This window comes from Lynx rufus, unplaced genomic scaffold, assembly GCF_022079265.1.
Source record: "Lynx rufus isolate CCGP_SWC_20201006 ecotype Redwood Valley unplaced genomic scaffold, mLynRuf1.p SCAF_7, whole genome shotgun sequence".
NCBI lineage: Eukaryota > Metazoa > Chordata > Mammalia > Carnivora > Felidae > Lynx > Lynx rufus.
The window spans coordinates 81,353,763-81,425,851 of NW_025814889.1; the positions used below are offsets into that span (position 1 = coordinate 81,353,763).

General features: G+C 37.0%; 4 protein-coding genes and 1 pseudogene across 4 annotated transcripts; 4 read left to right on the forward strand and 1 right to left on the reverse strand.

Annotated features, from left to right (window-relative positions):
* Positions 1 to 12,066: 12,066 nt before the first annotated feature.
* On the forward strand, positions 12,067 to 13,070 carry LOC124501920 (olfactory receptor 9K2-like; annotated as a pseudogene).
* An 11,959-nt stretch (positions 13,071 to 25,029) lies between these two features.
* Positions 25,030 to 26,001, forward strand: LOC124501921 (olfactory receptor 9K2-like). Its single transcript, XM_047066369.1, has one exon. The coding sequence runs from the start codon at positions 25,060 to 25,062 to the stop codon at positions 25,999 to 26,001; it is 942 nt and encodes a 313-aa protein (XP_046922325.1). The 5' UTR covers positions 25,030 to 25,059.
* A 10,669-nt stretch (positions 26,002 to 36,670) lies between these two features.
* LOC124501922 (olfactory receptor 9K2-like) lies at positions 36,671 to 37,684 on the reverse strand. Its single transcript, XM_047066370.1, has one exon. The coding sequence runs from the start codon at positions 37,631 to 37,633 to the stop codon at positions 36,671 to 36,673; it is 963 nt and encodes a 320-aa protein (XP_046922326.1). The 5' UTR covers positions 37,634 to 37,684.
* An 8,680-nt stretch (positions 37,685 to 46,364) lies between these two features.
* Positions 46,365 to 47,303, forward strand: LOC124502638 (olfactory receptor 12-like). Its single transcript, XM_047067356.1, has one exon. It carries the CDS (start codon positions 46,365 to 46,367, stop codon positions 47,301 to 47,303), a length of 939 nt encoding a protein of 312 aa, XP_046923312.1.
* Positions 47,304 to 65,241: 17,938 nt separating this feature from the next.
* On the forward strand, positions 65,242 to 66,189 carry LOC124502677 (olfactory receptor 12-like). The gene has a single exon (XM_047067402.1). It carries the CDS (start codon positions 65,242 to 65,244, stop codon positions 66,187 to 66,189), a length of 948 nt encoding a protein of 315 aa, XP_046923358.1.
* Positions 66,190 to 72,089: the final 5,900 nt, after the last annotated feature.

Here is a 72,089-nt window from a genome sequence, read left to right on the forward strand (position 1 = left end):
ATGTTCTTTCAAATGGAGTGATTTTCATGTAATAAAAAAAATCAATGTTTTTATTGATGAAATTTAAAATAAGGAATGGAGAATGTTTAAATATCACTCTTTCAGTCTTTCGTTAGAAAGCACAATATAACTTTCCAGCTCTGAAAAACTTTACTGTTCTAAATAAATGATTAGTACCTAAGCTATTAACACCACTATAGTTAATACAAATTTTATATTTGGATCAAGTTAAGCCCTATGAGTGTACAAAGCAACCACGTTATCTTAGTCTTCTACAAACTTTTAGTGCAATATCCTTGGCTTTTATAGAAAGCTGCTACTATATACAGCTATGTTAAATCTTCCTTTGCACATAGCATAAATGTTTTATTTTGTCCATAATAATAAGCCCTGCATGTAGAGTTGTCTTTAGAATTTAATGCTAAGAAAACTTTGCTTTTTTGAAATGTTGGTATAGTATTTTTTCTCCAATAATACAAAATTTTTTAAAAAATAATCCAGAGTACTTTTCTATTCTGTCCTGATTGTCATAACTTCAGAGAAAGTATTTGAAGTTAAGTCATAGAAAATATGTCCTAGTTAATCTATGTAAAGTTTGTACTTTCACTAATTTTGTATCATATCATTTTTATTTTGCTATTTGTAAATGTATTATAGTTGTTTAGTGGTAAAACTGTTGTTTTGAAACCAAAATTCCTGGATTCGAATTTGGGTTCCTCCCCTTGGTATTAAATGGCTCTGCACCTCAGTTTTATTATGTCTACAATGATAAAAATAGTACATAAGACATTGAGACAAAAGTTGGTAAAATTGATTTGAGAAACAAAATATGCAGTCTATATAAAGTGCTTAGAAAAATGTTTGACAGAAATTGAGGTTTCAATACATTCAATAACTTCTTTTTTCACTACATTTGTTGCAAGTTACTCCAAAATATTTTAGAATAAGAATATACATATGCACTTGATAAACAATAAATGAGCATCCATAATGCATACCAAATTGTGTTAAGTGTTAGAGGGCCTTATAGAGAAATTTATTCCATCTTATGGCAGCAGAAAATTTGTTAGGATAGTAAAATGATATGCATGAGATAATCAAAGTATAAATAGGTACAACCATATATAGGGATAACTATAATTATATTGAAAAATTATGTGAAGACATGGTGCCAAAGTTGTTTACTGTAGCAAGAAGATAGTATATTTTGGACAGATATGAACTGAGTATTAGATGTAGGTAGAATTTAGAACTAGACTGAAGGAGAGAGAATTGTGGGTAATTCATGTCAGGGTGCTAAGCCTAGACTGAGCAAGATGAGTGGATGCAAAGTGAGGCGGCCCATTGATTTCATGAAGTTATCATTTGGAGAGTAGTAGAAGGCCTAATTTGCTAACTAGAAATTGGGAACTAACAAAATCTTTTAAGAAAAGAGTGACATGCTGAAAATAGTGCTTTAGAAAGCAATAATCTGGAAGCTTAAAAAACGAATGCTGAGAAGGCCAAGATAACCATGTACGATTTTAAAATTATTATTACTATACTCAAGTTGAGATAAGGAGGTTTCAAATTTGAAGTATAACTATAGCAGTGAAAAAAAAGAAAGAAAGATGAATGTGAGGATTATTTCAAGCACTAGATTAAAAATATTTCTTATATATTGAAAACATAGTGTTATTACTTACAGAAGTTTGATAAGTAGGAATGGAGCTTATTAAAAGTTGTCACCATTAGTGACAGGTGGGAAGGAGCTAAGATGGCAAACAAGTAGGAGGGCCCTCGGCTTGCCTCATCCCTGGAACACAGCTACATAAATGTCAAATCATTTTGAATATGCAACATATTGACCTGAGGACTGACAGAATAAATTGCACAACTAGAGGGAAGGAAGAGGCCATATTGTGGAAGGTAGGAAGTGAAGGGATGTGGTTTGGGTGATAAATGGATCACGGGTGCTGTGGAGGAGAGGGACCCTGGTTATGGACAGAGGAGAGAGAGAGAGATTGAGAGAGAGAGAGAGAGAGAGAGAGAGAGAGAGAGAGACGTATACAGGGGATTGCACAAGGGAAACACTTCCCTAAAGCCAGTGAGAACATAAAAATGAGAGGGGCTGGTTTTTATGAGATTTTTCAACCAGTGGGGTTCAAGGTCTGGAGTTTTAGAGGTCCACAGTGTGACTGGTATAGAGCCCCAAGGGCACGGCAGTTCTCCTGTGGAAAAGGCCTGTAGAAAACCTGGGGTAGAAGTTGCAGTCTGAGGGTCTCCTGGGACACATAGCAAGAGATTTTTCCCCCTTCTCCAAGTGCATCTGGAAGATGTCCCTCTCTAGGGACAAAGTAGCTGGTGGGTGCGATATCCACCCCCCACCCCTCAACATAAACTAACTACAGTAAGCAGCATAGCAGTAACAGTGATGGCCTAAACTGCTTATAACAAGCCCTGTACACCTGTTCTATGCAGGTGCTTCTTTTCTTAGGTAAGTGTGCCTGGGAACCAGCACAGAAGACCAGCACAAATCCCCACAGGTACAAATTTATTGTCCATGAAGTTATTCAAAGCTTCACTTTAGTGGAAATAGCATCAGGTCTCTTTTAACAAGCAGACCAGAGCACACATAGTTAAAATTTGACACACTCTGGGCAGGGTCCAAATACTCTCCATGGAAAGCAAGGAGAAACTCAGTAGAAGACTGACCTGAGATATAGAGCAGCCAAAACACAGGAGCAGAGTGCACCCAGGATACAGCACAGACACTTCCTGAAGCCCCAGGCCCTGGACCATATGTGATATCTTCTTCATAAAGCCATTACTTTTAGGAATACGAAACATAACAGGCTTTCCAAACACAGAGAAGAATACAGAAACCTAGATAAAATGTAAAGATAGAGGAATTCATTCCAAAAGAAATAACAACAAAAGGTCATAGCCAGGGATCTAATCGAAACATATATAAGTAATGTGCCTGATCCAGAATTTGAAACAACAAACAAGGATCCTAGCTGGGCTTGAGAAAAGCATAGAAGATACCAGGGAGTCCCTTACCACAGTGATAAAAGAGTTAAAACTAATGAGGGCAAACAAGAATGCAATAACTGAGATTTGAAACCAGCTGAATATAATCACCACAAGTATGGAAGAAGCAGAGGAATGAATAAGTGACATAGAAGTCAGAATTATGGAAAATCATGAAGCTGCACAAAAGAGGGAAAAGGGGATAGAAGGTTTACTCAAAGAATTTCTGGCTGAAAGTTTCACTAATCTGGGAAGGAAACACATTCAAATCCACGAGGCACAAATAACTTCCATCAAAATTAAGAAAAGCAAGCCAACACCAAGACATATCATAGTTAAATTTGCAAAATATAAATATAAAGAAAAAAAATCTAAAAACAAAAAGAAGCCTCTAACTTGAAAGAAAAGACAAACCATTTTAGGAGCAGATCTCTCCACAAAAACTTGTTAGGCAAGAAAGGAATGGCATGATATATTCAACATGCTGAATAGGAAAAATATGCAGCCACAAATACTCTATCCAACAAGACTATCATTCAGAATAGAGGAAGAGATAGAGTTTCCCAGACAAACAAGAACTAAAAGAGTTTGTGACCATTAAACTAGAGCTGCAAGAAATATTAAAGGTGACTATTTAAGTGGGAAAGAAAGACCAAGAGTAAGAAAGTGTCAAAAGGAACAGAAAAAATCTCCAAAAACAACAACAAAACCAGTAATAAATGGCAATAAAATAATATCTATCAATAATTATACTGAATGTAAATGGACTAAATGCTCTAATCAAAAGACATAGGTTATCAGAATGGATAATAAAACAAGACCCCTCTATATTCTGCCTACAAGAGACTCATTTTAGGCCTAAAGACACCTCCAGATTGAAATGAAGGGAGGGAGAAACATTTACCATGCAAATGTATATCAAAAGAAATCTGAAGTGGCAATAGTTATATCAGACAAACTAAACTTTAAAACAAAGACTGTAACAAGAAGTGAAGAAGGGCACTCTATCATAATAAAGGGATCTGTCAAGATCCAACAAATAAATATTTATACCCCAAACTTGGAGTCACCCAAATATATAAAACAATTAATAACAAACATAAAGGAACTCTTTGACAAGAATACAATAATAGCAGGGGCCATTAACATTCCATTTACATCAATGGACAGATCATCTAAGCAGAAAAATCAACAAGAAACAATGGTTTGAATGACACACTGGACCAGATGGACTTAATAGATATAATCAGAACATTTCATCATAAAGCAGCAGAATACACTTTCTTTTTGATTGCTCATGGGACATTCTCCAAAATAGATCACATACTATGTAATATTCGGGCCTCAAAACATCCAAAAAAAATGAAATCATACCATACATATTTTCCAACCACACACACAAGAAAAAAGTTCAGAAAAACTACAAATACATGGGTACTAAAAAAACATTCTACTAAAAAATGAATGAGTCAATCGGGAATTAAAGAAGAAATAAAAAGAAATACATGGAAACAAATGAAAAACACAACAATCCAAAACCTTTGGGATACAGCAAAAGCAGTCATAAGAGGGAACTATAAGCAAAACAGACCTACATTCAGAAGCAAGAAGTCTCAAACACCCAACCTAACCTTACACCTAAAGAACCTAGAACAACAAATGAAGCCTAAAGCCATCAGAAGAGAAATAATAAAGATTTCAGCAGAAATAAATGATATAGAAACAAACAAAAAACAACAATAGAACAGATCAAAGAAAACAGGAGCGGGTTCTTTGAAAAAATTAATGAAATTGATAAACCCCTAGCCAGATTTATCAAAAAGAAAGAGGAAAGTATCAAAATAAATAAGATCACCAGAGAGGAGAAATCACAACCAACACCACAAAAGTAAAAGTAATTATAAGAGAACATTATGAACACTTTTATGCAAACAAATTGGGCCATCTGGAAGAAATAGATAAATTCCTAGAAACAAATAAATTACCAAAACTGAAACAGGAGGAAATAGAAAACTGGAACAGATCAATAACCAGCAAAGAAATTGAATCAGTAATCAAAAATCTCCCACGAGTCAAAAGTCCAGAGCCCGATGGCTTCCCAGGAGAATCCTACAAAATATTATTTATTTATTTATTTATCCCAACTATTTAAATTTTTTAAATTGTTTTTATTTAGTTTTGAAGGAGCGAGAGAGACAGAGCATGAGTGGGGGAGGAATAGACACACACACACACACACACACACACACACAGAATTTGAAGCAGGCTCCAGGCTCTAAGCTGTCAGCACAGAGCCCGATGCAGGGCTCGAACCCATGAGCTGTGAGATCATGACCTGAGCCGGAGTCGGACGCTTAACTGACTGAGTCACCCAGGTGCCCCAATATCTACCATTTAAAGTTAATATATAATATAAGAAAAACTTCCAAACTCATTCTATGAAGCTAGAATTACCCTAAATCCAAAACCATCAAAAACCCACTAAAAAAAGAGAACTACCAACCAATATCTCTGATGAACATGGATGCAAAAATTCTTTAAAAAAATGCTAGCAAATCAAATCCAATAGTACATTCAAAGAATCATTCACCACAATCAAGTGGGATTTATTCCTGGGTTGCAATGGTAGTTCAATGTTTGCAAATCAATCAGTGATATACCACATTAATTAAAGAAAGGTGAAGAACCATATGATCCTCTCAATAGATGTAGAAAGAGAATTTGATAAAATATAGCTTCCATTCTAAATAAAACTCCTCAACAAAGTAGGGATTGAGGGAATATACCTGAACATCATAAAGGCCACTTATGAAAAACTCACAGCTGATATCATCCCCAATAGGAAAAACTTAGAGCTTTTACTTTAAGGTCAGGAACAAGACAAGGATGTATATTCTCACCACTGTTATTTAACATAGTACTTGAAGTCCTAGTTTCAGCAATAAGACAACAAAAGAAACAAAAGGCATCCAAATCAGCACGGAAGAAGTCAAACTTTCACTATTCCTAGACAACATTTTATTCTATGTGGAAAACCCAAAGGACTGTCACCAAAGTATTGTTATAACTGATACATGAAATAAGGAAAGTCGCAGGATACAAAATCAATGTAGAGATATCTGTTCCATTTCTATACACCAATAATGAAGCAGCAGAAGGAGAAATCAAGAAGTTAGTCCCATTTACAATTGCATCAAAAACTATAAGATACTTATGAGTAAACCTAACCAAAAAAGTGAAAGATCTGTACTCTGAAAACTATAAAACACTGATGAAAGGAACCAAGGATGATGCAAAGAAATGGAAAAACATTCCATGCTCGTGGATTGGAAGAAAATAAATTAGTTAGAATATCTACTACCCAAAGCGATATACACATTTAATGCAATCCCTACCAAAATACCACCAACATTTTTCAAAGAGGCAGAACAACCAATCCTGAAATTTGCATGGAAGCACATAAGAAAGCCAAAAAAATCTTTAAAAAAATGCAAAACTGGAGGTATAACAATTCCAGATTTCAAGTTATATTACAAAGCTCCAGTGATAAAGACAGTATGGTACTCTTAAGAAAACAGACACATAGATCGATGGAACAGAAAAGAAACCCAGAAATGCACCCACAGCTATATAGTTAATTAATCTTCAACAAAGCAGGAAAGAATATCCAGTGGAAAAAACCCAGTTTCCTCAACAAATTGTGTTGGGAAAACTAGACAGCAACATGCAGAAGAATGAAACTGGACCACTTCCTTACATCATACACAAAAATAAATTCAAAAGGGATGAAAGATATAAATGTAAGACAGGAAACCATCAAAACTCTAGAGGAGAACACAGGCAATAACCTCTTGACATCAACCAAAGCAAGTTCTTACTAGACATGTCTCCTGAGAAAAGGGTATCAAAAGCAAAAATGAACCAGTGGGACCTCATCAAGATAAAAAGCTTCTGCACAGTGAAGGAAACAGTCAACAAAATTAAAAGGCAACCTTTTGAATTGGAGAAGATATCTGCAGATGACATATCTGATTAAGGGTTACTATCCAAAATGTATAAACTTATAAAATTGAACATCCAACGTCCAAATAGTACAGTTAAGAAATAGGTAGAAGACATGAATGGGCATTTTTCTAAAGAAGACATCCAGATGGCCACCAGATACAAGAAAAGATGCTCAACATCACTCATATTCAGGGAAATGCACATCAAAACTACAATGAGATATCCCTTCACACCTGTCAGAATGGCTAAAGTTAAGAACACAGGAAACAACAGATGTTGGCGAGGATGTGGAGAAAGGGGAACCCTCTTACACTCTTGGTGGGAATGCAAACTGTGCACCCACTCTGGAGAACAGCATGGAGGTTCCTCAAAAAGTTAAAAATAAAACTACCCTATGACCCAGCAATTATAAATACCTAGGTATCTACCCAAAGGATATAAAAATACTGATTTGAGGGACACGTGCACCCCAATGTTTACAGCACCATTATCAACAATAGCCAAACTGTAGAAAGAGTCCAAATGTTCATCAACTGATGGATGGAAAAGGAACACACACACACACACACACACACACTCAAAATGGAATATTACTCAGCCAACTAAAAGAATGAAATCTTTCCACTTGCAATCATGTGGATGGAGCTAGAGTGTATTGTGCTAAGCATAATAAGTCATTCAGAGAAAGACAAATACCATATGATTTCACTCATATGTGGAATTTAAGAAACAAAACAGATGAACATAGAGAAACAAAGACAGAGAGAGAGAGAGAGAGAGAGAGAGAGAGAGAGAGGCAAACCATAAAACAGACTCTTAAGTATAGAGAACAAACTGATGGTTACCAGAGGGGAAGTTTGTGGTGGATGGGTTAAATAGGTGATGGGTATTAAGGAATGCATCTTGTGACGAGCACTGGGTGTTGTATGTAAGTGAAGAATCACTAAATTCTACACCTGAAACCAATACTACACTCTATGTTAACTGACTGGAATTTAAATAAAAACTTGAAACTACAAAAAATAAAAAATAAAACACAAAAGAGTACAAATATATATAAATCTCTGAAAAAGGAAAGCAAAATAATGGGACAAAATAAACACTGAAAAAAAGTTGTCACCATTAGCAAATGTAGTGTGTGTGTGTGTGTGTGTGTGTGTGTGTGCATGTGTGTGTTAGATGAGAAGGAGAGGAAGCTAGACCTCTGTGTTTAATATTTGACAAGGTAAGCACCTAAGAGTAACATAATTTCATCTTTTGTACAAGTGTATTTGTCTCATCACTGGTGTTTCCATCAAGATGATTTCTTGGTTTCACTCTATACAGTCTAAATTTTTTTTCATGATTTTTCATGACTTTTATCATTGATAAAAATCCATTACTTTGGGAGACAAGTAATTATTCTTTGTGTTTACTCTTGTCTTGACTATTCACTTGTATGACATTAAGTCAGGATTGAAAGAGGGATTGGCATGAGTTTGTTTGATATCCTTAGGACATCCACATAGGCACTTAGGTTTTACATTCTGTACACAAAATTCAAATTAACCATGGCATTTTAAGTAATGGTGGTAAATGAATATGTGAAGGGAAGAGTTTAGACGTATTTATGATGGTATTAACAAGTAATTTCAATACAGAAGTGAGGTAAGAGATATTCAGGGAACAAAGAAAGGCAAGAGTAACATTGGGGAGTCATGAAACTTCAAGATCTATTCAAGTGTTATGGAAACTGAGTATAAGTTTAAGGAGATGAAAGGGTAAGACTTGAAGCTGGAAATATACATTATGGACCCAGATTATTAAAACTAATACATGAAACTAGATTGTGAAAACCTCTGGATTCTCTGCTTTATGAATTAGAACTATGATATTCATCTCACACATATGAACAGTTTCTGAGATGACTATTGAGCCTATCCATAGACCAACTGACTAACACATATAAGGTTATTTTATATATTAATTTTGTAGTTCTGAATACATATCACAAGGCTTGGACTATATCTGATAATTTGCCCTGATATCTTCTTAGATTTCACAAAGTTGTTTGGTGAGTCCAGAATCAGGAGAAGTGAACTGAAACTTTTTTCTGATTAAGGTAATATTCAAAAGATTATCATATACTGAGTTTTTATTTTAATGAGATATTTTAGAGTCTGTGAAAAAAGGTGACATTTACAGTGATTTATGAAGTGTACATTTTTAAAATTAATTAATGGATCTTCATAAATCTGGAGGGGGTCTTTACTAAGAAATCTTGATTTTTTTCTGCACCAAAATTATTTCAGTGAAAATGTAGAAGTCTGTGTGATATAACTTCCATTTGTGTAATAGTAGAGGATCCACAAATGTATTAGAACTGACTTTTATAACATAGGAATCTAGGCTACATCCAACAGACTAAAATATAAAAAGAGGCTAAGTATAAAATACTGCTAACTGGTGTGTGGAAAAAGAAGGTGTAGGAAAAATCCACAGAACAAGACGAGGAACATCTGGCTTAGAAGCAATTCACATAAGGCCAAAACAGAACAAAGGAAAGAAAAAGTTTGCCCTTGACTGCAAGATGGATATGAGGCAACATGTGAAAAAATCTTTCAGTCTTACATGCCTTAAAAGAAGTATAAATTGCAAGTAGAGAGTGGTATTTCAAGGAGATAGTTTATAGGAAGAGTGATGTCAAACGTTGACAGTGGATTATTTGACAGAGATACTGGCAGGATAAAAATCACCTAATAGCAGCTTGAAGGGACAGCTTAATAAAAAAATAAAGACAATAAATCCAGAAATGAGAAAACTATGGGTCAAGAGTGTATCTGTCTTTTTAAATTTTGAAAGGATGTCATTTAGAGGATCAAGTAGAGATAGTCAATGTCCTACCTTAAATTTGGCTAAAGCCTCTGCCAATCAGACTGATAAGAGTTCCAGAGAAGTAAACTTTAGCTTACTGTAAAGAAAAATACTTTCTAACAAGGAGTCTTGTACAAAATAATTTTGTAATTGTCCCAAGAGTATTTAACAGGTTAAGAAATAATACTGAATGTTCATTCCTCCTGTAGCCCTCATGGGATGACCCTGGAGTTTGCCCTTATTAAGAAATTGTAATTAACTTATTTTCAGTCCTCTCTCAGGGGGACTGTTTCCTCCAAACTTCAAAAAAACTTCATGCTGCTATTTTCTGAAATAGTTTCACAGGATTGGAAAAAACTACTGCTACTGTGGATTTTAGCTGCTACTATTTTTGCAGGTTGTCAGAGACTGGGAAATCTTGTTACGGGTCTTAAATTTCCATTTTGCTCCCATCTTCATTCAAAGGTTTGCAAAACATGTCAGCATGGAGGCAGAGATTTTCGTGCAGCTTGATTTCATAGATCTATTGGCACTTACTTTAATTTTGGTAGAGAAATACCAGTAATTCTCTAAGGGAGCCAAGGAGATTCCTAGTCCATCATGTTCATTGGTGTTCTGGAAGACAGACACAACAGGTTTTCAAACAAAATTATACTAAAGAAAGAGCAAGCTTTAATAATAGGTAATAAAAATTATGGCTCCGTAGGCAATGCCACCAACAAAAAATATAGTCATGTTGTGCTTAAGGAGGTTGTTATTTTCTTGGGGATTAAACATTATTTGAGATGTTTAATTTTGGCATTGTCATAGATAGATTTATTTATTTATTTATTTATTTAATTTTTTAAGGTTTACTTATTTTTGAGAGAGAGAGAGAGAGAGAGAGAGAGAGACAGAGTTCTAACGGGGGAGGGGCAGAGAGAGAGGGAGACACAGAATCCGAAGCAGGCCCCAAGATCCAAGCGGTCAGCACAGATACTGATGTGGGGCTCGAACTCATGAACCATGAGATCATGACCTGAGCCAAAGTCAGATGCTCAACTGACTGAACCACCCAGGCACCCTGATAGTTTTTATTTCTTAAATGCATTTTCTTTTCTAGATTGCAATAAAAAGAATTTGGACCTCTGAAGTTTTCCATGGAAAAGTTCATAAAATAGAAAAACAATATAAGTTTAGGTAAGAATAATTAAAAAGGAATCACACCTATTTTAGATATATAATAAGACAGCCAAGAACATTTCCTACATGTCTAAAAGATATTTTCCTTGCATTTCAAAATGCTTTCCTTAATGCTTATTTATTTTTCAAGGAGAGAGACACAGAGCATGAGCAGGGGAGGGACAGAGAGAGAGACAGAGGGAGACAAAAATTTGAAGCAGTCTCCAGGCTCTGAACTGACAGCACAGAGCCCGACACGGGGCTCAAACCCACCAACTGTGAGATCATGACTTGAGCTGATGTTGGACACTTAACCAACTGAGCCACCCAGGCGCCCCCCAAATATTTATTCTTAATACTAATGAGATCCAACCATCAATAAACTTTGCTATCTAATCAATAAACTTTGCTATCTAATCTATTCTTTTACACAGTTGACCTTTTTTTATTGGCTCCTTATTTTGAAGTTTTAATTTTTTCTCAAATCTAGAAAAGTTTGAGATGACATGAATTTCTTGACAGATTTATGTGGAAAAAATACAGTGTTAATAAACTTCACAGGATAAAATATATAAAGGCATCACTTACATTTTAGTTTTGCACTTAAATAAAATTAGACTATTTCCAGAAGTTGAAGGCAGATTGCATTTTAAAAGATCTCTAGATGAGACAATTGGGCCTTTAGAAATTTACCTGTACTTGTAAGAGGGTTTTTTTGTTTTTTGTTTTTTGTGGGTTTTTCTTTTTTTTGGTAGAAAATTCGTATTATCTTGAAATGTACTTTTAGCTTCTTTGTCTTACATTTACTTATTTTTATACTGTAATGAAGCAAAATATTATTATGAGAAAAATAAATACTAAGTGATAAATTCAAGGAAGTGTCTTTTTCTTACTATGAGGAGTTTATCAGATTTTAATGTTTGAAATCACAAATGACATCTAACAATTACAGAGTCATGTGTGTAAACTTAATGGGGTAATGAATATGAAGATGTTTTTTCAGCTATCAGGTCTCTTTTAATGTGAAGTGTTATATGTGATAATAGAGAAATAGAATTTGCCATGGGTGGTAAGGGAGGAGACAATCACTCAGAAGTGACTGACTTCATTCTTGTAGGCTTCAGGGTCTGTCCAGAGCTCCACAGTCTCCTTTTCCTACTATTCCTGATTGTTTATGGGATGGTCCTTCTGTGGAACCTGAGCATGACTAACATCATTGTGATTGATCCCCGGCTGAACACACCAAAGTATTTCTTCCTAGGCAATCTGCTCATCATTGACCTCTCCTACTTCACTGTTACTGTACCCAAAGCCGTGGTCAACATCCTATCTCACAAAAAGACCATATCCTTTGAAGGTTGTGTGACTCAATTGTTTCTTTATGCAATTTTCATGGTCACCGAGGCCTCTGTCTTGGCAGCCATGGCCTATGACCGCTTCATCGCCATCTGCAATCCACTCCTCTACACTGTCCGCATGTCAAGAAGCCTCTATATCCAGTTGGTGGCTGGTTCCTATCTCTGTGGCTGGGTCAGTTCCATCCTTCAAATCAGTGTAACATTCTCAATGTCTTTCTGTGCTTCCCGAGTCATTGATCACTTCTACTGTGATTCAAACCCCATCGAGAAGATCTCCTGTTCCAATATCTTTATGAATAAGATGGTGTCATTCAGTCTGGCTGTCCTCATTATTTTGCCCACAATAGTTGTTATTGTGGTATGTTACATGCATATTGTGTCTGTAGTTTTAAAGATGCACTCCAGTGAAGGGAGGAAGAGAGCTTTCTCCACTTGCAGTTACCACCTGGGGATCATAAGTTTGCTCTGAGACTATTTCCTTTGTCAATTTCACACCTCCCAATAACCTTAAACTTTGTAAAGTGGCTTCAGTATGTTACATTTTGTTCACACCTATGCTGAACCCTTTAATCTACTCTGAGAAATAAGGGTGTTAAAGATGCCATGAGAAAAGTCCTATGGAAGAAAAAGTTTTACTTTAAATCTGCTTCCACTTGTTTTACTGTTTCTTGTACCAATTGATTTTGTCTGCTTGATCTTCTAGACTCAGACATTTAAAGTTCAGGCTGATTAAAAGACAAAACAAAACAAAGCATGTTAACTCTTTTATTCCACAGCATTAATAATTTCCCATAAAGAATGCTCCAAATAACTTATTCACATTTCCTCGAGGCAATGTTAAATATGAAAATTCTGGACACCCATGAACATTGGCATATTTCTATAAGGAGTTATATATTTCTTAGTCTCCAGGTATTAATATGTTATGCAAATGGGGAAGTATAGAATTTTAATGTTTCTCTTCCCTGTATACCTATACAGAAAATACCTAGTACGATTAACTTAGAAACTGTGTGACCAGGTTTTATATGCAAATATATTCAGTATAAATGCTAATTCTGTGTTTTGTTTTTAATGTCATTCCAAAGATGTGAGTGCGTGAAAATAAGATAACGAAAAAAATGGAAAGGTAGAATAGCCAGTGATCCTTGTTGAATTAAAGGGACCAAAGAGGGAACAAGGGGAAATTGTAGTGATTTGGTAAATTACAACATTTTGTTTGGTTTTCTTTGAATGGGATGGTCATCTTTGCTCTAATACTGTGAGTATATTTTAGGATGCTTATGGTATTTTACAGCTGATGCCCTGTATCATTTGGATAATACAAATCACTGGTAGTGACTATGCAACTAGTAAAAGCGCCATATAGAAATAAAGTCAGGTTGAAAATCTGTTAAAAAAAAATCACAATCCTTACAATAATATCTATGATTATTTGAAGTATATGTGTGTGCATGCATGTATGTGTTATTCTGTCTATGCATGAGAGTGTTTGGATTAGTTTGATATAGGGTAATTTTAAAATGTGATCAAGATGTTGAGGGAGGCCAAGTTATGGAGAAATTCATGTCAGAGTTACTGATTTTACAACTGATATAAATAATACTTCAGCTAAACAGTTACAGTGCTTAATTCCAGTCTATATAAAACAGACACAAACTCAACCTAATATAAAATATTGATATTTTATCAGGTCTCTTTTTTTCTGGTTTTGTTTATGTAAAAAGCCTCCTATGATGAATGTACAATGGCAAGCATCTTTATGGGTTAATGTTTATTAGGGTAAGAGACTTGATAAATAAGTTTTTTATTTAGGAAATAAAAGGAGAAAAGCAAAGTGATTGATTTTAGAAATCAAAGTTGTATTTATTCCCTCCTCCCTAAACTTGTGAATGAATCTACCATTTTCCTTGGTATTCATATGCTACTGTTTAAATGATATTCAGAAAAACATCATTTGAGAGAGAAATAGGAATCCAAATCATCCTTGGGAAAGTGACTGTTGGCATTGGTTGTTATTAGTCTGGAATTAATAAGTAGGCTTAGATTTTACTTATTTCCACTACATGCCCATTAGTATTAGAATGTCACTCTGTGGTAGATCTAACAAGTGTGAGTCACTAAAGACTGTTGGGAAAAAGATTTGAATATTGGATTAGAATACAGCCTGGATTTGTTTGTTTTAGTTTTTAGTCTGGTTGATTGTATATCCTGTTTTATAGTCATAACAGCAGTATTCCAATGCATAACCTCACGAGTGGCATTGCTGAAACCACTTCATATGCTTGAAGGAATCTGCGAAAGTTGAAAACCAAGGCAGAATGCTTTAAAAGGTACTAAATAAGGTCTCTATAATTTTCTTTCAATTGCCATAAACATTTTCCTTGCTAATGTTCCTGGGTTCACAGGTCTTATTTGAAAAGTAGAGACTAATTTATACCTGTCTTGTTACTTATGCCATCAAAATTCCATCAAAACACCGCAATGTCTTATCAACCTTTTGTTGGCCTTTGTTGGCATGTCTTTTATTTTTCAATGTTTCATGGAATGTTAATGAAACACTGCCACAACCAAGGGACTTTGCAGGTTATATTCCACAACATATACAACATGTTGTTATTTTGAGGGGTCTTTAAAACTGCACCTAAAAATCCACATAGAGAAATCTTTTAATATTCATATGATCTTAAGAGGCTGAAGATTACATTAGACACCTTAAACACTCTTAAGTGTGATGATTCATCTTCCCTGGTTACTAGTTTTTGGACATGCACATATATTGGTTGTCCTATAACAATGTGCTGCATTTGGTCTTTAAATGCTATGTACTGTTAATGCTTACTTAATGTTTAGTGTAATGATGCAGAACTTTGGTGAGTTCATTTATAATAATATTTTCTATTGCCAGAATGCTGACATTCAGCATGCTGACATCTATCATGATTCAGATAGTTGCAAGTCATTTTAAGCACTGTTTGAAACTTCATTAACTTACTTATATTAAAGTTGACTAACTGATATTAAATTTAAATGACTACATTAAGCATCTGTGGGGAAGCACCAAGAGCTTGCTTCATTGTCTTTCCTTTGGAAAGTTTCAACTTCTTATTATGAGATTTAAATTATTATAGTGATTGGAGAAACTGAACTGATTAAATATTGTAAAGTGTTGTAATACTGGATGATATTGGACTATGCTATTCTTTTTTTTTTTTTTTAGTTCTAATACTTTTTATTGTCAAATTGGTTTCCATACAACACCCAGTGCTCATCCCAAAAGGTGCCCTCCTCAATACCCATCACCCACCCTCCCCTCCCTCCCACTCCCATCAACCCTCACTTTGTTCTCAGTTTTTAAGAGTCTCTTATGCTTTGGCTCTCTCCCACTCTAACCTCTTTTTTTTTTTTTTTCCTCCCCCTCCTCCATGGGTTTCTGTTGAGTTTCTCAGGATCCACATAAGAGTGAAACCATATGGTATCTGTCTTTCTCTGTATGGCTTATTTCACTTAGCATCACACTCTCCAGTTCCATCCACGTTGCTACAAAGGGCCATATTTCGTTCTTTCTCATTGCCATGTAGTACTCCATTGTGTATATAAACCACAATTTCTTTATCCATTCATCAGTTGATGGACATTTAGGCTCTTTCCATAATTTGGCTATTGTTGAGAGTGCTGCTATAAACATTGGGGTACAAGTGCCCCTATGCATCAGTACTCCTGTATCCCTTGGGTAAATTCCTAGCAGTCCTATTGCTGGGTCATAAGGTAGGTCTATTTTTAATTTTCTGAGGAACCTCCACACTGCTTTCCAGAGTGGCTGCACCAATTTGCATTCCCACCAACAGTGCAAGAGGGTTCCCGTTTCTCCACATCCTCTCCAGCATCTATAGTCTCCTGATTTGTTCATTTTGGCCACTCTGACTGGCGTGAGGTGATACCTGAGTGTGGTTTTGATTTGTATTTCCCTGATAAGGAGCGACGCTGAACATCTTTTCATGTGCCTGTTGGCCATCTGGATGTCTTCTTTAGAGAAGTGTCTATTCATGTTTTCTGCCCATTTCTTTACTGGGTTTTTTTGTTTTTCGGGTGTGGAGTTTGGTGAGCTCTTTATAGATTTTGGATACTAGCCCTTTGTCCGATATGTCATTTGCAAATATCTTTTCCCATTCCGTTGGTTGCCTTTTAGTTTTGTTGGTTGTTTCCTTTGCCGTGCAGAAGCTTTTTATCTTCATAAGGTCCCAGTAATTCACTTTTGCTTTTAATTCCCTTGCCTTTGAGGATGTATCAAGTAAGAGATTGCTACGGCTGAGGTCAGAGAGGTCTTTTCCTGCTTTCTCCTCTAGGGTTTTGATGGTTTCCTGTCTCACATTTAGGTCCTTTATCCATTTTGAGTTTATTTTTGTGAATGGTGTGAGAAAGTGGCCTAGTTTCAATCTTCTGCATGTTGCTGTCCAGTTCTCCCAGCACCATTTGTTAAAGAGACTGCCTTTTTTCCACTGGATGTTCTTTCCTGCTTTGTCAAAGATGAGTTGGCCATACGTTTGTGGGTCTAGTTCTGGGGTTTCTATTCTATTCCATTGGTCTGTGTGTCTGTTTTTGTGCCAATACCATGCTGTCTTGATGATGACAGCTTTGTAGTAGAGGCTAAAGTCTGGGATTGTGATGCCTCCTGCTTTGGTCTTCTTCTTCAAAATTACTTTGGCTATTCGGGGCCTTTTGTGGTTCCATATGAATTTTAGAATTGCTTGTTCTAATTTCGAGAAGAATGCTGGTGCAATTTTGATTGGGATTGCATTGAATGTGTAGATAGCTTTGGGTAGTATTGACATTTTGACAATATTTATTCTTCCAATCCATGAGCAGGGAATGTCTTTCCATTTCTTTATATCTTCTTCAATTTCCTTCATAAGCTTTCTATAGTTTTCAGCATACAGATCTTGAACATCTTTGGTTAGATTTATTCCTAGGTATTTTAAGCTTCTTGGTGCAATTGTGAATGGGATCAGTTTCTTTATTTGTCTTTCTGTTGCTTCATTGTTAGTGTATAAGAATGCAACTGATTTCTGTACATTGATTTTGTATCCTGCAACTTTGCTAAATTCATGTATCAGTTCTAGCAGACTTCTGGTGGAGTCTATCGGATTTTCCATGTATAATATCATGTCGTCTGCAAAAAGTGAAAGCTTGACTTCATCTTTGCCAATTTGGATGCCTTTGATTTCCTTTTGTTGTCTGATTGCTGATGCTAGAACTTCCAACACTATGTTAAACAACAGCGGTGAGAGTGGGCATTCCTGTCGTGTTCCTGATTTCAGGGAAAAAGCTCTCAGTTTTTCCCCATTGAGGATGATGTTAGCTGTGGGCTTTTCATAAATGACTTTTATGATGTTTAAGTATGTTCCTTCTATCCCGACTTTCTCAAGGGTTTTTATTAAGAAAGGGTGCTGGATTTTGTCAAAGGCCTTTTCTGCATCGATTGACAGGATCATATGGTTCTTATCTTTTCTTTTATTAATGTGATGTATCACATTGATTGATTTGCGAATGTTGAACCAGCCCTGCATCCCAGGAATGAATCCCACTTGATCAGAGTGAATAATTCTTTTTATATCCTGTTGAATTCGATTTGCTAGTATCTTATTGAGAATTTTTGCATCCATATTCATCAGGGATATTGGCCTGTAGTTCTCTTTTGTTGCTGGGTCTCTGTCTGGTTTAGGAATCAAAGTAATACTGGCTTCATAGAATGAGTCTGGAAGTTTTCCTTCCCTTTCTATTTCTTGGAATAGCTTGAGAAGGATAGGTATTATCTCTGCTTTAAATGTCTGGTAGAACTCCCCTGGGAAGCCATCTGGTCCTGGACTCTTATTTGTTGGGAGATTTTTGATAACCGATTCAATTTCTTCGCTGGTTATGGGTCTGTTCAAGCTTTCTATTTCCTCCTGATTGAGTTTTGGAAGAGAGTGGGTGTTTAGGAATTTGTCCATTTCTTCCAGGTTGTCCAATTTGTTGGCATATAATTTTTCATAGTATTCCCTGGTAATTGTTTGTATCTCTGAGGGATTGGTTGTAATAATTCCATTTTCCTTCATGATTTTATCTATTTGGGTCATCTCCCTTTTCTTTTTGAAAAGCCTGGCTAGAGGTTTGTCAATTTTGTTAATTTTTTCAAAAAACCAACTCTTGGTTTCGTTGATCTGCTCTACAGTTTTTTTAGATTCTATATTGTTTATTTCTGCTCTGATCTTTTTTTTTTTTTTAATTTTTTTTTTCAACGTTTATTTATTTTTGGGACAGAGAGAGACAGAGCATGAACGGGGGAGGGGCAGAGAGAGAGGGAGACACAGAATCGGAAACAGGCTCCAGGCTCTGAGCCATCAGCCCAGAGCCCGACGCGGGGCTCGAACTCACGGACCGCGAGATCGTGACCTGGCTGAAGTCGGACGCTTAACCGACTGCGCCACCCAGGCGCCCCTCTGCTCTGATCTTTATTATTTCTTCTCTTCTGCTGGGTTTAGGCTGCCTTTGCTGTTCTGCTTCTATTTCCTTTAGGTGTGCTGTTAGATTTTGTATTTGGGATTTTTCTTGTTTCTTGAGATAGGCCTGGATTGCAATGTATTTTCCTCTCAGGACTGCCTTCGCTGCATCCCAAAGCTTTTGGATTGTTGTATTTTCATTTTCGTTTGTTTCCATATATTTTTTAATTTCTTCTCTAATTGCCTGGTTGACCCACTCATTCTTTAGTAGAGTGTTCTTTAACCTCCATGCTTTTGGAGGTTTTCCAGACATTTTCCTGTGGTTGATTTCAAGCTTCATAGCATTGTGGTCTGGAGTATGCATGGTATAATTTCAATTCTTGTATACTTATGAAGAGCTGTTTTGTGACCCAGGATATGATCTATCTTGGAGAATGTTCCATGTGCACTCGAGAAGAAAGTATATTCTGTTGCTTTGGGATGCAGAATTCTAAATATATCTGTCAAGTCCATCTGATCCAATGTGTCATTCAGGGCCTTGTTTCTTTATTGACCATGTGTCTAGATGATCTATCCATTTCTGTAAGTGGAGTGTTAAAGTCCCCTGCAATTACCACATTCTTATCAATAAGGTTGCTTATGTTTATGAGTAATTGTTTTATATATTTGGGGGCTCCGGTATTCGGCGCATAGACATTTATAATTGTTAGCTCTCCCTGATGGATAGACCCTGTAATTATTATATAATGCCCTTCTTCATCTCTTGTTACAGCCTTTAATTTAAAGTCTAGTTTGTCTGATATAAGTATGGCTACTCCAGCTTTCTTTTGGCTTCCAGTAGCATGATAAATAGTTCTCCATCCCCTCACTCTCAATCTAAAGGTGTCCTTAGATCTAAAATGAGTCTCTTGTAGACAGCAAATAGATGGGTCTTGTTTTTTTATCCATTCTGATACCCCATGTCTTTTGGTTGGCGCATTTGGTTCATTTACATTCAGTGTTATTATAGAAAGATACGGGTTTAGAGTCATTGTGATGTCTGTCTGTTTTATGCTTGTAGTGATGTCTCTGGTACTTTGTCTCACAGGGTCCCCCTTAGGATCTCTTGTAGGGCTGGTTTAGTGGTGACAAATTCCTTCAGTTTTTGTTTGTTTGGGAAGACCTTTATCTCTCCTTCTATTCTAAATGACAGACTTGCTGGATAAAGGATTCTCGGCTGCATGTTTTTCCTGTTTAGCACACTGAAGATCTCGTGCCAATCCTTTCTGGCCTGCCAAATTTCAAAAGAGAGATCAGTCATGAGTCTTATAGGTCTCCCTTTATATGTGAGGGCACGTTTATCCCTTGCTGCTTTCAGAATTTTCTCTTTATCCTTGTATTTTGCCAGTTTCACTATGATATGTCGTGCAGAAGATTGATATGTCGTGCAGAAGTTACGTCTGAAGGGAGTTCTCTGTGCCTCTTGGATTTCAATGCCTTTTTCCTTCCCCAGTTGAGGGAAGTTCTCAGCTATTATTTCTTCAAGTACCCCTTCAGCACCTTTCCCTCTCTCTTCCTCCTCTGGGATACCAATTATGCGTGTATTATTTCTTTTTAGTGTATCACTTAGTTCTCTAATTTTCCCCTCATACTCCTGGATTTTTTTTATCTCTCTTTCTCTCAGCTTCCTCTTTTTCCATAACTTTATCTTCTAGTTCACCTATTCTCTCCTCTGCCTCTTCCATCCGAGCTGTCGTCGTTTCCATTTTGTTTTGCATTTCGTTTAAAGCGCTTTTCAGCTCCTCATGACTGTTCCTTAGTCCCTTGATCTCTGTAGCAAGAGATTCTCTGCTGTCCTCTATACTGTTTTCAAGCCCAGCAATTAATTTTATGACTATTATTCTAAATTCACTTTCTGTTATATTATTTAAATCCTTTTTGATCAGTTCATTAGCTGTTGTTATTTCCTGGAGATTCTTCTGAGGGGAATTTTTCAGTTTGGTCATTTTGGATAGTCCCTGGAGTGGCGAGGACCTGCAGGGCACTTCCCCTGTGCTGTGGTGTATAACTGGAGTTGGTGGGCGGGGCCGCAGTCCGACCTGATGTCTGCCCCCAGCCCACCACTGGGGCCACAGTCAGACTGGTGTGTGCCTTCTCTTCCCCTCTCTTAGGGGCGGGATTCACTGTGGGGTGGCGTGGCCCGTCTGGGCTACTTGCACACTGCCAGGCTTGTGGTGCTGGGGATCTGGTGTATTAGTTGGGGTGGGTAGGCAAGGTGCACGGGGGCAGGACGGGCAGGCTTAGCTCGTCTCCTTAGGTGATCCACTTCAGGAGGGGCCCTGTGGCAGCGGGAGGGAGTCAGATCTGCTGCAGGAGGTTTGGCTCCGCAGAAGCATAGAGTTGGGTGTTTGGGCGGAGCGAGCAATTTCCCTGGCAGGAACTGGTTCCCTTTGGGATTTTGGCTGGGGGATGGGTGGGGGAGATGGCGCTGGCGAGCGCCTTTGTTCCCCACCAAACTGAGCTCTGTCTTCCGGGGGCTCAGCAGCTCTCCCTCCCTTTGTCCTCCAGCCTTCCCGCTTTCGGAGCAGAGCTGTTAACTTATGACCTCCCAGAGGCTAAGTCGCGCTTGCTGTCGGAACACAGTCCGTCAGGCCCCTCCGCTTTTGCAAGCCAGACTCGGGGGCTCTGCATGGCCGGGGAGCCGCCCCTCCGCCCCGGCTCCCTCCCGCCAGTCCGTGGAGCCCACACCACCTCGCCGCCCTTCCTACCTTCTTCCGTGGGCCTCTCGTCTGCGCTTGGCTCCAGAGCCTCCGTTCTGCTAATCCTCTGGAGGTTTTCTGGGTTATTTAGGCAGGTGTAGGTGGAATCTAAGTGATCAGCAGGAAGCGCGGTGAGCCCAGCGTCCTCTTATGCCACCATCTTCTGCATCTCTCCTCATTAATTTCATTCTTAAACATTTCATAATTTCCATTTTTTATTTTAAGGTATAAACTATTTAGAATCTTTGTTATTAAAAGAGTCTCTCTGCTTACATAAATGAAATTTACTATTCTATGCCCTTATAATATTAATTATATCAGTACATTTTGTTGTATTGAATGTGAGTTTTGGCATAGGTTTGTAGCCCCGTAATAACTTTTTACTACATTGAACAAAATATCTGGTGTATTTATTCCAATTATTATATTTTTAATTTACTGTGGTATTTTGTTATAGAAAAATCACCCATAAGTAGTATATGGTTAGATCTCATTTCACATCTTACAGAAATTATAAATCCAATTTAAAGTGTTTAAATGGGGTGCCTGGGTGGCTTAGTTAGTTGAGCGTCCAACTTCACCTCAGGTCATGATCTCACAGTTCATGGGTTTGAGCCCCATGTAGGGCTCTGTGCTGACAGCTCAGAGCCTGGAGCCTGCTTCAGTTTCTGTGTGTGTCTCTCTCTCTGCCTCTCTCTCTCTCAAAAATAAGTAAACATTAAAAAAAAGGTTTAAAAAAATAAAAAATAAAGTGTTTAAAAAATAACTTCATTTTTAATTTAATTTAATTTTATGGCCATTGGAATTTAACTTTTTATTTGTTTATATTTTTATTCTTACTTTTTCTCAGAAATAATTAATGCTAAGATTCCAATCATATCCCAAAACATTGATGACCTATACTTAAATGTTCATGTAATGAACAGCCAACTTTGATAATATTTTTCGTATTGCTTTCCCCAGTTAAGACCCCAAATTCAGAAGAAAAACAAACTTTCAAAGAGTATTTTATAATCCAAGTATTTCTTGAGTTTTTAAAGATGACTGCTCCCTTGTAATCATGATGACATGGTAGAAATGAGTGAGAAGTGATGGTATAAATAATTGATTATAATTGTTGTGCTCCCTTTGTTTCAGTAGTTTATCACAGTTATTTCAGTGACTCTGCAAGTCTACAATATGGTAATTATCAGATCAAAAAGAAATGTTCGATCTTCCTAGAATGATTGCATATAGGTACATATATTTAAAATTAATGTATTTAATTAATGGTATAATACTCATGATCAGTAGAAACATGGTCAGATACAAAGACTGATATCATGTTTTTATTAATTTTATAAAAGTATTACATATATAAAAATACACAAATCATAAATGTATAGCACGATAACCTTCTTTCATGTTGGAGGGGTAACTCATGGTGATAATACTCACCACATGATAACCAGAAGATCTAAACCCAGGTTCAGTATCTATTAGGTTTTGGCTCCTTTTTTTCTCTTTCTTTTTCTTTTTTCTTTCTTTTTCTTTTTAATCTAGAGCCTCTGTGGTCCTCATGGAGCTTGGCTCTAGAGGCTAGTTACCTTAATAACTTACTTATACTTCTTTTTCTCCCAGGAGGACCATCTCCCAGAAGGTGAAGGAAACCTCGATGCTGCAATTATTTGAAAAAGCCCCACTGTTAGCCCAAAACCAAAGCCAGTATGGATAACCACGGTTGATATTCTAGTAGATTATCAGGGATTCCAGATGGCTCGGGACCTCTATTTACATATCCAGGACAATCTACTTCACTTCTTTAAAAGCACTCAACATCCAAGAATGCAAGACAGAATATCCTGAGGATCCATTCCTCAGGTTCACTTTGTGTAACTATAGACTGTAATTCCTGGATTTGTTTCAGTCTTAGCAAAGCATCATTTGGAAAATTCACCTTGTGTCTTCTACAAAGGACTGTAGCATTTTTCAAGAAATCAACTACTAAAGGAAAGGACAGTTATTTAAACAGAGAAATTAGGGAAATTACTCCAAGTTCTCTATGGGAAGAGCTAAAACTGAGATAATAAACATGCATTTGGAAAATTTGGGGGAAAGGGATTCGTTTTATCTTGACACAGTGATTATACAACACTTAGAACAAAGTCATTAATTAACTTTATGTTTACCTTTTTTAGAATTAAAATAACAAGAGGACAACATCAGGATTCTGTTTCTTCATTTTCAGAATCTAAAAAATTACCAAACAATATAAGGTAAGAGCACATCTTAAAACATGCAAACTCTGACGATTAAGTCATAAACTTAGCACTCTTTAATTGACTACTCTGGGAAAAATTCTCCATTTTCAGTTCTTCAGGTGAAAACTTATTAACATGAGAACAAATTTGATAGGAGTAAATTTGGAAAATTCAAATGAACAGTGTCCCTGCCCCTAGGCAAGATTACAGGAAAATAAGTAAAATATATTATTTTTCAAAAAATATTCATGGCTACATCAGGCTCTCTTTTCATGGCTTAAGTATCTTATGCCTCCATAGGTCCTAAGTATGATCTATTTATAATTGCTCTTTTTTAATACTGATGCTGGCAGGTGGTCAGAGGACCTGGAGTTGAGAGGAGTCTCATAGACCAGCTAAGAGGGTTTTTGGCTTCACACAGGGTGGAAATCAAACATGAGCCAACAGGATATGAAAGCAGAGTTTACAGAAGATATATATATATATATAGAGAGAGAGAGAGAGAGAGAGACAGAGACAGAGACACAGAGAGACAGAGAGAGACACAGAGAGAGAGGGAGATGGAAAGAGTGTGTCCAGGAGACTTAAAAAGGAAAAAAGCATGAGTTTTGTCTTTTTTCTGGGTCTGAGGTTTTTATTGAAGATGGTGGTCTGATGTACGTGTCCTCTCAGGCAACGAGGAACTGGTTTGAAGAAAGACGAGGGCCCAGGTGTTATTCCTTGGAACCAGGGGCTCTTGGCTTGGAGATATGTAGCTTGGTGTCCTGGAATATGCATATGATAGATTTATAAGGTCCTTTTCAACTGATCTTTTCTTAGATGTTATTTTTTCTAGAGAATCATTACCTCCATGTCCCTTACTTGATGGGTATAGGCTATTTGCATTACAAAGCATGTAGAAAGTGGGGTGGGGCTGCAGGTCCTAGAAAGAATAGAAGTAGGAAAAAAAAGCAGATTTTTCTCTCTTGGGGTCCCTTAGGTTTCCCTGTCTCAATACAGTTCCAATGCTTATAGAAATACAGCCCCAAAACTAACCTTTTGATTCATCATCGGTTGTAACTGGCTTAAACTTAAGTCAGAATAATTTATAAAGTTAATGAACAATGATTATAGAATAACTTAACAAATCCTAATATTGTAAGAGATTATTTGGAGCTTGGATCAAATCCAGAGTTCATTTGTTTTGCCTTGTGCCTCTCAGCAGGTTTCTGCCATGGGTGACAGGGGAACAGACAATCACTCGGAAGTAACTGACTTCATCCTTGTAGGCTTCAGGGTCCGCTCCGAGCTCCACATTCTCCTCTTCCTGATCTTTCTGCTTGTGTATGCCATGATCCTCCTAGGGAATGCTGGGATGATGACCATTATTATGACCGATCCCCGGCTGAACACACCGATGTATTTCTTCCTGGGCAACCTGTCCTTCATTGATCTCTTCTATTCGTCTGTTATTGCACCCAAGGCCATGATCAACTTCTGGTCTGAGAGCAAGTCCATCTCTTTTGCAGGCTGTGTGACCCAGTTCTGTCTTTTTGCCCTCTTCATGGTGGCAGAGGGATTTCTCCTGGCAGCCATGGCCTATGACCGCTTCATTGCCATCTGCAACCCACTCCTCTACTCTGTCCAGATGTCAGCACGTCTCTGCACTCAGTTGGTGGCTGGTTCCTATTTATGCGGCTGCATCAGCTCAGTTCTTCAGACAAGCACGACATTTACTTTGCCATTTTGTGGTTCTCGGGCCGTTGACCACTTTTTCTGTGATATTCGCCCACTTCAGAGACTATCTTGTTCTGACCTCTTCATCTATAGAATGATTTCTTTTTCCTTATCCAGCATCATTACCTTGCCTACAATAATTGTCATTATTGTGTCCTATATGTATATTGTATCCACAGTACTAAAGATACGCTCCTCTGAGGGACGTAAGAAAGCGTTCTCCACTTGTAGCTCTCACCTAGGAGTCGTGAGTGTGCTGTACGGTGCTGTGTTTTTTACATATCTCACTCCGGACAGATTTCCTGAGCTGAGTAAAGTGACCTCCTTATGCTATACCTTAGTCACTCCCATGTTGAATCCTTTGATTTACTCTCTGAGAAACAAAGATGTCAAAGAGGCTCTAAAAAAACTTTTAGAGATGAAAAATGCTATTCCTTGATTATTATTTCTCATCCATCGAAGGTATTGTGGCTATTTCTTTCATCTTTCTTGTGACCATTAATGAAAATTAATCTCCTGAACATCATAAAAATATTAACACAGCTTTTTCAAGATGATGTGTGTTCCACATATTACATTTTTTTGCTCAGGGACATTGTTAATCCAAAATGTCCTTGATATCGGAAATGTCCTGGACATTAGGGCAGCATTTTTCAAGTTGAACCTTCCCACTGATCTAAAATAACATTTTATTTCCTGAATTGACTTTTATATTTTTATAGCTTGCTGTTAAATGTGATTTTGATATTTTATTATACTGTATGAACAGTACTTGTTAAACAGTTATCAAACATTCAGTTTGACAAGTGAAAAAAGTATTATAAAATACTTTCACCAGCATTTTATACGTCATGTATTGAGAAGAAGTATAATAAGGAGAAACAAAAAATAAGTAATCTTCAGAATACATATTAGCTTGAAATATTGTTTATTGATGTGTTAGAGGCTCTGAGGCCCTCTAGGTGCTGGATCCCAACTAATATGAAGAAACAAGTGGGACAAAGAGAACTGCAAATATTTCTCAGTAGTCACTTCCTCAATTTGGATCTTCATAATTTTTTGTGTTAATTATTCTATGAAATACTTTTTAAAAATTATAGCAGGAAGGTAGTCATCAAATACTGTATGATCCAAAATCACTCTTTTATGCTTTAGAATATTTATTTATTTGATTAATTTTCTTGATTACTTATTTGATATGTTCTCATCTTGGGGTAAGCTCAGGTATAAATAAGGTCATTCTTTTGGGGGGATGCATATATGTATTTAATTTTATTTTTGAAAATGTAAAGTGTTTACATAGTTAAAAGTCAAAACTGTATACAAATATATTCAGAGAAATCTCACTGCCATCTCTTTCTTCTCCATGGTGTTGCCACCAGCTCCTTATGAGAAACCATTTTCAGTAAGTTTCCGATTTATCCTTCCTGGATAAATGTTGGCATAGTTAAATAAATAAGTACACACGTAAATAAATGGCTTTTCAAAAGTTCTTCTTACCTGGAAAGTAGCATACCATATACAGTCTTTTATACTTTGCTTTTATTTTTTGTTTTTGCTTTTATTTATTTATTTTAAAATTTTAAAGATGTTTTTATTTTTATTTTTTTAATGGTTAATTTAATTTAATTTAATTTTAATCTATGTTAGTTAACATATAGTGTATTAATGATTTCAGGAGTAGAATCCAGTCATTCATCACTTACATATAACATGCAGTGCTCATCCCAACAAGTGTTCTCTTTAATGCCCATGAACCATTTAGCCCATCCCGCCACCCACCTCCCCTCCAGCAACCGTCAGTTTGTTTTCTGTATTTAAGAGTCGCGTATGGTTTGCCTCCCTCTCTTTTTTTATCTTATTTGTCCTTCCCTTCCCCTGTGTTCATCTGTTTTGTTTCTTAAATTATACATGTGAGTGAAATTATATGATATTCATCTTTCTCTGACTTATTTCACTTAGCATAATACACTGTAGTTCCATCCAGGCTGTTGCAAATGGCAAAATTTCATTTTTTTGATCACCAAGGAATATTCCATTGTATATATACACCACTTCTTCTTTATCCATTTGTCATTTAATGGATATTTCGGCTCTTTCCATAATTTAGCTATTGTTGGTAGTGCTGCTATAAATTTTGGGGGTGCATGTGTCCCTTCAAATCAGCGTTTTTGTATCCTTTGAATAAATACTCAGCAGTGAAATTGTTGGGTCATAGACGAGCTCTATAATTAAGTTTTTGAGGAACCTCCAAACTGTTTCCAGAGTGACTGCGCCGGTCTGCATTCCTACTAACAGTGCAAAAGTGTTCCCCTTTCTCTACATCCTCGTCAACATCTGTTGCTTCCTGAGTTACTAATTACAGCCATCCTGACAGGTGTGAGGTGGTATCTCATTGTGGTTTTGATTTGTATTTCCCTCATGATGAGTGATGTTGAGCATCTTTTCTTGTGTGTGTTGGCCATCTGGATGTTAAATAAAATCATTCTTTAGGGAGCTTACAATTTAGTGTGAGAGTCACAGCTTACACAGGGAATTATAATCCAGAGATGTGTATGCCAATAATACATACAAGTGGTAAGATTGTGGTTGGTAATAAGTGAAAATCTGCAGCACTACGTGGAAGATATATTTAAAAGGAATAAGATTGGAGTCAGGGAAACTGCTGAATCAATTCATCTTATTGATGAAAGCTTAAAGTATGCTCATGTAAATCTAAAAAGGCTGATTTGAAAAGCTGCACATAAAATACACAGTACTGGGGCACCTGCGTGGCTCAGGTGATGAAGCAATTGACTCTTTTTTTTTTTAATTTTTTTTAATGTTTATTTATTTTTGAGACAGAGAGAGACAGCATGAGTGGGGGAGGGTCAGAGAGAGAGAGGGAGACACAGAAACCGAAACAGGCTCCAGGCTCTGCACTGTCAGCACAGAGTCTGACATGGGGCTCGAACTCAGGGACAGTGAGATCATGACCTGAGCCGAAGTCCGACGCTTAACCGACTGAGCCACCCAGGCGCCCCATGAAGCAACTGACTCTTGATCTCAGCTCAGGTCACGATCTGTTGGTTTGTGAGATCAAGCCCCGCGTTGTTGCGTTGGGCTCTGTGCTGACGGCACGGAGCCTGCTTGGGATTCTCTCTCTCCCCATTTTCCCCTCTCAAAATAAATACACTTAAAAAAATACACAGAACTGATTAGCTGATTAGTATGAGGAGAGTACACCAAAGGAAGTGTATCTCACATTTTTGAACTTGTATGATGTGCTTGGTGATGGTAAAAAGTCAAGGAGTTCTCAGCAAACTAGGAATAGAGGGGAATTTCCTAAACTTGAAAAAGAACATTAAAAAAAAACCCAAAACTACAATTAAGATTATATTTAATGCTGACAAACTAGAAGCTTTCTTGCTAAGATAGGAATAAGGCAAGGATGTCTCCCCTGATCACAACTTCCAGGATCCTTTTGCAAGTCTTAGGTAATGCAAAAGACAAAAAGGGAAATAAAAATGGCTGAATTATGTCTTCCCAAACTCTGATTTTGTAGCCCTAACCTCCATTACTGTAATATGTGCCTCTGTTTGGACACAGGGCTTTTAAACAGGTCATTAAAATACGGCTGTTACGGTGGATCCAAATATAATCTGACTGGTGTCTATAAGAGATTAGGACACACAGAGAGACACTAGACGTGCACATGTACTGAGGGATGACCATGTGAAGAGAGAGTGAGAGGCAAACAGCTGCAAGCCAAGGAGAGAGGCCTCAGAGGAAACCAAATCTGCTGGCACCTTATTCTTGGACTTTGAGTCTCCATAACCATGAGAAAATAAATTTGTTATTTAAGCCACCCAATCTATGGCATTTTTGTTTTAGAAGCCCTAGAAAACTATTCCAAAAAGGTATACAGAATGGGAAAAGGGAAAAAAAAAAACACTTTTTTTCACATGATTCTATGTAGAAAATCTGAGAGAATTGACACAAACAAACAAACAAACAAACCCTGAAACAGAGATTATACAAAGGTTGTGGGATATGTGGTTAACATACAAAAGTTAATTGCTTTCCATACACTAGCAATGAGCAAGTGGAATTTAAATTAAAAACATAATATCACTTATATTATCATCCTTACCTTGAAATAAAATATGTATGTATAAATCTCACAAAATATGTACAAGATCTATAGAGGGAAAATTATAAAACTCTAATGGAAGAAATTAAAGACCTAAATAAATGGAGAGACATTATATGTTTGTGGAAAGGAAGACTCAATATTGTCAAGATGTCAGTTTTCCCCAACTCAATCAACACATTCACTGAAACCCCAATCAAAATTTCAGCAAATAGTTTTATGGATACTGACAAATTTTAGAAGGTGAATCTAAAGTGTATATGGAGAGGCAAAAGACCAGAATAACCAACACAATATTGAAGGAGAAGAACAGAATCAGGGACTGACACCACACAACTTCAAGACTGACTATATAGCTACAATAATCAAAACAGTGTGGTACTGGTGAAAGAATAAAACGATAGATCAATGGAATAGAATAGAGAGACTAGAAATAGAATGACATCAAGAACCAACTGATCTTTGACAGAGGAACAAAGATAATAAATGGAGGGGGAAAAACAGGCTATTTAACAAAGAATACTGGAATACCTAGACATTCACATACAAAAATGTGAACCTAGATATAAATCTAACAATATTCACAAAAATTACTCAAATGAACTGTCGACCTAAATGTAAAACACAAAACTGTAACTTTTCCTAGAAGATAATATGAGAGAAATGTAGATGACCTTGGGTATGGTGATGCCTTTTTAGATACGATACCAGAGTCATGGTCCATGAACAATATAACTGATAAATGGGACTCCATTAAAATTAAATACTTCTGCTCTGCAAAAGTCATTGCCAAAAAATGAGAAGAAATGAGACAGGCTGGGGGAAAATATTTTCAAAAGACATATCTGATAAAGGATATCCAAAGTATGCAAAGAACTCTTAGTACCGAACTGTAAAAAAACAATCTGATTGGTCCAATGTCTTGAACTGACAGATCACAAACAAAGATATACAGATGTTCAAATAAACATATGAAAAGATGTTCCACATCATATGTCATAGAGAATGCAAATAAAAACGAGATGCGCTATAATCCTATCAAAATCACCCAAATCCAGAAACCTGACAACATCAAATAGTAGTGAGCATGTGGAGCAAAAGGAACTCTTTACATTTTCGGTAGAAATGCAAATAGTACAAGTACTTTGGAAGACAATTTGGTAGTTTCTTATAGAACTAAATATACTCTCACTGATCTGCAATACAGAAATTGCCCCTTGCTGTTTACCCAGTGGAGTTGAAAATTTATGTCCACACAAGAACCTATAGCAGTTTTATTCACAATTGCTCAAATTTGAAAGCCACCAAGATCTCCTTCAGTAAGTGAATGGATAAACCGTGGTACATCCAGAGAATAGAACATTATTCAACACTAAAAAGAAATGAGCTACCAGTGTGAAAAGAGAAGGAGGAAGTTTAATTGCATAGTACTAAGTGAAAGAAGCCAGTGTGAAAAGTCTCCCGATTATATGGTTCCAACTCTACGACATTCTGGAAAGACAAAACTTATGGTGACAGAAAAAAAGATTGGCAGTTGCCAGGAGTTGTGGGATGAAGAGATAGAGCACAGAACATTTTTAGGGCAGTGAAAATACCCTACATGATACCATAATTATAGATACAGGTCATTATATATATAATACCATGTATATATACATAGATGTACATATATGTACAGAATATACAATACCAAGAATGTACCCTGAAGTAGACTATGAATTTGGGATGATAAAATATGTTAATACAGGTTGATCAATTGTAATAAATTATGCCAGCCTGGTGAGGGATGTTAATTAAGGGCTTTTAAGCTCTGGAAGGACATGGAAGAATCATAAATACATATTACTATGTGAAAGAAGCCAATCTCGAAAGGGTACATACTGCATGATTCCCACTATATAACATTTCAGTTGTTGTATTTTTAAACTGCAGAATACATTTTTGAAATAATTTCTGTATTTTTCTTGTTATTTGCCTTTTTATTTATTTATTTATTTATTTATTTATTTATTTATTGACTGTTTTATTGGCTTTTGTTTGCTCTGAGACATCATTTGTGTCACTTGTCAGAGGCACAACCTTAGGCTTGTGAGTACTCTTGGATGACAGTGGTTTTATTGAGACTAGTTTCTGCTGTATCCTCCCCTGAACATTTTATTGGGTATACCTCTGTAGGTTTCCTAGCTAGCAGGGAAGCTCCATTAATTCTCCTTTTGTTCTATTGTTTTGACAGCATTTTGGGGCAGATATTTCTCTACTGTCCGATCCATTGTTTTTGTCACCTCTGCAAGGATAGTCTTTAAGTCCAGTCTTTGAGGTTTGCCCCCATCCTATGAGGAGGGCCTTCTTCACTGTCTCCTTCCCTGGTTCTCTCTGGTAAACTTCTACTTGGTCTGCATGTAGCTTTTTGTTCTCATGGAGCTACCAGCTTATCACCAAATGTGTATAATGTTTGAGAGTCACTTATGCCTATGCTTGAATTTTCCCACTTTTTTCCAAATAAATTCAGTTCACTTGAGGAGAGCTTTGGGGCCCTCTGTTATGGACTGCCTTTCTTTCTAGGTAAAACCCGTGTCCACCTGTTCTGGAACTGGGACAGGAGCAGTGGCCCAGCTCTCTCAGAGTGACACCCTGGATTTAGAACAGGTTTCTGGGTGAGTTCAGTAGCCCATAGTTTTCCAAACTTGTTTTTCTTGACATAGAACCTCTCTCCTTTGAACTGAGGCAACTAAAATTGGGGAACCCATTATTCTTGCCCTATCATGCATGGGGTAGATCTCCTACCCTATGAATGGGCTTTAGATAGAGGAAGACATCTCCAGACATTGTAGCCACTCTTCCCTTGAATAGAGCTTCTGCAGCATGGAGCTGGAGGGAAAAAGGATTGTTTTCAGCCTGCCACTTTCGAGGTGATATGGTAGCTCTTGACTGGGATGTAAGGGAAGAGTCTCTAAGTTCTTTTCTGCACTTGCCTGTGTGCTTCCTATCATGCTGGGCTGGGAGAGAAGAGGGAGGGAGTAGGTCCTGATTCAAATAATACAAGCAAATGTTCCTATTGGCTTTACTCATAGTATCTAAAAGTTGAAAACACCTCAATTGCCCATGAATTTAAGAGCACATAAGGAAAATTTGGCCATATGTGTACAATGAAAAGCGGAATATGACTGAGCAATAAAAAAAGGAATTACTTAAACAGATGATAACATAATTAAATTTCAAATTCATTTTACTCAGTTAAATAAGCCTACCAGAAAAGAGTGCATACTGTATGCAGGCTATATATATAAATATGCCACACACACACACACACACAAAAAGCAAAAAAAAAAACAAAAAACAAAAAACAAAAAACAGATCACTGGTGGTGTGGAAATGGAGTTGGACAGAGGCATGGACTAATAGGGAGTAGGATAATCTCTTAGAGGTAATGGAAATTTTCTGTATCTTATTGTGGTGATGGTTTTGTTGATGTATAAAACTGTTAAAATTCACAGAATTGTACATTCTGAACAAACAGTTCATTTCACACAATTATTCTTCAGTAAAGTATTTGAGAAAAAAAATCAGCAGAACTTTTTTTTTTTAGATCCACAGACTTCATTTTAGAACAATGACTCATCTTTTTTTTGCACTGAAAAACAGGCATCTACTCAAGGCAATAGAAGATATTTATTGTAATAAAAAAATCAATGCAGAAAGTAGGATAAAACCTATTAAAAATATAATTATTATTAGTGTAGCAGCAGTGGAGGGAGGATTAACCACCATTAACACTATCATTTAAATTAAGAAAACTTTACCAGTTATTGATGCTACAGTCAGCTATAATTATATATTTAATGGGAAGTTAGTAGATGCGTTTGAAGAAATTTCTTATGTGCATTATATTTTAGGTAAGGGTATTATTTAGGTACCAACAATGATGTTTTTAAAAAACCCAGTAATTCCTAAATCAAAATATTAGCTATATAGTATTAAAATGGCTTTTTACATGACTTGCACTACAACTTTGATTATTTGATGACCAGCCTTATAATGTATATATCATATTTAGAGAATTACATATGTGTAAATTTATGTGTATGTATGCATTGATGCATATATTTTTATTAATTTATATTAACATGCTAGTTAAAGCTATTATTATTTTTGCTGCTTATCCCTGCTTTCAGAAATACTCTATACAGCATGTGCACCTTCTTGGAACCTAAAAGTAAAAGGAGAAGAGCAAATTCCAAACAAGAATGAGCACAGAATATACCTGAATATAATTCCTGTAGCAATGCCAGAAAGTACTGGACATCAGGAAAAGAAGAGAAAAAGTCAGCATTGAAAAATTACTGCATGTGTCATCTTATGGTGAGGTCTGTTAGCTTCTCCTTCTGCCTGAGGATTCTTTTCTGAATCATTTGGATGATGCTGAACACACTGGGGAGTGAAATAACCAGTGATCATTCTCACAAAAGTATCCTGGAGAGAGAGAGAGAGAGAGAGAGAGAGAGAGAAAGAGATACACAGAGAGACAGAGACAAAAAGACAGAGAGACAGAGACCATGATTATGTTTGATTATGTATACATATGAATGTGTCTGATGGTGGTTGTGGGGGTGCAGCACATGGTGAATATGGAGGAACATTGTTCTCCTAACAGCACGATTGTTAGGGCCTTTTTTCTCAGTTTGATAAAGGATTGCTAATATTCAGTGGATGAAGATTCAAAGAATGAGGAGCCTCTTTCTTTGTAGGCTCGTTCCATTATAGGACCCAGAATGTTGGCAAAATGATTCTGCATTTTACTCGTAGGGGAGGGTTAGTAAAATGTGCCTCTCTCATCCTAAACATCTTTCTGCTTCCTGTCAGGAAAAAGGCAAGACGCCATCTTAAATCTTCATCAAGTTTTTCTACCTAGTGAGTCCCCTATTTTCTTCAGTAACCTGTATTAAAAAAAATGTGGGTGGAAGAGGTGACATTTGTTAAAGTATAAGGAAAGATGCTTAGAGAAAGACATGGGTAGAGACATGAACAGATATAGCATATGATGATAAGATACTATTTTGCGTGTAATTGAGACTCTTGTTATTTTGGTTTGTTTTTAACCTTTTCTATTAGTTCTCAGCAAAAAGAAAAATAAAGACTGAAATAACAAAGTTGGGTAATGCAAGCTCTGTCTATGGAAATGAAAACACAGGTACTCTTGCAGACATGGGATGCTTCTCCGCAGAGAGTGAAGTTACTGAGGGACAGAGAATGTTACTGTCTTTCTTCCTCTCTCAGACTTAACATAAATAATAGTAAAGGCATAAAGAAAGAACAAATCTGGTAGCCAATAAATATACAGATTTAACAAATAAGTATGAAATTTATGTCATGTAATCATTCAAGTAACTCAGATGTAGGTATGTACCCCATTTTACAGGAGGAAATTACAAAGCAGAGATACTATGTATCTCTTTCTCAAAGTTATACTATGTATAACTTTCTCTAAGCTACATTGGCAAAAACAGAATTTGAAAACTAAGTTTGACACCTGAGCTTATTTTTTAACTCTCAGGTTCATGATGAACTATATTGCCCTTATATTTCCTTCCTCATTTTATGAGGTAGCATTTCTCCAGCAGAGATGCTCAAACATTAGAAGTCATTGTTCAGTTCTACATCATTCTCATGTTATCAACCAGCAATCAATATTCAGCTTACTTTAGCTGCCATTCTAGAGGTCATCTCTTTCTTCACAGTCCCTAATAAGACTGCTTTTTGTAAAGCCATTGCAACCTCTTACATGGATGACTGCACAGTTTCTATGACTATTGTCTTCTCCTCCTGAATATTTATTTTCCATAAAGCTACCAGTATGGTTTTTGTGAAATGCCAAGTTGAATACAATACTGTCTTTTTGAAAAATCCCCAGAGCTTACCCCTTGTCTACAGAATAAAGGCTGTCTTCCTAGGCTCGACATATAGGTCTGCATGATTGCCATGAATTTCCTTTTAAGTCTCATCCCTCACTCTTTGTCTTGTGCATTAAAATGACTTATTAAACTTCATGGAGTTCACCATATAGTTATTTATTTCTCTTTGCACAGAAACCTGCTCAATTCTACTTATTTATTTTGCAAAGCACTTAAGATTTCTCTGACCATCAAGAACATTCACCTCTAAAGGCTGCATTTTTTTTTTGTATATTCTATAAATGCGTTTTTCACTGAGTTTCTGTGTGGTGGTTTAGTTATCTGTTCAGCTCTTTTCTCCTCATCTGATTGTGAGCTTAAGTACAGATTATTTACACTTATGGATTTTCATATGGCAAAATGCACATCAAAATTCAATAAATACCATTTGATGAATTTTTTCTAAGGCATATACAACAAAAAATGAATTATCTTTGTTTTTGTTTCATTTTCTTTATGGTTTTCTTGTCAAGGGAGGATTTTCAAGAATAATTTAAGCCACAGAAAACTGTGAAATATGTGTGTCACTCATTGACCTTCTGGACAATTAAGAATGACTCATATGTCACCTTTAGGACTGTGTGCACTGCAGAGTAACTGTTTCTCTCATGCAGCATTCAAAAAGATTTCTGCAATAAATCAGATATTTTGTTCTGTCTTCTTATCATATCAGATTTTGTTACCCTACCAGTTACATACATATTACATAACACTTGTTCCTAAGTCAAAATAAACAATACACCCCAAACATCATCCTTAGAGTGCCAACAGCAAACTTGGGATATATTTTCCCTAAAATCAAAATATATGGCAATCATTATCTTTACCCATATGAAGATGAAGTATGGCGAAAGCCAATACACCCCAAAATCAACAGCCAGGCAAAGTGTAGTCCTAATGTATCCTTCAGCTGTAAGTACATGGGTTTCAAATACGCAAAATTTCCAAAATTAAATATTTCTAATATCAATGGGCAAATTCTCTGTGCCAATGCCTCCCCAGATTGTCATAATGCCTGTGCCTTTCAGTTATGTCACTGTTAAGATAGAATTAAATAGAAGTATTTTTTTCCCCAGAATCTTTCTCAAAGCTTCTTTGACATCTTTGTTTCTCAGAGAGTAAATCAAAGGATTCAGCATGGGAGTGACTAGGGTGTAACATAACGAGGCCACTTTACTCAGCTCAGGAAATCTATCAGGGATGAAATACATAAAAATCACGGCACCGTACAACACACTCACGACTCCCAGGTGAGAGCTGCAAGTGGAGAATGCTTTCTTACGTCCCTCAGAGGAGCGTATCTTGAGAACTGTGGACACAATATACATATAGGACACAATAATGACAATTATGGTAGGCAAAATAATAATGCTGCATAAGAAAAACGTAACCATGTTATGAAAGTAGAGATCAGAACAAGATAGCCTCTGAAGTGGACGGTCATCACAGTAAAAGTGGTCGATGGCTCGGGAAGCACAAAAGGACAAAGTAAATGTTATGCTTGTCTGAAGAACTGAGCTGATGCAGCCGCATAAATAGGAACCAGCCACCAACTGAGTGCAGAGACGTGCTGACATCTGGACAGAGTAGAGGAGTGGGTTGCAGATGGCAATGAAGCGGTCATAGGCCATGGCTGCCAGGAGAAATCCCTCTGCCACGATGAAGAGGGCAAAGAGAAAGAGCTGGGTCACACAGCCTGCAAAGGAGATGGACTTGCTCTCAGACCAGAAGTTGATCATGGCCTTGGGTGCAATAACAGACGAATAGAAGAGATCAATGAAGGACAGGTTGCCCAGGAAGAAATACATCGGTGTGTTCAGCCGGGGATCGGTCATAATAATGGTCATCATCCCAGCATTCCCTAGGAGGATCATGGCATACACAAGCAGAAAGATCAGGAAGAGGAGAATGTGGAGCTCGGAGCGGACCCTGAAGCCTACAAGGATGAAGTCAGTTACTTCTGAGTGATTGTCTGTTCCCCTGTCACCCATGGCAGAAACCTGCTGAGAGGCACAAGGCAAAATAAACAAATGAAATCTAGGCTTTGTTTCTAGTGGCATAAATAATTTCTTAAATGTAGAATAAATTATTTACATCTTAATTAACTATTGCACATAAAACAATTTTAATGTCATGAAGAATCAAGAATTTGCATTACATAATACTAGGCTTATGAGACTAAGCAGTGAAAAAATTTTCTGGGTCACTGTACTTAAATCATAAATTTGCTGTGAGTTCAGCCAATAAGTAGCATACAATATTGTCTAATTTCAATCAAATTTGAAATTTCTATTCTTAACATTTTTATAGTAAAATAATTTTCACAATCTAAAATAGGAGTGTTACTAGGATCTAAAGTAGAGATATTACATGTAATCGCTATGACAATGTTTATAGCTTGTGATAGCCAAGTCAGTGTTTGAATCATTACATGACAGTAATAAATATATTTTAAAATATTGTTACCTTATTTACCTCCATTTCTTTCCTTTTCATTATTACTGTATCCATCTTTGAAAATAGAATAAAAATAGATAAGTCATTTGTGTGTTAAAATTAATAAAATTTAAAACCCACTAATCCTAGATCAAATAAAATGCTCTAAAGATCATTCTAAATAAATGGGCATTTCCTCAGATCAAGTCCATTCCTCCAAATAAAGGAATTTTTATTGCTTCATTATAAATATTTTACTTCCACTAATAGTTGTTTAATTAAAATATGCCATAATCAGCTCCTTTTCTGAAGTGGGGAGAAGTTAATGAACATTCTAATACTTACAACACAATGATGCCTTTCTACCACAACTTCATCAATTCATGGGATCTGGCTCTTTGGGCAGGGCAAGTATATTTAAGGAATATATATAATGGAGAGTTCCTTTCTTAAATCCTAGTAGGCTTTATACATCTTAAAATAAGATGAGTATTAAAGGACCATAGCAATTTTGTGTCATCTATAGTCTATCATCATTTGCTCCAGTATCAACAGTAGTTGTTTATGATGGTCTTACTTATTTTAGTCCTATTCAATCTTTCCTCAGGATATTTCAACATTAAGGATTTGCTCATCCTCTGTGATGGATTCCATTGGGAGAGGAGTAATCATAAAGTCAATTATAGAGACATAAGTACAGGCTCCAGGGCTGTTGTCCATTAGGACTGCAGTAACATCAGACACAAACAAATAATCTAATAATAGTCCAAATACAAGGAACTTTTCCTTTTGGTTGTATGTATGCTTTGGGAAATTTCTTTGGACTTAGTTTTCTTCATTGACAAAGAAAAACTTTTTGGTAATTATCATAGCATACATATTGGTATGTACAGAGAAACAGATTTAAAAGGTAGTACTATATGAGAAAAGTGTTAGATAAGTGAATATTTTTAATTATGTAGTAAATTAAATTCACTATGCTTTAAAAAAAGATAAAAATTCACTCCAAGATATGGTTTGTCTATATTTCTTGATGTAGACATATTTCTTTTCTTTTTTTAAAATATGAAATTTATTGTCAAATTGGTTTCCATACAACACCCAGTGCTCATCCCAACAGGTGCCTTCCTCAATGCCCATCACCCACTTTCCCCACCCTCCCACCCCCCATCAACCCTCAGTTTATTCTCAGTTTTTAAGAGTCTCTTATGGTTTGTCTCCTTCGCTCTCTGTAACTTTTTTTTTCCCCCTTCCCCATGGTCTGATGTAGACATATTTCATGATATGACAAATACCCTGTAAATCACAAACTCAGAGTCAGATAATATTTTTCTAATGCTATGCTTTCTTATATTCAAATACTAAACAATCAGAGAAGAAATAAAAGCACTCAATAAAATGATTTTAAATTTCCTTAGTAAAAGATTTTAAAATATCTTAACTATTTTATGACTAAAGGACTTCATTAAAAGCATAGACATAGGGGCGCCTGGGTGGCTCAGTTGGTCAAACATCTGACTTTGGCTCAGGTCATGATCTCGCGGCTTGTGGGTTTGAGCCCCGTGTCGGGCTCTGTGCTGATAGCTCAGAGCCTGGAGCCCACTTCAGATTCTATATCTCCCTCTCTCTCTGCCCCTTTCTTGCTTGCACTTCTGTCTTTCTCTCTCTCTCTCAAAAAAATACATAAACATAAAAAAAATTAAAAAAATAATAACCATAGGCATAATACTCTATTTAATGTGCTTAGTATTTTGAGCTTTATATATTTTCATCCTAAATGTTTCCATAAATTAATTGTAATACTACTTTTTAAATCTCCTTTTAATTAAAAATTATTTCTAGAATTTATTTAGAATTTTCCTCTGTATGGAATACAAAATGATACAGGGTAAGAGTTTCTCATTATAATACAGTATTAGTAAAAGTTTGGTCAGTGTAGGAAGAAAAAGCAGATTAGGTATTTCATGTTTTAATTTTTTTAATATGTATTTATTGTAAGAGAAGGAGAGAGAAAGAGTGGCAAGCAAAGGAGGGGCAGAGAGAGAGGGAGAAAGAGAAAATCCCAACCAGGCTCCACATTGTCAGCAGTATCTGATGTGGGGCTCAATCTCATGAACCATGACATCATTACCTGAGCTGAAACCAAGAATCAGATTCTTAATAGACGGAGCCACCTAAGTGTCCCAGAAGTACATTACGTACGTTAAACTGGAAAATATTAATTAAGGTGAATTGAGGCCTATCAAATTTGGAAAGGCTGGAAGAATTTCTGGATGACACTCTTATAATGATCCTGAGAGAAATTTAGGATAAACTCACAGAGAGATACTACTATTGGGGATACAATTCAAAAGTACAGCACCTGACCTATGGTCCAAGGGATCAGATACACAGAAGCAAAAAAACGTCACTACTTCCTCATCCGTCAAAATCACTTTTCGAGGAAGTTGGGGATTCAACAGCACTGCAGAAATAAGTCCACATGTTTCTACAACTTCTTTTTTCTACTGGTAGAAAGAATGGACAGAAAGTTGATCCCCAAGTCATTGTGCCCTTCTAAATTCTGAGCTTGTATAGATCTAATTGGTAGAGCAAAATCTGTGTCAAGAACCTGTGTGGCAGGAGACATTTGAACTTTCCAACATCTCTATCTAGAAGGCACATGAGATAGAGTTTGAATATCTAACCTGTAAAATGTACCATAATCTAATATACTTTTTTTTTTTTAATTTTTTTAAACGTTTATTTATTTTTGGGACAGAGAGAGACAGAGCATGAACAGGGGAAGGGCAGAGAGAGAGGGAGACACAGAATCGGAAGCAGGCTCCAGGCTCTGAGCCATCAGCCCAGAGCCCGACGCGGGGCTCAACTCACGAACCGCCAGATCGTGACCTGAGCTGAAGTCGGACGTTTAACCGACTGAGCCACCCAAGCGCCCCTCTAATATACTTTTTAATCCTTAAACTTTCCACAATAGCATTAACGGTAACAGCATGCTATTTCTGACAAATAGGTAGAGGGCCACTAACTGTCACAATAGTTGAGACATCAATAAACCCTCAACAAATTCATTGATTAAAATCATTCAATATATGTTCTTGATCATATTCAACTTCATATAGAAATCAAATAGATTTTGGGGCGCCTGGGTGGCTCAGTCGGTTGAGCGTCCGACTTCAGCTCAGGTCACGATCTCGCGGTCCGTGAGTTCGAGCCCCGCGTCAGGCTCTGGGCTGATGGCTCGGAGCCTGGAGCCGGCTTCCGATTCTGTGTCTCCCTCTCTCTCTGCCCCTCCCCCGTTCATGCTCTGTCTGTCTCTGTCTCAAAAATAAATAAACGTAAAAAAAAAAAAATTTAGAAAAAAAAAAAAGAAATCAAATAGATTTTTAGGAAGTGTTTATTTTTAGTGTTCATGCCCATAGAATTTTCTGGTTATCTATCATTATTGATTTCATAAGTGATAGATAACTAGAAATCTTTATGGGCATGGACATTAGAAATAAACACTTCCTAAAAACATACTGATAAAAAAGAAATCAAATAAAATTTTGATTTCAATTGAACTAAATTATAATGAATCATGATATATTTAAGCTTGGTAAGAAAAAGTAGTACTTAGAGGAATATACAAAACCTTACAGATAAATATGAAGAAGATAGGCAGGAACATTTAGATCTTAATAATAACAATCTTCTTAATAATGTGAAATAGAAAACAGCAAGTCAAAACAAAATATGAGGCGCCTGAGTGCTCAGGGGGCACCTGCATGGCTCAGTCGGTTAAGCATCCGATTTCGGCTCAGGTCATGATCTCGTGGTTCATGAGTTTGAGCCCCAGGTCTGGATCTGTGCTAACAGCTCAGAGCCTGGAGCCTGCTTCAGATTCTGTGTCTTCCTCTCTCTGCCCCTCCCTGACTCACACTCTTTTTCTCTATCTCAAAGATAAATAAACAGAAAAAAAAAAAAGCACAAAACAACAAAAACAGAAAAGAAATAATGTAGATAAAAATTACTTAATTAGAAAAAAATATGTATAATATAGGATAGCCACATAGTCTGACATCGATTCTTTGAAAAAGTAGTAATGTGTATAAAATCCTAGCCAATTTAATGAAGGAAAAACAGCAACATTAAATCACAAGAGTCAGGAATTAAAAGGTGATGGCACTACAGATTCTGCTGATATTGATAAAAAAATATTTTTACCAAAAATTGATGATTTTTAAATAAAAATATTTTAAGTAGGACAAAATTATGTGTAAAAGACAAGTATGAATTTTTAATCATATTTTCTAAAGAAATTGAATTTCATTAATGATATTTCCATGAAGAATAGTTCTTGCCTAAATGACTTCACCAGTGTTTACTTCTGAACATTTGAGAAAGAAATAAGATCATTTGTACATAAACTCTGTCAGGAATAGTCATAAAGGAAATACTCTCTAACTATAGTTTTGAGTCTCTCATAAGTGTCATAAGGACATTAAACTTTATAGGTAAATCTTACTCATAAACTTAATGTCAAAAGTCTAAACAGACAATAAATAAAATACTTCAGTAAAAAAAAGAATAATGCAATCTCACTGAAGTGTATGTACTAGAAATGTTAAGGTCATTCAATATTTTTAAAAAATAGGTTTAAGATTTTCCACATCTAGTTATTAATGCATAGCTTTTATAGATTTGCTTTCCATCACAAAAAAATTAAACTCTGGAGAAAATATATGAACCAAATATTTTTAGAGATTGCATAATAAGTGGTAAATGACTAATTACTGAGAAAAAGGAAACATACCAGGAGAAAAAGATTTTAAACTTGAATACACAGCAATAGAAACAAACCAAACCTAAGATTGAGTTAAAAAGGAAAAAATAGAAAAGAACAGATGTTCAATGACAACTGAGAAAATATTAGCCATGTAATTTGGAAAAAGAGAGGCCAGAAAAATAACAGAAACTATGGTGGGCAAAAATTTTTTCTAAGTTGATGACAAATCTAAACACACAGATGCAAGGAAATGGGCAAAATCCCCAGCAGGATGAACAGAGAGAAAACCAAATAAAACACATCAGAATAAAAATCTGAAGGTGAGTGAAAAAGAGACACTGTCAAGAGGGGAAAAGAGAGACATTACACACAAGCAAATGAAAGTTAAATCATACACGTTGGTCAGAAACAATTCGAACCAGAGACAATGGAACAACATCTTTAACGCACTTAACGATAGGAGGAGGGGAGACCAAACCAACAAGCATGTGCAGGACAAATGGGCTTCAGAACGGAAAGCAAAAAAAGGAACTTTCTGACTAAAGGAAAACTAAGAGAATGTGTCATGCCAAATTTGCCGCACAAGAAATACCAAAGAAAGTTGTCCTCGCTAAAAGAAACATTGTCAGGATAAAGTGGGAAGGATCTCTAGGATCCTGAAGACGCTGCTTTCACACTGACAGCAGAACTAAGGATGTGTGAGGAGGGGGAGTTTCCTTGTCTTTCAGTGTGCTCCTTAGGTTTTTCTCTTGTTGGTTCTGGCACAGGTGGGCACACCCCACCCTGGTGCTCACTCTTGAAGCAATTCCCAGGCTTCTGGGATCTTTTAAGCCACCTCTTCTGTTGTCTTGAAATCATAGATGGAGGTATGACTGCCTCCTCTTGCCTATCTCTGTGTTCCTTCTAAATACGCACCCCCGCGTTTCCACAAACTCTTTAACTGACTGTTTAGATTATTCTCCGCATAAAGTTTTCTTCTAATACCAGCATGCTGTATTAACAGTAGAGTTAAGAAATGAGTTTCTAAAAGTAAGGGTTGTTTATCTACTCAAATGAAAACTAGTAAATATCCTTCTATATATCATGAAATTAAAAAAAAGAATCAGGGGTGCCTGGGTGACTCAGTCCATTAAGATTGTACTTCCATTCAGGACATGATCTCATGGCTCTGCGCGGACAGCTGGGAGCCTGGAGCCTGCTTCAGGTTCTGTCTCCCTCTCTCTGCCCCTCCCCCACTTGTGCTCTCTTTCTCTCTCTCTCTCTCAAACATAAATAAACATTAAAAAATTTTTTTAAGAAAAAAGAATCAAGTACTTCTCATCCAAATGTGTTTGTTATTATTGTTATTGTTTTTATTAATTTTGTTCAGTAAGTAGAAGGTACTTCTCATGTCCTCAAGAGAGCCCTTCTAACTTTCCAAAGTTCTGTTGAGTTTAATAATTTCTTTCCTCATTTTTCTTTTGCATTCTGATACAAAATACATTACTGGTGAGAGAGAGACTGTTGTCCCTGGTTAATATCTTGCAGAGGGAATGCTCACCACTTTGGTTTCCATCCTCATGAGAGAACTTCTCTTAGGAGCCACCCCAGGTCTGGTTGATTTAATCAATGAAAGAGCACATTAAAAAAAAGAGAGAGAGAGAGAGAGAGAGAGAGAAACTACAATTGTTGCTGGTACTTGTTCATCTTAGTGATTGGACTCTGATCTGAACAGTGAGGAAATACAATCCATTTTGCAGGAAGACTTCCTGTTAAACTAAAGTGTGCTTTTCATACTTTTGTTTCTTCATGATTTCACATATAGTAGAAGGTTTACAAGGTAAGAAATGTGTTCATTCTTAAGAATATCGTTTATATTTAATTTGTTTATTCTCAACACTTCTTTTTTAGATAATTTTAGCTATATCTTTCTTTTTTTCCCAATTTTTCTGTTGAAGTCAGAAACTTCTTTATGTAAAACATGAATTTAAGGAAACCATGCATTTTTGTAGTTGATAGGCCCTACCAGAGTATATTTTGGTGATTCTCCTGCCTGCTAAAATCAATCAGTCAATATTTCTGTTAACCTTTAGTTTTTTTAAGAAAGTAAGTTTCATACATACTGAACCAAATTGACTCTAATATACTTCCATAGTCCCAACTGTCTTAAAAGAATGTCAAAATTAGTGAAACCATACCAGTGACAACAATAAAAATTACAAGAGACATTATAAGGCATTTTATAATTTATATAACATATAATTTTATTTATGTATTATAATTCTATAATTTACATAATGATTTATGTAAATACACAGAATTATAATTTTTATACTTATAAAATTATAAAAGACATTTTCATAGTATGTGAATCATTGAATTTCTTGTTTGCCAGTTTTCTTTTACATGTTTTGATTATTGAATAGTAAACCCCTTTGCTGCTCAATCTCATGACTCTAAAGAAGCCTTTTAAATGTGTTTTTGTCTTAATTTCCCCATACATAAAACAAAATAAAAATTACTTCCTCCCTCTACCACAATATTTTAAGAATGCTTTATAGCCATAATAGTATATGCTGAAATCAATATAATGTAAGCTTGTTTAAATACATATTTCTTCCTTTTTTTCCATTTATACCTATCTTTAAATTGTCCTGTGTGTGTTCTATCCTCCCCATTCACAGATCTTTGTATTTTTTGTTAGATTTGTCTGTTTCTGAAAGGATAGAAAAATCGCTACCCAAGATCTTAGAATTCCTCACTTGCATTCCACTCTGTAAATTCCAAAGGAAATCAGAGAGGGAAAGAAGGAAGGAAAGAAGAAGAGAAAAAAATAAAAATCTGATTACATTGTGTTCAGAAAATATATGCAAGAATCACTTCTGTTTTTAGCAGATGAACTGTGCCACATTAAAGTGCATGTCACTATAGGGACAAAAATAATGGAAGAAATAAGATGAAGTTAATGGGTAAAAGGATGATGCCTTTGTCAGAATTTGAAGGTTTTCTCTCCATATAAGAAAGATGGATAGATACAGTATTAGTATATCATTTTTCTATAATAGATAAGGAAACTAAATTATTTCTTTAAGATAAAATGAGACCATCAATTGAATGGATTTTCATTACAAATGAGAATTTAAGTGCATTGTAATGTCTGTGAGAAATACTGTCCACTAGAAGAGCCAACTTTCAATGGCAGTAACTGATAATAAATCAAGAGGGGAAAACAAAGAGCAAGCTCTTGTTTCCAGACAGTTTCCTGGAATCTCCATTTCCCCAAAGTACACCTTGAGGGCACATCCTCATTATTTGCAAAATAAGTATATCTAAAGAGGCTGACCAATGAGATTGGCTTCTTCATTAGGAAGACTTTTTAAAAACAGTAATCTGTCCTTTATTGGTGTTGTGTGATTTATTGGAAACAATATGATGAAAATTTTCCACGCTGGGTTTTAGTTATTTTTCCTAAAACAAGCATTCTGATGACTCATTTCTTTCATTTTTACCATCTCTCCAATTCCACCTACATCTCAGCCATGAAGAGCGAGCCTAACAGGAATTACTCAGAAGTGACTGAGTTTGTTCTACTAGGATTCATAACCCCTCCAAAAGTACAGATCCTCTTATTCCTAGTGTTCTTGCTGATCTACGTGGTCACTGTGGTGGGAAATATTAGCATGATAATTGTCATTAAGGTGGACTCCAGACTTCATATGCCTATGTATTTCTTCCTTAGAAACTTGTCCTATTTAGATCTCTGCTACTCCACAGTCATTGCTCCCAAAACTTTAGCCAACTTCCTGTCTAAGGGAAAGAAGATTTCTTACAATGGCTGCGCAGCCCAATTTTTCTTCTTTGCCCTGTTTGTCACAACTGAAGGCTTTCTTCTGGCTGTCATGGCATTTGATCGATTCTCGGCCATTTGTTCCCCTCTCCTTTACCCCGTGCACATGTCCCAGAAAGTCTGTGCTCAGTTGGTGACTGGATCCTACATCTGTGGAGGCATCAACTCCATGGTTCAAACAGGTTTCACCTTCAGTTTGCGTTTCTGTGGAGAAAACAGACTAGACCACTTTTTCTGTGATGTCCCAGCCCTGATCAAGATCTCCTGTGCGGACACATCTGTGAACGAGGTTGTGTTGTTCATTCTCTCGGCCGTCATTATCATCACCACCACAACGGTCATTGTGGTTTCCTATGCTTACATCCTGTCCACTGTCCTGAAGATCCCCTCGACCCATGGCAGGGGTAAGACCTTCTCCACCTGTGGCTCCCATATAGCAGTGGTGAGTTTATTCTATGGGGCTGTATTCTTCATGTATGCCCAGCCTGGGGCTATCTCCTCTCCAGAGTCAAACAAGATTGTAGCTGTGCTGTACACACTGGTAATACCGATGCTAAACCCCCTAATATACAGTCTGAGAAACAGAGATGTGCAAGAGGCTATGAAAAGAATACTACTACACAGGAAATGATTCCTCCCCTGATAATTGTAAAACCATCATTCAGTGGACACATTTTGTTTCCTAAGGGTCTCAGTTATCCTTGTTCTTGTAAAATTAGTATTATCAAAGATATTTTTATATACAGCAACAAATGTTTTTCTAAGTGTTACAAAATGGTATTTCTATGCTTAGAATATATGAAAAAATTATCTGTTTTCAATTTCTGATGTGATAATGTTTTCATTTCAATTTTGCTTTAAGAAGTAAATGGTAAGAGCTGCTAGTATATAATAATTAAAATATTACATCTGTGTGAATGATTCTTTAACTTTTCTGCTTTACAAAACAAGTAAACTGATATTTTTTTAAAGCATTTTATTTAGAGAGAGAGAGAGAGAGTGCATGCGCATGAGCAGGGGAGGGGCGGAGAAAGGGGGAGAGAGAGAATTCCAGGCAGACTCCACACTGTCAGTGCAGAGCCCCACGTGGCACTTGAACTCACCATCTGTGAAGTGATAACCTGAGCTGAAATCAAGAGTTGGATGTTTGACTGAGCCACCCAGGCAACCCCTGGTATTTGTTTGGAAAAGAGAACAGCCACACTGTATAGGTGGCAAAACAGAACAGTAATGGTTACATAGAACACTTTTAAGTAAAGGCCCCCTTTTTCCCAGAGATCCAGGTTTATATTCTGAAAAGTACCATCCTTAGCATTACTACTGCTATAAAAACAGGACGCACAATATCTTATTTGATTTGAGAAGCAATTATTCACATGGAAATATGTGTCAATAATGCTCTATTAAGTTTTTATTTCTTCATTTTCTTCTTAGTATAAAATGATATGTTTTATAATAAAAGCTGAAGCATAAAAAGCAAATACCATTTTTATCAACATTTTCAAATGAGGAAATTGAGGCAGTTGGGAACTAAGGAGCTTGGTGTAGCCACAATGCAACACTAATATGGCACCAGAATTTTTATTATTCTAATATATGCTGTAAAGCATGTGGAATATTCTAAAAATATAATCTCACAATCTAGAAACAACCATTTTTGAAGGACGTATAGTTATGTGGCCAGTCTTTAAACTGTAACAGATCTGACCCATTATCCTGTCATTAATTGTGCAAATGTAATTCTGTATTTATTTTCTTATGAAATTTTAATCTATTTTGCATGTAAAGCAGTATGACATTTGCATACCATTTTATTTATCGGTCTTTTTACTTTTAATTTATTGCCTATACTTACCCATTCAAAATCAGATAAATATTTTCAAATATTAACGTTTTTCTATAAGATATTTGACTTTTAGTTATTATAAAAGTGATTTTTCTATTTGGTGTGGACTGAGGTACTTGCTCAAGTTTTTTCTTTCTATCAGCTAGAAATACTTAAAAAAATTGTTTTTAATGTTTGTTTATTTTTGAGAGAGAGAAAGACACAGTGTGAGTGGGGAAGGGGCAGAGAGAGAGGGAGACACAGAATCCAGAGCAGGTTTCAGTCTCTGAGCTGTCCAGCACAGAGCCCGACACAGGGCTCGAATTCACAAACCGTGAGATCATGACCTGAGCCAAAGTCGGACACTTAACTGAGTGAGCCACCCAGGCGCCCCTCCATTGACTTGGAATATATTTAATACCTAAAAAAATGTGGAGAGGAAATAAAAGTTTTGCCCTGGTTTGTCATAATGTACAACGCTTTATATACTGCTGAATATAATTTTCGAAAGCTTTACAATGCTGCATTAACCTGATCAGAAGAGAGTTCCATGATATTCTTTGCTAACGTTAAGTGGCTAATTATTGTGAAGTGAAATTTATGATACAGGTATGCGTATATAGAACCGCTCAGGACTCCCTGGAGGGTTTGGCTCCAGAAGAAAACCATGGACGCAGTTGCAGTTGCTGCCATCTGGTGGCTGTCGTCCACTCCTACTAAGTCTGAAGAGAAGAGTCTGGATACTGTGATAGAATGGAACTCCCAAAACAGTGGTTAAAAATTCAAAGTACTTCCTAAATTACTTGGCTTCCACCCCCATCATATTGTCCTGAGCAAGGGAGATTGGTTGACTATAAGCAGACATGTGGAAAGTTACCCTATTCCTCCCTGTCATCCTGAGGAAAAGTTGTCTGGAGTTGCCAGCCCTACTTTCCCACCCCTCCTTTTGTGCTTTTCCTTCACCAAAAATGAATCATGTAAGATCTCGCCCTTGTTTCAGAAAAGGGGTGCGTAGAAAAGGGAAAATATTGGTCAATTATATTATTTCTGAATTTGTCTTATCTTGAGATATATTTTGATAGGATTTTACTGAATGTTATTAGAATTGTATGTTTATCACTGAGACAGAGCATTATTTGTTTCTCTCATACTAATTAGGGCACATTTTGGACTCAAGCTTGTCTGAACATCATTCAAAGATGGAGACTTTTTCCTCCTTGTTTATTCTGAAGAAGAGGTTGTGTAACAATGAAATTATTTCCTCTTTGAAAGTTTATGAGAACTGATGGGAGATGCCATCTGGACAAGGAGTTTCTATTATGGAAAGAGTTTGACTAATGAGTGAGTTGATTTAGTGGTTACCAAAAGTGGTGATAATAAAGACATTTAACAACTTGTTAAGTAATGTTTATATATCAATGTTTAATATATCAATCAATACAAAGTAGCCCCTTTAGTCTTCTTATTAAACTACTTAACTAGTGGTAAAGTTTTCAACACAAATCATCTTAATGTTTCCATGCCATTTCTTTTCCTTCCTCCCTCCCTCTATCCCTCTTCCTTCTTCCCTTTCTTCCTTCCTTCCCTCTTTTTCTTCCTTCCTTCCTTTCCTCCTTCCTTCCTTCCCTCTCTCTTTATTTTTCTTTCTTTCATTCCTTTTCCAAATTGTTGGGAGAAATCTTTGGTTTGATGTGTTATTGCTAAATGCAATTTGATGCGAGGGGACTACACTAAACAAGCCATTACAATAGTTGTCCCATTAAATCAAAGTCATTAGATAATGTGGTGTTTGAAAAAGCAAAATTTTATTTCAGCAAAAGTGTTTATAATGCTGAATCTTCTGAAGCTTCTGCTAAAGTAATACCAATTACATTTAAAATTTCCTAGCTCCTTCTCTTGCTCCTGATGTGAGAAGTCAGTCATTTTTTCATCATTATGGGGAATAATACCTATGGGTTTTGGATAGTTGCTCTTTATTAAGCTGAGGGAAATTGCTGAGTTGTATCAGATATGAATGAATGTCTGGTTTTGTCAAATGCTTTTCCACATCTATTGAGATGATTTTAAATACACACACACATATATACATATATATGATTATTTATGTACACAGGTGATTCTTGAACAACACTTTTGAATTGTGTGGGTCTACTTATATGCACATTTTTTACAACACAGTACTGTAAATGTATTTTCTCTTCCTTATAATTTTCTTATTAACATTATCTTTTCTGTATCTTCTTTATTGCAAGAATACAGTATATAATACATATAGCATAAAAATAGCAAAAAAAAATATGTGTTAATCAATGTGCTTATGTTATCAGTAAGGGTTGTGGTCAATAGTAGACTATTAGTAAGGTTTTGGGGGAATCAAATGTTATATGTGGATTTTCAACTATGTGTGTGGGTCATTCTACACCCCTGACCCCCATGTTGTCCAAGGGTCAACCACATATACACATGCACATACACAGACACACATACACACATACACACATATGCATATATGTGATATGTATTTTTATATATCACATGTTTATATATAATATATAAACTATATGTATATGAATTCATATAGCAAATATTTTCTCATATATAACACACATTTAGTTTATTAAATATAATTGAAATCTATTTTAGTTTGTTTATAGTATAGTAAATTAAATATAGTAAATTAAATTAATTTATTTTTGAACATTAAACCAGCTTTATATCCTAAGATAACCCCTACCTGGGCATGGTGTATGATAGTTTTGATCTTTTTCTAGATTGAATTTACTAAAATTTTGTTTAGAAATTTTGCATCTATGTTCACAACAGATATTGGCTAGTAGTTATCTTCTTCTTTTTCTATCTAGTTTACCATTAACAGTACACTAGCTTCATAGAATCAATTAGGAAATAGTTTCTTGTTTTAAATTCTTTGGGAAAGTTCATGCAGAATTGTTACTAAGGTTTTGCTCAAATGGTTGGTAGAATTCACTAGTGAGCCAAACTGGAGTGTTTCTTTGTGGGATCCTTTTTAACTACAATTTCAATTTTTTGAAGTGTTCTCAGTGAAATAAACTGGGGTACTCATTGGGCTTACCACATTTCTTTCCCATTTTTTAGGAATCACTGTGCTTCATTGTCTACAATCCAATGTCTTCAATGTATATGTGTATATATTCATATGTATATGTGTGTCTGTAAGTGTGTTTGTGCCATAGATAGATAATAGATGATAGATGATGATGATGATGATTGATAGATAGATAGATAGATAGAGGTGCTGAGAGCCAGAGTGAGAAAGAGAGAGAGAGAGAGAGAGAGAGAGAGAGAGAGAGAGATATGTTTCCTTTTTGTTGATTTAGGCTGCTATGACTTCTTCTTGAACAGAATCAGAAGTCTACTCATATCTTTTCTATTTCCCAAGTCAAATTAAACTTCGTTTTCAATCTGCTTGAGTAGTAGGGAAACATTTATTTTAGTTAGATTTTTTTTTTTAATTATCTGTTTAACTAGGGGTTTTCATAGGTAGGGTCAATGTGCCCACTGCTTCTCATTGAACATTGAAGAGTCACTGAAGGCAATTAAGTCCGAATTTTCAGTGGATAAAACTGTTCTATTGTTGATGAAGTTGCCTGCACAGGCTGCCTGAGGTTCAGCGAAGAAAGTTATCTACATCTGTTCCTTTTTTTGAAGGATGGTCTCACTCTTTGAGGGCCAAATTCTTTTGGGGATGACACTTTGATTCTTAAGACCACTTCTATTAGTTCTCAGCATTTTGTATTCCATTCCAGAGAATTACCTTCGATTCTATGGCACAAATGATTTGGGTGTCCATCATTTGTAGACCAGGAATGATTCTTTGTTTCCTATCCAGGAATCTCTGCAGCAGGAGTTAGTCACGTGCTTTTTCTTATTTTTGAAAATGTAAATCACCACATTTGAGTTCATAGGTCTTCGGTCTTTTTACCCCATTGGTGTTATCAATCCTCTTTTCTGGAGAGTAAAACTACGCTTATTCTACTCTGCCTCTCTTGCATTTTGGGAAGACAGACATCTTCGTGCCTCAATAACAATTCACTTTCTTCAAACCAAATGAGGTTCTTTTAAAATTTGTTTTGCTGCGGGGCGCCTGGGTGGCTCAGTCGGTTAAGCGGCCGACTTCGGCCCAGGTCACGATCTCGCGGTCAGTGAGTTCGAGCCCCGCGTCGGGCTCTGTGCTGACAGCTCAGAGCCTGGAGCCTGTTTCAGATTCTGTGTCTCCCTCTCTCTGACCCTCCCCCTTCATGCTTTGTCTCTCTCTGTCTCAAAAATAAATAAACGTTAAAAAAAAAATTAAAATTTGTTTTGCTGCAAAGGATTACTACCTTCCCCCTTCATGGGCAGGCTCTTTTATCTTTTTTTTTCTTCTTGTTAGTGCGTTATTGAGTATTCTTAGTGTAATATCATTGCTGCTGTTACTATGTAGCTTAATATTTCGTAGTTTATGTGAGATATAATAAGAATGATACCTTGCACATATCTATCTATTTATCATGCTATGTTTTACATATATTAATAAATGTAATCCACACAGCAACTCTATGAGAAGTTACATTTGTTATCTCCAGTTTCCAAACAAACAACATATGTGATTGGAAAATGAAAAAAAAAAGAAAAAAGTGAGGGGATGCCTGGTTGGCTCAGTTGCTTCAGTGCCTGACTCTTGATTTCTGCTCAGGTCATGATCTCACAATTTCTGAGGTCGAGCCCCACATCACCTGCCCCTGCCCTCCCATCCCCCATGCTGTCATTGAGGAGCCTGCTTGAGATTCTCTTTCCACCCTTCCCCCACTTATGCACACACACTCTCTCTCTCTCAAAACAAATAAATACACTTAAAAAAAAAGTGGAGGGGCGCCTGGATGGCTCAGTCAGTTAAGCTTCCAACTTCAGCTCAGGTCATGATCTCACAGTTGGTGGGCTCCAGCTATGAGTCCAGCTGTGCTGACAGTGCGGAGCCTGGAGCCTGCTTTGGATTCTGTGTCTCCCTCTCTCTCTGCCCCTCCCCTGCTCATTCTCTCTCTCTCTCTCTCTTGCTCTCTCAAAAATAAGTAAACATTAAAAATTTTTTTAGGACTCGAGAGGAAGATGGCGGCGTAGGAGGACGCTGGGCTCACCGCGCGTCCTGCTGATCACTTAGATTCCACCTACACCTGCCTAAATAACCCAGAAAACCGCCAGAGGATTAGCAGAACGGAGTCACCGGACCCAAGTGCAGACGAGAGGCCCATGGAAGAGGGTAGGAAGGGCGGCGAGGCGGTGCGCGCTCCACGGACTGGCGGGAGGGAGCCGGGGCAGAGGGGAGGCTCGCCAGCCAAGCAGAGCCCCCGAGTCCGGCTTGCAATAGCGGAGGGGCCTGACGGACTGTGTTCCGACAGCAAGCGCGACTTAGCGTCTGGGAGGTCATAAGTTAACAGCTCTGCTCTGAAAGCGGGAAGGCTGGAGGACAAAGGGAGGGTGAGCTGCGGAGCCCCCGGACTACAGAGCTCAGTTTGGAGGGGAACAAAGGCGCTCGCCAGCGCCATCTCCCCCGCCCATCCCCCAGCCAAAATCCCAAAGGGAACCGGTTCCGGCCAGGGAAATTGCTCGCTCCGCGCAAACACCCAAATCTGTGCTTCTGTGGAGCCAAACCTCCGGCAGCGGATCTGACTCCCTCCGGCTGCCACAGGGCCCCTCCTGAAGTGGATCACCTAAGGAGAAGCGAGCTAAGCCTGCCCCCCCTGCCGCCGTGCACCTTGCCTTCCCACCCCAGCTAATTCGCCAGATCCCCAGCATCACAAGCCTGGCAGTGTGCAAGTAGCCCAGACCGGCCACGCCACCCCACAGTGAATCCCGCCCCTAGGAGAGGGGAAGAGAAGGCACACACCAGTCTGACTGTGGCCCCAGAGGTGGGCTGGGGGCAGACATCAGGACTGACTGCGACCCTGCCCACCAACTCCAGTTATACACCACAGCACAGGGGAAGTGCCCTGCAGGTCCTCACCACTCCAGGGACTATCCAAAATGACCAAGCGGAAGAATTCCCCTCAGAAGAATCTCCAGGAAATAACAACAGCTAATGAGCTGATCAAAAAGGATTTAAATAATATAACAGAAAGTGAATTTAGAATAATAGTCATAAAATTAATCGCTGGGCTGGAAAACAGTATACAGGACAGCAGAGAATCTCTTGCTACAGAGATCAAGGGACTAAGGAACAGTCACGAGGAGCTGAAAAACGCTTTAAATGAAATGCAAAACAAAATGCAAACCACCACGGCTCGGATGGAAGAGGCAGAGGAGAGAATAGGTGAACTAGAAGATAAAGTTATGGAAAAAGAGGAAGCTGAGAAAAAGAGAGATAAAAAAATCCAGGAGTATGAGGGGAAAATTAGAGAACTAAGTGATACACTAAAAAGAAATAATATACGCATAATTGGTATCCCAGAGGAGGAAAAGAGAGGGAAACGTGCTGAAGGGGTACTTGAAGAAATTATAGCTGAGAACTTCCCTGAACTGGGGAAGGAAAAAGGCATTGAAATCCAAGAGGCACAGAGAACTCCCTTCAGACGTAACTTGAATCGATCTTCTGCACGACATATCATAGTGAAACTGGCAAAATACAAGGATAAAGAGAAAATTCTGAAAGCAGCAAGGGATAAACGTGCCTTCACATATAAAGGGAGACCTATAAGACTCGTGACTGATCTCTCTTTTGAAACTTGGCAGGCCAGAAAGAATTGGCACGAGATTTTCAGTGTGCTAGACAGAAAAAATATGCAGCCAAGAATCCTTTATCCAGCAAGTCTGTCATTTAGAATAGAAGGAGAGATAAAGGTCTTCCCAAACAAACAAAAACTGAAGGAATTTGTCACCACTAAACCAGCCCTACAAGAGATCCTAAGGGGGACCTTGTGAGACAAAGTACCAGAGACATCACTACAGGCATAAAACATACAGACATCACAATGACTCTAAACCCGTATCTTTCTATAATAACACTGAATGTAAATGAACCAAATGCGCCAACCAAAAGACATAGGGTATCAGAATGGATAAAAAAACAAGACCCATCTATTTGCTGTCTACAAGAGACTCATTTTAGACCTGAGGACACCTTTAGATTCAGAGTGAGGGGATGGAGAACTATTTATCATGCTACTGGAAGCCAGAAGAAAGCTGGAGTAGCCATACTTATATCAGACAAACTAGACTTTAAATTAAAGGCTGTAACAAGAGATGAAGAAGGACATTATATAATAGTTACAGGGTCTATCCATCAGGAAGAGCTAACAATTATAAATGTCTATGCGCCGAATACCGGAGCCCCCAAATATATAAAACAATTACTCATAAACAGAAGCAACCTTATTGATAAGAATGTGGTAATTGCTGGGGACTTTAACACCCCACTTACAGAAATGGATAGATCATCTAGACACACGGTCAATAAAGAAACAAGGGCCCTGAATGAGACACTGGATCAGATGGACTTGACAGATATATTTAGAACTCTGCATCCCAAAGCAACAGAATATACTTTCTTCTCGAGTGCACATGGAACATTCTCCAAGATAGATCATATACTGGGTCACAAAACAGCCCTTCATAAGTTTACAAGAATTGAAATTATACCATGCATGCTTTCAGACCACAATGCTATGAAGCTTGAAATCAACCACAGGAAAAAGTCTGGAAAACCTCCAAAAGCGTGGAGGTTAAAGAACACCCTACTAACGAATGAGTGGGTCAACCAGGCAATTAGAGAAGAAATCAAAAAATATATGGAAACAAACGAAAATGAAAATACAACAATCCAAACGCTTTGGGACGCAGCGAAGGCAGTCCTGAGAGGAAAATACATTGCAATCCAGGCCTATCTCAAGAAACAAGAAAACTCCCAAATACAAAATCTAACAGCACACCTAAAGGAAATAGAAGCAGAACAGCAAAGGCAGCCTAAACCCAGCAGAAGAAGAGAAATAATAAAGATCAGAGCAGAAATAAACAATATAGAATCTAAAAAAACTGTAGAGCAGATCAACGAAACCAAGAGTTGGTTTTTTGAAAAAATAAACAAAATTGACAAACCTCTAGCCAGGCTTCTCAAAAAGAAAAGGGAGATGACCCAAATAGATAAAATCATGAATGAAAATGGAATTATTACAACCAATCCCTCAGAGATACAAACAATTATCAGGGAATACTATGAAAAATTATATGCCAACAAATTGGACAACCTGGAAGAAATGGACAAATTCCTGAACACCCACACTCTTCCAAAACTCAATCAGGAGGAAATAGAAAGCTTGAACAGACCCATAACCAGTGAAGAAATTGAATCAGTTATCAAAAATCTCCCAACAAATAAGAGTCCAGGACCAGATGGCTTCCCAGGGGAGTTCTACCAGACATTTAAAGCAGAGATAATACCTATCCTTCTCAAGCTATTCCAAGAAATAGAAAGGGAAGGAAAACTTCCAGACTCATTCTATGAAGCCAGTATTACTTTGATTCCTAAACCAGACAGAGACCCAGTAAAAAAAGAGAACTACAGGCCAATATCCCTGATGAATATGGATGCCAAAATTCTCAATAAGATACTAGCAAATCGAATTCAACAGCATATAAAAAGAATTATTCACCATGATCAAGTGGGATTCATTCCTGGGATGCGGGGCTGGTTCAACATTCGCAAATCAATCAACGTGATACATCACATTAACAAACAAAAAGAGAAGAACAATATGATCCTGTCAATCGATGCAGAAAAGGCCTTTGACAAAATCCAGCACCCTTTCTTAATAAAAACCCTTGAGAAAGTCGGGATAGAAGGAACATACTTAAACATCATAAAAGCCATTTATGAAAAGCCCACAGCTAACATCATCCTCAACGGGGAAAAACTGAGAGCTTTTTCCCTGAGATCAGGAACACGACAGTGATGCCCACTCTCACCGCTGTTGTTTAACATAGTGCTGGAAGTTCTAGCATCAGCAATCAGACAACAAAAGGAAATCAAAGGCATCAAAATTGGCAAAGATGAAGTCAAGCTTTCGCTTTTTGCAGATGACATGATATTATACATGGAAAATCCGATAGACTCCACCAAAAGTCTGCTAGAACTGATACATGAATTCAGCAAAGTTGCAGGATACAAAATCAATGTACAGAAATCAGTTGCATTCTTATACACTAACAATGAAGCAACAGAAGGACAAATAAAGAAACTGATCCCATTCACAATTGCACCAAGAAGCATAAAATACCTAGGAATAAATCTAACCAAAGATGTAAAGGATCTGCATGCTGAAAACTATAGAAAGCTTATGAAGGTAATTGAAGAAGATTTAAAGAAATGGAAAGACATTCCCTGCTCATGGATTGGAAAAATAAATATTGTCAAAATGTCAATACTACCCAAAGCTATCTACACATTCAATGCAATCCCAATCAAAATTGAACCAGCATTCTTCTCGAAATTAGAACAAGCAATCCTAAAATTCATATGGAACCACAAAAGGCCCCGAATAGCCAAAGGAATTTTGAAGAAGAAGACCAAAGCAGGAGGCATCACAATCCCAGACTTTAGCCTCTACTACAAAGCTGTCATCATCAAGACAGCATGGTATTGGCACAAAAACAGACACACAGACCAATGGAATAGAATAGAAACCCCAGAACTAGACCCACAAACGTATGGCCAACTCATCTTTGACAAAGCAGGAAAGAACATCCAGTGGAAAAAAGACAGCCTCTTTAACAAATGGTGCTGGGAGAACTGGACAGCAACATGCAGAAGGTTGAAACTAGACCACTTCCTCACACCATTTACAAAAATAAACTCAAAATGGATAAAGGACCTAAATGTGAGACAGGAAACCATCAGAACCTTAGAGGAGAAAGCAGGAAAAGACCTCTCTGACCTCAGCCGTAGCAATCTCTTACTCGACACATCCCCAAAGGCAAGGGAACTAAAAGCAAAAGTGAATTACTGGGACCTTATGAAGATAAAAAGCTTCTGCACAGCAAAGGAAACAACCAACAAAACTAAAAGGCAACCAACGGAATGGGAAAAGATATTTGCAAATGACATATCGGACAAAGGGCTAGTATCCAAAATCTATAAAGAGCTCACCAAACTCCACACCCGAAAAACAAATAACCCAGTGAAGAAATGGGCAGAAAACATGAATAGACACTTCTCTAAAGAAGACATCCAGATGGCCAACAGGCACATGAAAAGATGTTCAGCGTCGCTCCTTATCAGGGAAATACAAATCAAAACCACACTCAGGTATCACCTCACGCCAGTCAGAGTGGCCAAAATGAACAAATCAGGAGACTATAGATGCTGGAGAGGATGTGGAGAAACGGGAACCCTCTTGCACTGTTGGTGGGAATGCAAACTGGTGCAGCCGCTCTGGAAAGCAGTGTGGAGGTTCCTCAGAAAATTAAAAATAGACCTACCCTATGACCCAGCAATAGCACTGCTAGGAATTTACCCAAGGGATACAGGAGTACTGATGCATAGGGGCACTTGTACCCCAATGTTCATAGCAGCACTCTCAACAATAGCCAAATTATGGAAAGAGCCTAAATGTCCATCAACTGATGAATGGATAAAGAAATTGTGGTTTATATACACAATGGAATACTACGTGGCAATGAGAAAAAATGAAATATGGCCTTTTGTAGCAACGTGGATGGAACTGGAGAGTGTGATGCTAAGTGAAATAAGCCATACAGAGAAAGACAGATACCATATGGTTTCACTCTTATGTGGATCCTGAGAAACTCAACAGGAACCCATGGGGGAGGGGAAGGAAAAAAAAAAAAAGAGGTTAGAGTGGGAGAGAGCCAAAGCATAAGAGACTGTTAAAAACTGAGAACAAACTGAGGGTTGATGGGGGGTGGGAGGGAGGGGCGGGTGGGTGATGGGTATTGAGGAGGGCACCTTTTGGGATGAGCACTGGGTGTTGTATGGAAACCAATTTGTCAATAAATTTCATATAAAAAAAAATAAAAAAAAAATTTTTAAAAAGTGGAGATAGTGAAAAGTATGCTAAAACAAGAAATTTAAGGGGCTCCTGGGTGGATCAATTTGTTAAGCTTCTGACTCTTGATTTCACCTTAGGTCAGGATCTCACAGTTTCGTGAGTTCAATCCCTCGGTACACTGACCATGCACACTGACCATGCAGAACCTGCTTGGGATTCTCCCTCTCTCCCTCTCTCTGCCCCTCCCTTGCTTGCATTCTCTCTGTCTCTCTCAAAATAAATAAATAAATATTTTCAAAAAATAAGAAATTTAAATATGTTTGATACCCAGTGTTGGGGAGGGATTATGAGTGCTGGTAGAGTTGAGTATATAAACACTCAAAGATAAATAGATTTAAGTAAAAAGTCAAAATGAAAACAGTTTGAGACAATGAAGATATATAATACAAGAATACTCAAGTAACTGTACATCAGGATAGTAGGAGTGTTACAGAATTTTAAAGTAGTTGGTAGCTATTATAAGGTATTTTGTAAAACATGATTTTATATACACAAGTTTACAAAAAAGAAATAACAAAATAAATTTAATATTAATTATATACCATGTATTGTGATGATATTAATTGACTGAATGATGCACATTAAAAAATAATTTGCAGGGTGCCTGGGTGGTTCAGCAGGCTAAGCATCTGACTCTTGATTTCTGTTTAGGTCATGATCTCATGGTGATGAGATCAAGCCCTGTGTTGGCTTCACACTGAGCATGGAGTCTGCTTAACCTTCTCTCTCCCTCTCTCTCTCTCGCCCCGTCCCCTGCTTGCACTCTCTCTCTCTCTCTCAAAACAAATAAATAAAATCTTTAAACAATAATTTGCAAATCTGAAGGGTAAAAAAATCACTGATATTCCTTGCTTTCATTGTCCATTATTCTTGACTTGTAGGTGTATCACTTATAACTTTTAATACTAATAATTTTCAGTTAGGAGTTGTTTTTAGAATTTGATATAAATCAGAAAACCTATTTGCCATTTTATTTATTTATTTAGTTAGTTTATTTACTTTATTTTTGAGAGAGAGAATGGGGGAGAGGCAGAGAGAGAATCCTAAGCAGACTCTGTGCTGTCTGCAGAGCCTGACATGGGGCTTGATCTCACAAACTGTGAGATCATGACCTGAGCTGAAATCAAGAGTTGGACGCTCAACCAACTGAGCCACCCAGCCTCTCTCTCTAACCTGTCATTTAAATGAAAAAAAATTGGGGGGATGCGTGGGCGGCTCAGTCGGTTAAGCATCCAGCTTCCACTCAGATCATGCATCTTGCAGTTTGTGGGTTTGAGCCTTGCTCTGGGCTCTGTGCTGACAGCTCAGAGCCTGGAGCCTGCTTTGGATACTGTGTCTCCATCTTTCTCTCTGCCCCTCCCCCACTGACGCTCTGTCCCTGTCTCTCAAAAATAAATAAACACTAAAAAAAATGTTTTTAAATAAATGAGCAAAATTTTATTTATTATTGGGGTTTCATAAAGTCTCAGAAGTGTCTTCAAATATTCCATGCCAAGACATTTTTACTGTATATAAAATATACTCTCTACTTTTATAGCATTCTTTAAAATGTCTTTTAGAGCCCAAGATAAAAGTAGATGTATAGAGTGGAAATGTAAGTAAAGTAACAGAATGCCTTGGATGTGGGTGAACCTGGTATATCTAAGCAGGATAGATCTAGTTTAAATATCTATTGCATCTGGGGCACCTGGGTGGCTCAGTCAGTTGAGCAACCAGTTCTCAATTTCAGTTCAGGTCATGATCCCAAGGTCATCAGATCAAGGCTCATGCTCAGTGTGGAGCCTGCTTTAGTTTCTCTGTCTCTCTCTCTCTCTCTCTGCCCCTCTCCCACTCACTGTCTCTCTCTCAAATAATAAAACAAAGAAACAAACACCCACTGCATCAGAAAAGCAAGAAATAGGTTGTATATATTCCATATTTGTGTTGGATAAAGACAGAAATTCCTGGAAGTATTATTTGTAAAACAATGCCTTGAAGGATGAGGAATATCCTTTTAGGAGAATCTTTATAATTAATAACGATTTTGATTGACTGTGAGTGACTCAACCACTATTCTTCCAGGAAGCAAAAAGAAGACTAAATTCACTGATTCTTGAACTTCTACATGGAGACTGATTTCTTAAGTCATTTGAAAATCTTAAAGTACATATGAATGCTTTTCCATGTTCGTCTCACTAATAAGAAAATTTTCAATGTTAAGATTAAGAATGAGGTGTGATCCAGGAATCAGTATTAAAAGTAGAGTGAAACAAACCCTCCCCAGCTGATTCTGAGGTATGGGGAAGTTTGGTGAACACTGACCTAATTGACCTCCAGGGCCTTCTTACTTTTCAAAAACATCTGACGTCTGTGTGTGTGTGTGTGTGTGTATTTCTAATCTACTTTCTGGGTTTTAAGAATAACTATATGGCTAGATCAAATTTATGGCAGATCACATATAAGAGGAATCGTCAGTTCTGTCTTCGCAGAATATAAAGAGTAAGATACTTCTTTTTTTTTTTAATTTTTTGAACATTTATTTATTTGTGAGAGACAGAGAGAGACAGAACGCACACGGGGGGAGGGGCAGAGAGAGAGGAAGACACAGAATCTGAAGCAGGCTCCAGGCTCCGAGCTGTCAGCACAGAGCCCAATGCAGGGCTCAAACTCACGAACTGTGAGATCATGACTTGAGCTGAAGTCCAGCGCTTAACTGACTGAGCCACCCAGGCACCCCAAGAGTAAGATATTTCTTGAGTTTCAAACCAAAGATCCAGACTAAGATTTCCTTTTGGTTCAAATAAGTAAAAATGAGGAACGTAAGACTTAGAAATAAAAAGACTTAGAAATAAAGACTTAGAAATAAAAAGACTTCTAATCATAAGACTTAGAAATAAAAAAGTCTGCTTATTGACTATACTCAGAACAAATCTAATATATATTGTGAAGCATTTTTGTAATTAACTACACTTTCGTCAAAACTTCCTTTAAAAGAATAATCAATTATTAAAAAGTTTCAATGAAGCTTCTTTTGGAATCTGCTGGATCTCAAGTAAAGTAAGTGGTTTTTGAACATCAACTTTTTCTGAAGGTAATTTTCTTAGTTTAGCAAACCTTTCTTTTTTTTTCTATTAATCTTTCATAGATCCATTATTTATTGAGCACTTGTTTCTTCCCAGTTGCTATATATTTCATTTAATTTAAACGTATCATTTAATTTAATCCTTATAGTAACAATCCTATGGGGTAAATGTTCTAAGGCATACCTTGCTGATGAGAAAACCAAGGTGAATGAAATGTGAACAATTTTCCCAAGATTAGTTAGCCAGTGAATGGCATGACATGGATTAAAATTCAGATTTATGTGAGTTAAAATGTCACTCTTGGGGCGCCTGGGTGGCGCAGTCGGTTAAGCGTCGGACTTCAGCCAGGTCACGATCTCGCAGTCCGTGAGTTCGAGCCCCGCGTCAGGCTCTGGGCTGATGGCTCAGAGCCTGGAGCCTGTTTCCGATTCTGTGTCTCCCTCTCTCTCTGCCCCTCCCCCGTTCATGCTCTGTCTCTCTCTGTCCCAAAAATAAATAAACGTTGAAAAAAAAAATGTCACTCTTTAAAAAAAATGCCACGATTTTAACTAATAAAACATTTTGACTTTACACACGAAAAAATAGTGACAGAAGCTACACCAGTTTTACTTCTGATTCTGTGGTACTTTCAATTTTATGAAAATTTCTGAGTAACAATGTGACTTCAAATATCATAGTAAGTTCCTTGAAGGGAAAAAAATTGTCAGTTCTGAAATTAAATAAAGTAATGGAACCATAGAATTATAAAATTTCTTATATTTCACTTGAATTTATTTATTTCTTTAAAAATTTTTTTTGATGTTTATTTATTTATTTATTTTTAAATGATGTTTATTTATTTATTTTTGAGAAAGAGACAGAGCACAAGTGGGGGAGGGGTAGAGAGAGAAGGAGACACAGAATCTGAAGCAGGCTCCAGGCCCTGAGCTGTCAGCACAGAGTTGGATGCGGGGCTTGAACCTACGAACAGTGAGATCCTGACCTGAGCCAAAGTTGGATGCCTAACTGACTGAGCCACCCAGGTGCCCTAAATTTAATATTTCTGATACTTAAAAATTACTGACTTTTTTTAAAAAGAGAAGTTCTTTTATTTTTTTAAGTTTATTTATTTTGAGAGAGAAAGAGAGTGGCAGAGGGGTTGAAAGAGAAAGACAGAGAGAATTCCAAGCAGGCTCTACACCATCAGTGTGGAGCCTGACTCAGGGCTCCAACTAACAAACCATGAGATCATGACCTGAGCCAAAACCAGGAGCCAGAGGCCCAACTGACTAAGCCACCAGGTGCCCCCAAATTATTGATATTTTATCCATATGCCTCTTTAGTGCTTAGTATTAAGATGGATAGTTATTTAAAAAGCAAAAAGCAAAACCTATGAAATATTGATATTTTTGGCTCTATTTCCATTGATGCCTTCAGTTTCATTAACACATATACAAGGAAAAAAGGGACTTCTTGTTGGTGAAAGTTAAGCTGGTACTTCAACCATAATACCTCTATATAAATAGAATAATTTCTATAATTGAGATGTTAGCATTTGACAGGAAAAGGCAAAGTCATGCTGGAGTTTGGCTGCCAACAAGGGAGTGGAGGTACCAGAATCAGAGATTAGAGATTTGCAGTAAGTGAAGTAGGAAGTAGAAGTTGAAAAAAGCATTAGTAGAAGAGTTTGATCATTTCATGTGACTTTCTTTGAAACTGGTGCTTCCTTTTGGGATGAGCACTGGGTGTTGTATGGAAACCAATTTGTCAATAAATTTCATATATAAAAAAAAAAAGAAAAAAAAAAGAAAAAAAAAATGAAACTGGTGCTTCATTCTCCCTCCTGAAACAGTAATCCCATGTTTCCTAATGTCTTTTAAATAGCAGAATGTTTTGAGAACCAAATTAACTGTGTCTTTTAGTGGGAAAGGAGATGACCTGTGTTTTCACCCAGTCTTCCATTCCTAACACAAAAATAATTTTTAGGTGTTTGTTTCCTGGTTTATTTATTTGACTAATATTTGTTTGCTTTAGGATGTTCTAGTAATTGTAAAACTGACGGTTGATGGGAGGGGAGGGTGGGTGATGGGTATTGAGGAGGGCACCTTTTGGGATGAGCACTGGGTGTTGTATGGAAACCAATTTGACAATAAACTTCATATATTGAAAAAAAAAGAAAATGGGCAAAAAAAAGGATGGTCTAGTAATTGTAAATATTGCCTTTCACACTCAGTCCCATGTTATTCTCACAGTAATCCCATAATGTAGGTATTATTATTATCTTCCATCTGGTAGAAGATTTCAAGATGTTGAGAGTGCAGGTCATTATTTTGGATTCTATTAGATTGAAAGAGGTAAGATTTGGACTCAGTCCATCTGATTCCACAGCTCTGAACAAATGGCATAAAATGACTGACCCAGACGTCCTCATTTCCCATATTGTGATGACACTAAGTACAAAATATATGATATATTTGGGTACTGGTACTCCCAGGTAAGGCTATTCTGTCAGATGTGTTGCCAAGGACACTTAGCATTTTTTTTTCATTCACTAGGAACTTTGGGAACCAAAAGTTAACAAGGTATTCCACAGGCTTCCTGATCATCCACTCATTTTCTCAGGTCTCAGCTATGAAGAAAGAGCTGAATAGGAATTACTCAGAACTGACAGAGTTTATTCTGCTGGGATTCAGAACATCTCCAGATGTACAGATTTTTTTATTCTTATTCTTCTTGCTTATCTACATGGTCATTGTGGTGGGAAATATCAGCATGATAATTGTCATTAAAATAGACTCCAGACTTCATACGCCTATGTATTTCTTTCTCAGAAATTTGTCCTATTTAGATCTCTGCTACTCCACAGTCATTGCTCCCAAAACTCTGGCTACTTTCTTGTCCACGGACAAGAAAATTTCCTACAATGGCTGTGCAACACAATTCTTTTTCTTTGCTCTTTGTGTTGGGACTGAAGGCTTTCTTCTAGCCGTGATGGCATATGATCGCTTCTCAGCCATTTGCTCGCCCTTCCTCTATACTGTACATATGTCTCAGCAGGCTTGTATTCGTTTAGTGTTTGGCTCCTATATCTGTGGAGGCATCAACTCCATGATCCAAACAGGTTTCACCTTCAGTTTGCGTTTCTGTGGAGAAAACAGACTAGACCACTTTTTCTGTGACGTCCCAGCCCTGATCAAGATCTCATGTGCTGACACGTCTGTGAATGAGATTGTGCTGTACATTCTCTCTGCCCTCATCATCATCACCACCACAACTGTCATTGTGGTTTCCTATGCTTACATCCTGTCCACCGTCCTGAAGATCCCCTCAACCCATGGCAGGGGTAAGACCTTCTCCACTTGCAGCTCTCACATTACTGTGGTGAGCTTATTCTATGGGACGGTATTCTTCATGTATGCCCAGCCTGGGGCCATCTCCTCACCACAGAAAAGCAAGATAGTAGCTGTGTTCTATACTTTTATCATCCCCATGTTGAATCCACTGATTTATAGCCTAAGGAATAGGGAGGTGAAACATGCTGTGAAAAGGATACTGTTGAGAAAATTATCTTTTCATTGACATCCAGCTATCTATAAAACTGTAGAATAGAATAAAAACAATATTTTCAATAATTTGTTATAGAATAGTTTCAACTAAGGCCATCCAAAAGTTTTGAGTATCAAAGTGTTTTTTTTTTTTTTCAGGAGTAGAATTTAGTGATTCAACACTTACATATAACACTCAGTGCCCATCCCAACAAATGCCCTCCTTAATGCCCATCACCCCACCCAACATCCTCCAGCAGCATAATATCAATAGATTCTTTAGAAATGAATTTAAAAATCAATATAGATTTTTCATATTCCTACATAATTATTTCATGGTGTGATGTCTAGTTATTATGTAGATTTGTTGTTCATGTTTTATTTTTCTTAGATGCATGTGCAAAATTATAACTTACAAATACAGTATCCTAATTTAATACACACATTCAATTTATTAATATATATCTACAAATATATATAAATATGTGTAAATATTTACATCTCCATCTATATATCTGGAGAGGGAGAAAGGTGGGAGAGACATTACTGAATGTTCTATGCTTTGTTTTCTCCAAATCATAATCAAGTTTGCTACTGTCCAATCTTTGCAAATGAGATTTCAAGGTACTATGGTATTATAAATTATTGGCTCTGTCTATATTATACAAAAGAGTGGTAGAAAGTATTACTTCAATAATATTCTTTTTTTTTTTTTTCAACTTTTTTATTTATTTTTGGGACAGACAGAGACAGAGCATGAACGGGGGAGGGGCAGAGAGAGAGGGAGACACAGAATCGGAAACAGGCTCCAGGCTCCGAGCCATCAGCCCAGAGCCTGACGCGGGGCTCGAACTCACGGACCGCGAGATCGTGACCTGGCTGAAGTCGGACGCTTAACCGACTGCGCCACCCAGGCGCCCCAGATAATATTCTTAATAATATCTTTCCATTGTCTAAATATTAATGATTGCACCAAGAAGCAAAAACTAAAAATAAATAAGTAAATGTGATATGGTTGATGTAAAACTATCTTGTCATGGGGGTCTTCTTTTTTTTTTTTAATGTTTATTTACTTGAGAGAGACAGCGAGTGTGGGGAAGGGGCAGAGAGAGAGGGAGAGAGAGAATCCCAAGCAAGCTCCGTACTGTAAGTGTAGATCCCAATGCGGGGCTCTATCTCACAAACCATGGGATCATGACCTGAGCCAAAATCAAGAGTCAGATGTTTACCTAACTGAGCCACCTGGGTGCCCTGTCATGGAGGTCTTAATAACAAATATTTGATCATCTTTCCAATATTGCTCATGTGTATGGGTCTCATTACTGTCTATTTACCTTCTGGGATCATCTTCATAGATTGTGTATTGATTGAAAATCATTATTTTTCTCTAAATTTGAAAGATTATTGCCATAGAATGACATAAAATCATGGCTTATAATAATTTCTTTCAGTGTGTTTCGTTATCTATAGTTTTATTATTAATCCTTAGAACTTTATCTTATTTTTTGTTCTTTAATGAAATTTGCCAAGGGTTTGACTTCATCCCTTTAGACTTTTGAACTCCTGGTCAATGTTTTTAAACTAGTTATTGTTTTAAAAAGTTAGTGGTATCTAGCCATTACATAGGTTTATTGTTCTAGTTTTGTGTTGCTTACATTCCAAATTGAAACTCCTGAATTTAATACATAAATACACACATTAGATTCATTCATATAATATCTGCATATACATTTGCAAATATACATAATTATTTTGATTCATTCACTTATGATCTGGTTTTATTAAACTTTTGCTTCTGAGTTCATATGTTGAATGCTTGGTTAGTTTATTTTCTGTTTTTACTTTAATGACATATTTAAAACTTTTACTTACTGGGGCGCCTGGGTGGCTCAGTCGGTTAGGCGACCGACTTTGGCCCAGGTCACGATCTCACGGTTCATGAGTTTGAGTCCTGCATCGGGCTCTGTGCTGACAGCTCAGAGCCTGGAGCCTGCTTCTGATTCTGTGTCTCCCTCTCGCTGCACCTCCCCTGCTCATGCTCTCTTTCTGTCTCTCGAAAAATAAATAAATGCTAAAAAAAATTAAAAATAAAAATTAAAAATAAAAAAAACCTTTTACTTACTTTTCCATGTATCTTGCTTTTGTTTTTGTTATTATATAAATAATTTTTCTGCTTAATTTTCATGTTAAGAATTCTTTAGATGATGTTTCTTATTCCATTATAGTTGATTTGTTTGAATGATAACGTTTTATTGTTGATGAAATATAAAAAACAATATCTCATAGATGAAGAAAGAATATTTGATAAATTTTTACACCATTTTATATTAAAAACAGTAAAATCATAAAAGTAACCAAACATCATTAATCTGTCAAATTACATTTATATGAACTAATGAACATTCTAAAAGAAAAGATATTAGACATATATGGATAAAAAATGTCCATTATCCTCAATGTAGTTCAGCATTTTATTATTTCTAGTAAGAGCAATATGATAATAAATAAAAACTTAAAAGTATAAGGGATTAAACATAGGATTAAACTGTTCACTTACATGATTATTTACAAAGAAAATCTGAAGAAGTGTTATACAAATGTGTGAGTTAACATAGAAAATCAATTTCATGTTTATAGAACAGTAGTGAACAACTAAAATATTTAATTAAAAGGCTGCACTATTTCTATGTATATCAGATATTACCAAGGATTTAATACAATTTAGCAAAAGATATATACGACCTCAATGTGGAAAATTAGAAAATTCCTTAAAATATGCTGTAGAAAAGTAACATTCAAAAATACAAAGAAGGGAGGAGTGATGTCAGCAAGACCACAGAATAAGCTGTACCCTTCTCATATCCCTCCTGAACAATAATTTGGCATTCATCCGTGGACGAAGTGCCTTTGTGGGAGGTTTGGGATCCAGGTAGGAGACTGTGCAACCCTGGTATAGTCCGCCACTGAAGACATTTTGAGATCACAGGCCGACATCCAAGCAGTTTGACTCCTGGACGTGGTCCCAGCTGTGGTTCTGGAAACAGCTCCATACCCCTGAGGACTCAACTACATCCCCTTTTGGCTTGATCCTGTGACCAGTACCAAATGCCAGGGCACTCAGAGGGAATCATGCCCCTCCATAGGTTGGGGAATAGGCATATAGACCTCCCGTCTTGTCTGTGGACCTGGAAGTAGCTGGCAAACCAGCTCCAGTCCCTCTCAGCCAGAGTCTGGGAGTTCCTGAAAGTAAGCCCACCAAACGCGATCAGACTGTAGATTCTGAGTCGTCCTGTAACTGGGTTCCGGCCTGTCCCAGCAGCAGTTCATAAATTGTCCTGCGGACACAGAGACTAGGCAGGAAACACTCCTGTCTGCACCTCTAAAGATCCTGAAAGGGCCGTATATTTCCCTACAGCCACAGTCTGCCAGCAGTCCTGCGAGTCCAGGGACCCAGCAGGAGACACTCCTGTCTGTGCACCTGGCAAGAGATACATGAGGACCTGACTATGGACCCTGAAAGAGATCCTTGTCCCAGTGCCACCCTACTGAACAAGCTGCCGGAGGCAGTCCATCCACCCAGGGACCAGACAGCATCAGTGCTCACCCTAGCCCCTGGTAACAAGCATGCCAACAAAAGACTCCACTACAGACCCAAGGACAGTCTTAAACTGGCTCCAATCCAGCACCACTACAATTCTGGAGGTGATTCCTTTAGCTCAGGAAACCAACAGGAGGAGGACTTTACCTGCTGAAACCAGTCCATAAATCCTGGAAGAGGTGTTTGTTCCCTAAAACACATATATACCAATCCAAAGCCACACGGATCACATAGAATCAGGTAAACACGATGACATCGACAAATGAATTAATAAAGCTCTTGTAACGGACCCCAAAGAAATGGGGATCTACAGTTTGCCTGACAAAGAATTCAAAATAATCCTCTTAAAGAAACTCAGTGAACAACTAAACAGAATCAGGAAAACAATGCATGAGCATGCTGTCATGTGGAAGACAGGTTTTCTTCATAATTTTAATGTAAACGTATCAGCCAATTTAATAAACTTTTCTGAAAGTTTCAGCACAAAGACAGAATTCAAGGGAAAAATAAATTTCTCGGGAATGAATAAATGTAGCTTTGATCAATTGTGCCTTGGGAGCATGAATTATTTCTCATCCATAGGGGAAAAAATGAAATAGAGAAAAAAATTTTAAAGATTACAAAGGGCTTCAATCATGTAAGAAGAGATAAGTACATGTAGGAGTAGTTTTGCCCAACAAAGGCACTTTATAAAAAGTAAAATCACAAAATGAAAGCTTAAAGAATATGTTTATAGTACATGTTCACATATACACAAATGTTCACAACCAATAAGATTATATACTGAGCTCGAGGCACCTGAGTGGCTCAGTCGATTGAGCATCGGACTTGGGCTCAGGTCATGATCTCACGGTTTGTGAGTTAGAGCCCCATATTGGGCATGCTGTGGTCAGCCTGTCAGCCTGTGAGAACAGAGCTCACTTTGGATCGTCTGTTCCCCCTCTCTCTGCCCCTCCCCTGCTTGTGCTCTCCCCCCCCCAAAAAAAAAATTAAAAAGATAATATACTGAGCTCTACAAACGTATAAGAAAGGCACAATTAACCAGGGTGAAATGGATAAAATATTAGTACACATTCTACAGAAGAGCAAACAATATTGCAAAATTTAATTGGAATGTTTTATATCAATAGTGATTAGGGAAACGTAAATCAAGATTATAATAAAATTTCATTTTATGCCCATTTAATTAGAAAGAAGTGAAAAAGTCTGACCATGCCAAAGCTGGAGAGTACATGGTCCACAGCACACATTCTAAACAGAAGGATATTTTCTCTAAGGGAGCAAAAATTGTTTCTGGCTTGTGATATAAAAATCTTATTTTTTTAGTTTAAAATATTCTTTTGTATCATATCCTTTTTATTTACACATGGAATAAAAATCATATTTCTGTATATATACACACAGTTATTACCATATGATTATAGTATTAACATTTCATGGTGGTGATTATACAAATGTACAAAATAGGCTGTTGCGGGTGACAATGAAAAAATAAGATTCAATCTGCAAGTGGTCCACAGGTTGTATTTTACATCACATTTGGTAGTGTAAATCAATACAGATAATTTGGAAAGTTTGCCATTATCAGTGGATTATTTATGTATCTTATGACACAAAACTCTATTCTTGAATAGATACCCAAGAGGAGACCTTGCACATGAAGTGGAGAAGATATGTGTAAGAATGCTCATAACAGCATAATGAACAAGATAAAAAATTCCAGAAATAAAATGCTCATCAATGGGATTTTTGATCAATGAAAACTGGTGTTTTTACACAACAGAATATTATGCAACAAAGAAATGACAGATACACCCACAACAAAAGTGAATCTAAATAATAATATGTTAAGGAGGAAGTCATTCCCCAAACATCACTTATGGAATATGATGTTTAAAAATATTAAAGTCTATACTTTATTCAGATTTCATTAGGTTTTTTTTTTTTGATTGTTTTTTTTTTCATTTCCCAGAACTCTCTCAGGGTACCATGTTACATTTTATTCTCATGCCTCTATAACCTACTCTAAACTGTGACAGTTTTTAGACCTCCCTTGTTTTTGATAATCTTGATAGTTTTGAGGAGTAGTGGTCAGTTATTTTGTAGAATGCCTCTCAGCTGGAGTTTGTCTGATGTTTTTCTTATGGCTAGACTGGGATTGTGGGTATTTATAAGGAATATCATACAGGTGAAGTGACATTCTCAACACATCATATCAAAGGTACATGGGGTACATACTATCAACATCACTTAATCCCTGACAATGTTAACCTTTATTGTCTGGCTAAAGTGGTGCTTATCAAGTATCTTCTCTGTAGTTACTTTTTCTCTCTTTT

What these genes read in the sequence shown, in the direction of transcription:
- LOC124502638 (XM_047067356.1), top strand. Translation starts at nt 46,365, where the DNA reads ATGAAGAGCGAGCCTAACAGGAATTACTCAGAAGTGACTGAGTTTGTT.
- LOC124501921 (XM_047066369.1), top strand. Translation starts at nt 25,060, where the DNA reads ATGGGTGACAGGGGAACAGACAATCACTCGGAAGTAACTGACTTCATC.
- LOC124502677 (XM_047067402.1), top strand. Translation starts at nt 65,242, where the DNA reads ATGAAGAAAGAGCTGAATAGGAATTACTCAGAACTGACAGAGTTTATT.
- LOC124501922 (XM_047066370.1), bottom strand. Translation starts at nt 37,633, where the DNA reads ATGGGTGACAGGGGAACAGACAATCACTCAGAAGTAACTGACTTCATC.